Below are 66,785 nucleotides of genomic sequence, written 5' to 3' on the forward strand. Positions count from 1 at the left end.
CTCACTCTGTAGCCCAGGCTGGTCTTGAATTCACAGAGATCCACCTGGCTCTGCCTCCCGAGTGCTGAGATTAAAGGCTTGCGCCACCACCACCTGGCCAAAGTGTTCATCATTAAACAAAGAAAACAACAACAAAAATAGATGTGATGCCACATACCTTTAAGGAGGTAGAAACACTCAGGAGGCAGAAACAGGCAAAACTCTGAGTCTAAGGAAGCAGATAGGGTTCTTTCTGTAAGCCCCATAGAGAGTTCCAGGCCAGCCAGTGGGCACACACAGTACATATTGAAACCCTGTCTTAAACAAACAAACAAAAAACAACAACAGTTGGCATGCTGACACATGCGTGTAATCCTAGCCAGCACTCAGGAGGTGGAGGCAGGAGGATTGCCTCAAGTTTCAGGCTAGACCAGGCTACATAGTGCAAATGAGATCCTGTCTCACAAATAAAACAAATGACCAAAGACCTAACATGGGGACTTGGCCTCTGAAAACCTCCGTCGGTGGCATCAGTGGCCTCAGGGTGTGCATGACATTTCTTTGGAACATAGGCTGTGACAGACAGTGTTTTCTGGGGTGAGGAAGTATGAAGCAAACCTGTCATGAGCCCCAGTGGGCTAATGCAAGATGACTTACCCTGGCAACGCTGAGTGGGGCTGGGGGCCGAGACCTGGACCAGAAGTTCACGAGCAACTGCCAGGGTATTTTAAGGAACCATTAGTTCATTGTTTATGATGTACACCATAAAAGCCAAGTGTGGTGGTCACTCCTATAATCCCAGCACTGGGAAGGTAGAGGCAGGAGGGTCAGGAGTTTACGGGCAGTCTGGGCTTCATGGGAGCCTGTCTCAAAAAGACAAAAAGTTGGGGGTTGGAGAGATGGCCCAGCAGTTCAGATCATTTGTTTCTCCTGCAGAGAACCCTGCTTTGGTTCCCAGCACCCACAAAACACCTCACAACCACCAGTAATTCCAGTTCTAGGGGATCCAACACCCACTTCTGGCCTCCAGGGGCTCCTACATGGTACACATTAGCACACCATACAAATAAAGAAAGAAAGAAATTTTTTTTTGCTTCCATGATCATTACTGAGCAATTTCTGAGTGCCGGAGTCTGGTTTGCACTGGACCACATGTGCACATCACATTAGAAAGGTAGCTTTTTTTTTTTTTTTATACAAGGAAACAAAACTATCCCTGGGAAGCAGTAGCAAACTCAAACAAGGAAATAAAGTAAAGAAAGAAGAAAATAAATGAAGTCCCAGGACAGAGAGTAACTCATAGGCAGCATTCTAGAGTGGCTGGATGTTGCATGTATCAGGATCTCCGGAGAAACATGGTGTACAAGAGGAGCCGATTCAAGAGATGAACTGGCTCACATAGAAGTACCACGTAGTTCTGCAGTTGGCAAGCTGGAGACAGGAGAATTGCTGCTGTAGTTCGAGGCCAGGGCAGTAGAAGGCCCGGTTCAGCAGTCAGAGACAGTAAATTTCTCTCCGGCTGCCTTTGTGATTTACTCGGGCCCTGAATGGGTTAGATGATACTCACATCGTGTTGTTCATTCACACTATTCAAGTGTTGATTTTGTCCAGAAATGGCTGCAATAGACACACTTAGAACTAAGCAAATATGTGAGCACCTTGTAGCCCAGTCAACTGGGCACATGAAACTAACCACCACCTCCCAGAACACTTCTGATTGGGTGGCTTCAAGCTGAATCCCACTTTCCCTTCTCTCTTACAAACCTCCCTTTCCCCTTCCGTTTCTTCTAGTCTCTCGCGATACTTCTCCACCCTCGGTGAAACTCTTGGTCAAACTCTTGACATCTTGGTGAAACTCTCAGTCTCCCATCTGCCTTCCAGCTTTATGGGCTTATGCAGAGGGGCTGACTTCTCACAGGGGCTGGGTAAGACACATAAGTAAGCAGCATCTATCTGGTGTCCAAGACAACCTCAGCACCTTAGTGGGCTCTGACCCTTGAAGCAGGTAGACTTCTGCTGAATAGACCTTATAGGCCAACTGAAGTTGATCGTCGTTAGGTGTTGCTTGAATTCCTGTTTGTACATCACAGATATCAGTGAGCTCTTAACTGGGGAGAGTGAACAGGAAAGGGCTTTGTTGCATTTAGGAACAATATTGTAATGGTCTCCTCTTTGGTGTCTAGGGCACATCCTGCTGGTCCTTAAGCTGTGATGCTTCTCTGAGGGAAGGTTTCCTTCACTGAGAGATAAGTAAACAACATCCACCAATGACAAACTGAGGTGGGTGGGTGAATGGGAAGTTGTTCCATATGGATGGATCAGCAGGTGGAAGGATAGATAAATGGGTGGTTTTCAAATGATTGGGTGAATAGATAAACAGGTATGTGGCCAGGTGGATGGAAGGACCAAAGGATGGGCAAATACATGGGTGAGTACACATCCATCCAGGTGGACAGATAGGTAGATGGGAGGATACTGGGGGAATATATGGGTGAGTGGGAAACTGGTAGGCTGCACATGGATGATGACTGGATAGCTGAGTGGGTGAATAGGAGAGTAGATTGTAGATAGAAGATTGTGGATAGGTAGATGGGATAAATGGACAGGTGGATGAATGGGTGATATGTGACTGAACAGACAGATGACTAACAAATTTCCTTTCTTTTTCAAGGATTTGAAAGCTACCCATACTCTGTGAGGAGTACAGCCAAGAAGACCAGTGCTGTGCACATGAAAGGAAAAGTCCTCTTTGCCTTGCAGAAGACCAAGGACTGAGCTCAGGACTGCCACGATGCTAGGAGCTATGTGAGTGCCCCTGTCCTGAGAATTTGCCCATCTCTACTGTAGCTCAGACTGATGATTATGGATGTGATTTCAGACTTCACCAGGGCCCTTCCCTTCAAAGCAGAGACAACAAGGTCCTGGGTCACACTGCTAGGACACATCAGGCCAGCCCTGTCTGCCTGGCACAAACAGTCTTGGCATCGTGACTGTGCTGAGTGATTTTCATTTGTGACCATCTGACCCCTAATTACTTCTGTTAATTACTTGGACAGATTTTCTTCACAAAAAGAGCTTAAAACCCAGGGAAGTAGGAAGGGATGTCCTTCATCTGTCCTTGTCCACCACCTGCTCCCAACGAGACTATGGGTTCAGGTTATTCGGTTTCCCAGGGATTTATTCTCTCATTGACTCTGTGCCGACACCGAGGTCAGCCTGTCATTTTGATGGGTCCCCTTAAGAGCTAATTCTTTAGCTAATCCCATGTCTTCTAAAGTGACTGATTGCTTACTGGGGGAACAAGTGTGACAGTGGGAAGGGGGGGCAGAGGGAGAGGGACAAAGCTCCTTGTCATCTGTCCAACATGGCATTAACCTCTTCAGTTCTTTATGATCCCCTCCCCATTCCTCATCCAAGGAAAGGCCAATATGGAGCAGCCCTGCCCACGGACAGGTCAGCAGGGTATAAAACCTGCGCTTCACCAGCTGTGGGGTGCATGCTTGTAATCCCAGCTTTGGGGACGATGAAGGATGATGATTACCATGAATTCTAGGCCAGCCTAAGCTACAGAGTGACACACTGTCTCAAAAAAATGAAACGAAACAACAACATACATGTAAAAAAGAGGGCTGTTAAGTTGGCTCAGCAGGTAAAGACACTTGCTGCCACGACTGATGACCTGAGTTCGATCCGTAGAAGCCTGAAATTTGTCCTCCAACTTCCACATGAGTACTATACACACACACACACACACACACACACAAAAAAAAAAAAAAAAAAAAAAAAAAAAAAAAAACCACACACAAAAAAAAACACCAGCCGGATTGTTATTCAACAAGTGCTAAGCAGTTCAAAACCATCCTGGATAAGACTGGAAAGATGGTTCAGCACTCAGCAGTCAAGAACACTTGCTACCAGAGTGGGTTCCAGGACAGCAAAGGCTACAGAGAAATCCTGTCTTGAAAAATCAGAACAAAACAAACAAGCAAAAAAAAAAAAAAAAAAAAAAAAAAAAACCCAAAAACAAAAACAGAACACTTGCTGCTCTTGCAGAGGACCTGGGTTCATGCCATCCACATGGCAGCTCCCAACCACCTGTAATTCCATTTTCAGGAGATCTGATGCCCTCTTCTGACTTCTTAGGGCACAAGCACAAATATGGTACACACATGCAGACCAAACTCTCATTCACCTAAAATATTTGTTTTAAGGTTATCTTACCTGTGTGTGGTGGCACATGCTTTTAATGCTAGCAATGACTCAGGGGCTAAAGGCCAATGGATCACTGTGAGTTAGAAGCTAGCCTGGCTTACATAGCAAATTCCAGGCCAGCCAGTGCTATATAAAGAGACCCTGTCTCAAAATCAACAACAAAACAAAACAAGACAACAGCGACAAAAAGTTATCCTGGACAAGAGAGAAATCCTAATGTAGACATAAATACAATAAGAATACTATCTTCACCTTAATAAACTCCAACTTCTGCTTTATTATAAATAGGCATCTGCCAGGTAACTGTGAGGCCACATAAGTGATAAAAGTAACTGATACAAGCTAGAAGTCATGCTAGTGTCTGGCTATCTCCTTCTATAGACGCTGGGAGGGGTCCTTAATCCTGAGTGTTCTGCAGCTCCCACCAAGAACCCTTCCCAGCTCTGACCCCAAGATGACTCCAGCTCTGGGCTCTTGTCCTAATTTTTCCTATCATCCTGAATGCTTATCTGGTCTTCTTCTCTGTTGGGAAACTGCCATTGGGTGAATGAATGGGTGGGTGGAGATATCTATCTATCTATCTATCTATCTATCTATCTATCTATCTATCTATCTATCTATCTATCTGGGGGGTGGAGGGTGGATGGGTGCGTGCATGGGTGAGTGGATGGCTGAGTGGATGGATGGATGGATGGCTGAGTGGATGGATGGCTGAGTGGATGGATGAGTGGATGGATGAGTGGAGGGATGAATGAATGAGTGGATGGATGAGTGGAGGGATGGTTGTGTGGATGAATGGATAGATAGATGGGTGAGTGGATAAATGGGGGGTAGATGGGTGGTAGGTAGGTGGATGGGTGGGTGGATGGATGAGTGGATAGATAGATGGTTGGGTGAATGTGTAGGTTGGTGGATGAGTGGATAGATGGGTGATTGGATGGATGGATGGATGGATGGATGGGTGGATGGAAGAGTGGATGGATAGAGCTCCTCAAAGGCCTCTGCAACCCCACAGTGCTTGTTGGGCACCTGTCTCCCAGCAGATACTTGCAGGGTAGTTATAGAGTCACTAAGAGTAATTTGTTTGTTCCTTATGGGAGAGTCTGGTGTGAGAACTTGAAGATGGGTCCATTTCCTACCTCAGAGATAACCTCGAAAGGGACCTCGTGCCTCAGGAGTGTGTATTTGTATCCAGGCTGTACCCAGGTAAGGGCACAGAGAACTGGCAGAAGTGGAACATGGGATAATGAATGAGTGAGTGAAAAGAGTGAATGAATGAATGATGTCATCTGCCTGTACTGGTCCTCTGGGCTTATCGTCCTCTCCTAGAACCTGCACTGTGGCAAGAACAAAGACTTTTAGAACGCTCACAGTGAGGGACTAGAGAGATGGCTCAGAGGTTAAGAGCACTGGCTGTTCTTGCAAACTGTCCTGAGTTCAATTCCCAGCAACCACATGGTAGCTCATAACCATCTATAATGAGTTCTGGTGCCCTCTTCTGGCCTGCAGGCATATAAGCAGGCAGAAAGAAATAAATTTATTTATTACAGAACAAATAAATAAATCTTAAAGGGAGAGAGAGAGAGAGAGAGAGAGAGAGAGAGAGAGAGAGAAGGACACTCGCAGTGAGTGTGAGCCTTAGCTCTCTTCTTACTGTGTAACTTGGGCCAACTTCTCAGACCTTGGTTTTCTCTTCCATAAAATGGGGATAAAGTCCAGCACTAACCTCAGTCGGCTGTTGTGAAGATTCAGAGGGACCACGGATGCAGGGTATGAGGCATGCTTTCTGAGATTTCATTATGATTTCGGATGGAGGACTGTGGAGACGCCTGGGACCTGCAGGTCCTGGCCCTCTTCTCACTTCTGCAAAGGGTGAGGAACATCCCACAGGCAATTCCTGCCTGCTTCCCCCATGCTGTCCTTTGGACTGTCTCGCTGAATTCCCTCTGTACCCATAGAAGAGCGAGGCCTTGTGTCCCTGCCCAAGACAGACACAAGCTCCTTCTGAGCTCTGACTTGTTCAGGCATAAGAAGCTGCTGAGTTTGATGGCTTTTTGTTTTGAGACAGGGTTTTGTGGAGCCCAGCCTAGCCTCAAACTGCAGGTGACCTCAAACACTTGACCCTCCTGTTCATACAGCCCATCTGCTGGGATGACAGGCGTGTGTCCCTGCTTCTGATCTATTGAACCGGAAACCCATAAAGCATTCTATGTTTGGCTATTTAGTCAGAATTGCTTGGGGGTGGGCTTGAAGAAAGTGGGGGTTCCCCTGCCCCTGTACTACTCAGATGCTCTAGAGGACATTCGCACCCCCAGCCCCAATTGTCCTTTTCTTGTTCCTTTTCCCTCTCCTTCGTGACCTCTGCCCTCTCATTCTCAAAGCCTGGACGGGGAGTTCAGTGGAGAAGGAGACTTAGGAATTGTGTTCAGATGCAGGTCGGTCCACATCCCTGTCCGGTTGTTATGATAATAAAGACGGTGTGGGGGAATCTACAACTTGACCTGAGTACAGAGCTGACAGTCAGTGCTCACTTAGCCACAACCGCAGAAGCACTGGCCTGTACAGAGCCTCTTCAGCCCTGCTCAGATGGAGATGACTGAGCTCTGCCTCCTGGAGCTGGCCAACTGCAAAAACCCAGAACATTCGGCGTGACTCTCCAACAGATAGATGAAGCTAAAACAGCGTGAGTGATAGGGACAGGGGTCCGGTGTTCAAAGGGAGTGACAAAGGGCTTCTCTGATGAAACAAGACCCGGTGGACCTAGTCACAGGGGACATGCAGGTGGCCACGGGGACAGCAGAGAGTAGAGCCCCACCCCCACCCCCACCCTCAGAACCTTCGCTTGTCTCTCCATCCACCCAGAGCCAAGCTCAAGGCAGCTAGCCGCTGTTCCTGAATCGGCTGCTGCTCCAGCCTGGGCAGTAGGTGATTTTCAGTCCTGGGGGAGAAAGGCCCCCTCTGTCTGGCCTGGAGGCCACTCAATGTCCCCTGCTGTGTGCAGCTGGGGTTTATCTTTCCCTGACAGTCCTCCCAGCCCACTAGGAAGCTGCAGCTTCAATAGACCTGGAGTGCACTGGGATGAACCAGAATTCATTGAGCAGACAGAAGCTACTTAGGGAGAGGAAGGAGCTGTTGATACCAGAAGAGAATGGCTGAGCTGCTGAAAGACTCGGGATAAATCTAGACGAACAACATCAGGGTGCTGGGAGGAGGGAGCTGCCTGAATAATGAACCTACTTATCGCGCTGACCAGACTGTCTCAAGACAGTCAAGGGCATTGTGGACACTCTGGAGGATCCAGTTTGAGGTCCCGAGAACAAAACCAAACTTTTGAATTATGCTCCTTGATGAAGCCACAGTGTAGATTAAAACTTCCAAGGGCATCTGAATAAAGCCTAAAAAACGCCCAGAGGTTGAAGTGTGTACTGCTCTCTCAGAGGATCCAAGTTCAATTGCTAGCACCCATGACCGGCGGCTGAGAGCTGCCTGTAACTCCAGCTCCAGGTCTAACATCTTCTGATCTCCAAGGCACCAGCACTCACACAAAAATACGTATAATTAAAAAAATAAAAAATAAAAAGATAAATTTAAGGAGTGAGAGCGCCCACGTGTGGCTGTTCAGAGCACCGAGTTCTGAAGTGTCTGACCTTGGAAATGTTTTTTATTTCTCAGAATCAGCTTTTACTTTCCGTTTCCCCACACAGGCCCAGCAAGTGAAACCACACTGTCCTGCCTGCTGTGCCTGTCTTGGGATCTCAGGCTGGCTAAGATCAGGTCAAACAAAACTCTAAGGTGGAGATGTGGCTGGTAGAATGCTTGCTTAACATGAAACCTGGTTTCCATCCCCAGCCGTGCATAAAACCTGAGGAGGCAGGCGGGTGAGACTGTCGCCTTATGGGTAAAGGTTCGAGCTACCAAGCCTGATGTTTGAGCCCGGAGACCTACAAGGTGGACAGAGATTCCAGAACGACTGGGAAAGTTGTCTTCCACTCTCACACCTACTTCGTGTGAAGACAACTACTCTCTCTCTCTCTCTCTCTCTCTCTCTCTCTCTCTCTCTCTCTCTCTCTCTCCCTCCCTCCCTCCCTCCCTCCCTCCCTCCCTCCCTCCTCTCTCTCTCTCTCTCTCTCTCTCTCTCTCTCTCTCTCTCTCTCTCTCTCTCTCTCATGCACACACACAAAGAATAACTATAATAATAAAAGCAAGCAAGCAAATAAACAAAAGCCCACCCTGTTTGCCTGGTGAGTAACACACACCTTTGATCCCAGAACTCAGAAGGCTGAGGCAGGTGAATTGAGGTCAGCCTTATTCTACATAGAGGGCTCTGAGCCAGTAAGACCCTGTCTCAAACAAACAAACAAACAAACAAACAAACAAACACAACCCCTGTCCCCAAACCCGGCCTTTGCCTGTAGTCCCAGCACTGGGGAGGAGGGGTAGGCAGATGAGGAAGGAGCTCAAGGTCATCCTAGGCTACCAAGCAAGCTCAGAGTCTTCCTGTGCCACATCAAGAGATTCAGAGCTCAGGGTGGAGGGATATGCAGATTATGCTACATGTTTCCAAGGGATGGATGATAATACATGTTTCCTTTGCTGACAGAAGGAACACAGGGCAAAAACAACAAGGCTTCAATTTGTGTGTGTGTGTGTGTGTGTGTGTGTGTGTGTGTGTGTGTGTGTGTGTGTAGACAGTGTTTCTCCGTGTAGCTTTGTGCCTTTCCTGGATCTCACTCTGTAGCCCAGGCTGGCCTCAGACTCATAGAGATCTGCCTGCCTGTACCTCTCGAGTGCTGGGATTAAAGGCATGAGCCACCATCGCCTGGCAAGGCTTCAGTTTTTTAAAGATTTGTTTTTATTGGACCGGTGGCGGCTCAGTGTTTAAGAGCACTGGTTGCTCTTCCAGAGGACATGGGTTTGATTCCCAGCAACCACATGGCAGCTCACAACTGTCTGTAACTTCAGTTCCAGGGGATCCAGTGCCATCTTCTGCCCTCCATGGGCACATAGGCCCCTACACACATGCGGGAAAAATGCCCACACACATAAAATTAAAATAGTTAAGATTTATTTTTATTTATATGTGCATGTGTATGTCCTTGGGAGTGTGTGCCACATATATGTGGGTGTCCTGGAGACTCCTGCCCACCCCCCTTCTCTGCAATTAGTCTCCCCCTGCTCTCATGTCTCTTCCTTTCTTCATCCTTCCTCCCGCCACCCCATCTTTCCCGAGGGGGGAAAATCCAACTCATTTTTTTTACATATATATTTTGTGGACCTGGGCATAGCACCCAGGAGCTTGCACATTCCAGGCAAGTACTCTTCTTCTGATTCCCCACCCCCAAAGTCCTTTTTTTGGTCTCTTTCTTTCTTTCTTTCTTTCTTTCTTTCTTTCTTTCTTTCTTTCTTTCTTTCTTCTCTCTCTCTCTCTCTCTCTCTCTTTCTCTCTCTCTCTCTCTCTCAGCAATAAGATGCTGAGAACTATTTAGGATAACAAAGTGGGTGGGTACCACTGCACCAGGGCAGCATCGATGTCCTCTCCATAGGAAAGACAGATTTGAATTTCCAACAAGGTTGAGCCTTCTTTCTCTGGCCACATCAAAGTAGGTCATGAATCTGCTCCCACAGATTTCCCTGTCAGAAAGGGAGCTGGCACCCAGCCCAGCCCTTGATGGGAAGTTAATAGATTATTTCTCACCCAGAAGCCTTTGGACTGTATGGAGATGCAGGGGACTGGGAGTCAGATCACCATGTTAAGTGGCAGGGGACAAAATACCCTGTTTTGACAGTAATTTAACTTTCAGACAAACTCCATGGTGTCCTCTCATGAATATGGATATGTTTAAAGAATGGAGGAATGAAGAGCAGTTACTGCACAGTGCACAGCTTTCTTTAAGTGTCTCTTCCTTGTGGTGCAGGGAATTAAGCCGGGGGCCTGTGCACCCTATGCAAGTGTTCTATATCTGAGCTATACCCCAGCCTCAAATGGTTTTTAAATTAATTGATTTTATTTATGTATGTGTGTGTGTGCCTGCTTGTCTGTGGACTGCATGTGTTCACTGCCTCCAGAGAACAGAAGATGGTGGTGGATCCCCTGGGACTGGAGTTACAGGAGATTGTGAGTCACCCAGTTTAGGTGCTGGAAATCGAACCCAAGTCTTCTGCAAGAGAATCAAGGGCTCATAAGCTCTAAGCCATTGCGCCTTTCCTGGAGCTCACTTGGTAGCCCAGGCTGGCCTCGAACTCACAGCGATCCGCCTGGCTCTGCCTCCCGAGTGCTGGGATTAAAGGCGTGCGCCACCACCGCCCGGCTAATTTTTTTTTTTTTTTTTTTAAAGTAAGGTCTAAGAAAGGGCTCAAACCCAATACGTAATTGAAGATGACCTGACCCCTGATCTTTCTTTCCATCTCCCCAGTACTGGGGTCACACACACACACTGGAGTTTATGCTGGGGATTGAACCCAGGATTTAGTCTGCCTAGTAGGCGAGCGATCATTCTGCCAATCGAGTTACAGACCCAGCTCAAACATCATCTTCAAAGAGTTTCTCTCTTGCCCTTCACAGCTTTATTCAAGGAGACAGGTACCTAGGCCCTAAATCTGGACTCACCTAGTCTGTTGGCATTTCTGTCTTTGCCCTGAAAGCCTGACATTCTGGGTACTTTGCAGGGCCCGTGGAATCTTCTTCGTGCTTTGGTGAATTGGACCGCCAGTGTCTCATTGGAATCTTCTGTAAGCACATGCAGTTATTGTGACTTAAGTGACTCCTGACTCTGCTGCCTTTATATTTTGTGATACTGAGGAGCACCTTGGGGCCTCACTGGTGCTAGGGAAGCGCTCTATCGCTGAGCTGCATGCCTCAGTCTCAATTTTCTCACTTCTAGAGATGTAGCCCCAGCAGGTATAGGACTATGGGTCTGAGTTGTGGCCCCGACCTGATTCCTCTTCAGGAACGTGAAAGCGCTGCTGTGGCCAGCTGTGGGGCAGATTCTGGTTCATGCTCCCGAGATTGCTGTGGGTCTGGTGGAAGCTGGCTCTGTTCTGGTGGAGCCCCTGATGGTTTGACTCTTCCCATTGCCTCCGTTTTCCTCTCCTAAGAACTCCTTCTAGGACTGGAATGCTCTTACAGAGAACCCGAGTTCAGTGCCAGAATCACGCCTCGGCTGCTCCAGAGCCCAGGGATCTGGCGCCCTCTTGTGGCCGGAGTTGGTACTGCATGACTACGGTGCTCTTACATGCCTGTAGGCAGAACACTCATACACTTCATATAAAAATAAATTTAAAAAATTACCTTTTAAATTACTTTTTGTTTATTGTTTATTTGTGGTGCTGTAGATGGAACCAAGGGATGCAGGAACACACTGAATGCAGCTGGCAATTTATATCTTTCTTGCTCCTAAAAACAGCAACATGATTATTTATATTCAAACATTTCCTAATAATGATTGTTAAAAACTGGGTGTGGTGGCACATGCCTTTAATCCCAGCATTCGGGAGGCTGAGGCAGGGGGATCTCTGTGAGTTCAAGTCTATATAGTGTGTTCCAGGCCAGCCAAGACTACCTCCGCATGCAGCTTCTTAAGTAGGCTTGTTTTTCTTGCTTACTCAGCAAAGACTGACTTCTCTTAGGTCACCTTTGCTCCAAGCATGCTCTTTCTAAAGCCCGTCTTCCTGCCTGATGTCCCGTAGCTGAATTTAAATGACATGGGCTTCTCTCTTCACCCCCCACCCCCGACTCCTCTTCTTCAGGAAGATGCTGAGATTTACGGCTTGTCTGCCCTTGGGTTTTTCTTTAAAACACTAATAAAATGCTCTCTAAGCTTAAAAATCCAACCCCCCAACAAAACAAAAACTGCCATGCAAAATATTGGTGCCCATAAAAAACCCAGGCCCTATGCTCCGAGTGTCCAGCAGGTGGCGACGAACCCTATAGCTTAGAACTTGTATCTTGGCCTCTCTGGAGGTAAACGCAGAGCTGAGCCCTCTTCACCCTTCAGCCTCAGCCGCCTGGTGAAGTTCTGTTTTGGGGGGTGAAAGATGATTAAATGGAGAACTTTGAAGCTGGGTTCACCCTGTGCCTGCGTCTCTGCTCTGTTCCCTATCATCAGGAATAGAGGTGGAATTGAAGGATGGAGAAAATGTGGATTTCTGCCAGAAGAAAGAAGTTGCATGTGTGTGTATATATGTGTGTGTGTGTGTGTGTGTGTGTGTGTGTGTGTGTGTGTGCGCGCGCGTGTGTGTGCGCGCACGCACACGCATAGGGAGACCAGAGGTTAATATCAGGGATCTTCCTTGATCATGTGCACCTTACTTTTTTGAGGCAGAGGCTCTGTCACTGAGCCTAGAGCTCACTGGCTAGGCTGGTTGGTCAACAAGCTTCAGAGGTCTGCTCATTGCTTTCTGTCCATGGGATACAGAGATGCCATCATGCCTGGCTTTTTTTGTAGGTGCCTGGGATCTGAACTCAGGTCCTCATACTTGTATAGGAAGCACTCTACAGATTAGACTATTTACATCCCTGGGATAAAAACACACGGACATGTTTGTGTGGAGGTCAGAGGACAACTTGCAGGACCTGTTTCTGTCTTTCTGCCACATGAATTCCAGGAATGAAACTCAGGTCCTTAGATTTGGCAGCACACTGCCGGAGTGGACAGACTCCAGTGACGGTTCACGTCTAGCTCCTGGATGCCCAGCTCCTCCAGTGCTCCCAGGACCTATCTGATCCAGGAACAGGCAAGGCTCCAGTTTGCATCCTCCTCCACTACACCTGGAGCACCATTTCCTTCTGCTAGATCCACTGAAGGAGGCAGACTTGGAATTCACCCAAAATACTGCACCAGAGACCAAGTTTCACACATGCCTTGCAGGGATGCCTCACCCTGGGTTCTCCACTGTTTAATTCTTACCTGTGGTGAGCAGTCACACAGTCCACAGCTCTAGACGATCATTCCAGAAAACAACCCTCCTTCACCACCACCTTAATTTTATTTCTCCTTAATTTTCTTTTTCCTTTTTTTTTCTTTTCTTTTTTTTTTTTTTTTTTCTGGTTTTTCGAGACAGGGTTTATCTGTGTAGCTTTGTGCCTTTCCTGGAACTCACTTGGTAGCCCAGACTGGCCTCAAACTCACAGAGATCCGCCTGCCTCTGCCTCCCGAGTGCTGGGATTAAAGGCGTGCGCCACCACCGCCCAGCTTCTTTTTGCTTTTTTTAAGACAGGGTTTATCTGTGCAGCTTTGTGCCTTTTCCTGGAACTCCCTCTGTAGTCCAGGCTGGCCTCAAACTCAGAGATCCACCTGCCTCTGCCTCCCGAGTGCTGGGATTAAAGGTGTGCACCACCATGGCCTGGCAATTTTCTTTTCATGGTATTTTGGGGTCTTGATTTTTTGGGGACTGGGTCTCACTATCTAGCCGAGACTGGCCTGGAACTCTCAATTCTACTGCCTCAGCACCAAGACTGTTGGGATTCTAGACAACACCACCTGCAGCGGCATTCCGTAAAGTCTGATGCACTGACTGTCCACAACAAGTCCAGCACCTGCAGTTTCTACTGCTTGTTGGTAGAACAGGATGGCGTCTCAAAATGTAGGCAATTATCCAACATCCATTCTTGTCTTATTCAGTATCACAGATGTAATGGCTAATGTTGACTCTCAACTTGACAAGATTGGAATCAGAGAAGAGATGTGGAGAGTGTGGGGAAGAGGAGGAAGTGGAAGAAAGGAAGGAAAGAAGGGAGGGAGGGAGGGAGGAAGGAAGGAAAGAATATTAAAGTCAGGTTAGCAGGCTAGGTGGTACCAGCTTGTAGTACTAGCTACTTGGGAGGCTAGGACAGGAGGACCACAACTTTCTTGGGCTACAGAGTAAGTTTAAGTCAGCCTAGGAAACGTAAAGAGACCCTGTCTCCTGTTCATTTCTTTAGCTATGAAGGGTTGCCTCTGGAACTGGAGTTACAGTGATTGCCAGTTGCCATTTGGATGCTAAATCAAACCTGGGTCCTCTGGAAGAGCAGCCAGTGCTCTTAATCACTGAGCCATTTCTCCACCCCCATGTCTTCCCTTTTCAACTACTAGCTTCCAGTCCCAGAGGATGACTGACCATACTCCTGAATCCCCACCCGGCTCATCCTCACAGGGTCCTGGATAGTTCACGGAACTGATTGCAGCAAATGTGCCATCCTGAAGTGGCAGGGATTAGGGATGGGGTGAAATCGGGAGCTCATTCATGATCTGCTTCATGAGCACTGAAGCTGAGAAGAGACCACATCATCCTGAGGGACTTGGAGGATTGCTAAACTCACTTATCTCTGCCTCAGTTCAGCCTTTGCCCCTATCCACAATGCTTCCCGACCGTCCTTCACCAAGCTCAGTGTCACTTATTTCCCATGAGCTTAAAACAGCCTTTCACCCACAGAGAATTCGGCTGGTCAGTGCTTATTCATGCAACCCCTGAACACAGTGCAGGTGTGAGCCCCCCTCTTTCTCCACTGCCCCCTTTCCTTTTCTGTTCCCATCCCTTTAGCTCAGACACACTTCTGTGAAGGAAATCACAACCTACTCTTTCTAGCTCTGATCCACCTACCCGGCCTTCTAGGATGGTAGCTCTGTACTCATCTCCTACCCTAGTTCAGCCCTCAGCTGTAGTCGAAGTTTTCCTGTGTCCCGCCCAGTTCTGTAGCAGCTCGGACCAAATTAAACACACAGAGGCTTATATTACTCACAAACTATTTGGCCTAATGGCTTAGGATTCTCAACAGCTAGCTCTTACAACTTAACTCAGCCCGTTTCTATTTGTCTATGCATTGCCACGTGGCTTCGTGGCTCACCAGTATTTTCACTTCTTGCTTCTCCTGGCAGTGGCTCACAGCTTCTCCCCACTCTCCTTTCTTCTTCTCTCTCTCCAGTTGGAATGTACTGTCTCACCTTATCCTGCCCTGCCATAGGCCAATGCAGCTTTATTTATCAACCAATCAGAACAACACACAGTCACAGCATACAGAAAGACATTCCCCAGCACTCTGCTTCCTGGGTGGTCATCTGAGATCTCAATTCAGGGAGAATAGAAACAAGATTGTGCATGCAAAACATCTGGAACGATCAATTCTGAGCTGGAGATGCTGATGCAAGTGTGACATAGGAGATTTCCTGTGCTGCATTGGAGTCTAGAAAGAAGATAGATAAGGAAAAACTGTGGCTTTATTCTTCAATTATTTGGTTTTTAAGATGAAGTCTTTTCTATGGAAAAACACCAAAACAGACAAACAAATAATGAATGAACAACAATGTAGATTAAGGACACTTGTTCTTGCAGAGGACCCAGATTTGATTCCTAGCACCCACAAACATTCATAAGTACAGTTCCAGGGAACCTGACACCTTCTTCTGACCTCCAAGGGCATCAGACAAGCATGTGGTACACATATATACATGTAGGTAAAACATCATACACGTAAGATAAAATATACTTTTTCGTTTATTTTTATTTGGGGGCTTTAAAATTTTTATTTATTTAATGTGTATGGAAGTTTTTGTCTGTGTGCATGCCTGGTGTCCACAGAGACCATAAAAGAGCTTGGAATTGGCATTACAGATGGTTGTAAGCTGCTATGTGGGTGCTGGGAATTGAACTTGGTTCCTCTGGAAGAGCAGCCAAGTGCTCTTAGCCAATGGACCATCTCTCCAGCCCCACCCCCAACACACTTTGTTTTTGTTTGTTTTCTTGTTTTTGAGACAGGATTTTATTATGTAGTCCTGGCTATCCTGGAACTAATGCTGTAGTTCAGGATGGTCTCCAACTCACAGAGATCCTCTTGCCTCTGGCTCTGGAATATTGGGTTTAAAGGTTTATACCACCATGCCTGGATAAAATCTTTTTTAAACAAACAAAAAGAAACAAACATAATAATAAAGTGGCTGGAAAATAGTTCAGCTTTTAAAAGTACTGGCTACTTTTTCAAAGGACCTGGGCTCAATTCCCAGCACCCATATGATAGTTCATGACTGTCTATGACTCCAGTTTCTGACCCTCTTCTGACCATCATGGATATCAGGCATGCATGTAGTGCATATACATACATGCAGGAAAAACACACATAGTTTTTTATTATTTATTTTAAAAATATTAAATTTTGTTGTTTTGTTTTTTGTTTTTTGAGACAAAGTTTCTCGGTGTAGCCCTGGCTGTCCTGGAATTTGCTCTGTAGACCAGGTTGGTCTCAAACTCAGAGATCATCCTGCCTGTCTCTTGAATGCTGGGATTAAAGGTGTTCCCTACCACTGCATGGCAGCTTTGTTTTTTAAGAAGTAATACAAAGGAAATAGAAGAACCTAAGATATTTATTTAAAGGATATTTTAAGTGGAAATAAACAAAAGGACAACAGAGTAGTTCACACTAGGAATTCCAGGTACACGGAGGTTGAAACAGGAAAATTATCCTGAGTCCAAGGCCACCATGGCTACCAGAGTGAGACCCTGTCTCAAAAACTACAGGAAAAATAGTGACTTGATATGAACTCAGGCATGGTGGCACACGCTGGTAAGCCCAGCACTCAAGAGGCTGAGGCAGGAGGGTTTGGGGTTTGAGTCTAGCCTGAACTACATGACCAGTTCTAGGCCATCCTGGGCAACACAGGAAAGCTCTATCTCAAACAGACCAACAAGTCCACAAACGAAAAGGATGAATTTTTGAGATGAAGACCAAGCTGTACTTGGAGTCAGACCAGAATCCTCAATCTGCTCATTTGAAGATAGAGAAGGCAGAGTTCCCTGTGCTGTCTCGGATCTAATGTCCCTGAAGACACTGTCTAGGCTGGCAAGATGGGGTGTCCTGATGGAGGTGAGGGACTTACCCGAGATGGACAGAGGTTACATGCTCCTATTCCAGGCAGGGCCAGGCAGTGACTCGGCCTCTGGGGCTCTGGTTCTTCTAGATATACACCATCACTACCACAGCTACCTTGTAGTCCCACCTCCCAACACATGCTGCTATCTGATTGGATACAGTGTGTGTGTGTGTGTGTGTGTGTGTGTGTGTGTGTGTGTGTGTGTTGTACATATATTCATATATGTGTGTATCCTGGTGACCTAAATATGTTTTGTTCTTCTTTTCAAATAATTTATTTGTTTTGTATGTGCACTGGCGTTTTGCCTGCATGTATCTCTGTGTGAGAGTGTCAGATCATGGAGTTATAGACAGTTGTGAGCTGCTATGTGGGCGGTGGGAATTGAACCTGGGTCCTCTGGAAAAGCAATCAGTGCTCTGAGCTGCTGAGTCATCTCTCCATCTCCCCAATATTTATTCTAATATGAACAAAGTTGTTCTGAGTGTGTGTCAGCCCTGATTTAATCTGTTCTTAAATAGACACAAAATATAAAGTTGAAAATATTATCACCAGGTGGTGGTAGCACACACCTTTAATCTCAGCACTTGGAAAGCAGAGGCAGATGGATTTCTGTGAGTTAGAGGCCAGCATAGTCTACAAAGTGAGTTCCAGGACAGCTACTCAGAGAAACTCTGTCTCAAAAATAAATAAATAAATAAATAAATAAACAAACAAACAAATAAATAATAAACAAAAGGTCTTTGACTTTGTCACGGTTGTGAATCTGTTCTGGAGTTTAGAAACCAGCTACAGGCTGTGGCAGGCATCTGCTGTGGCGGCTGCAGAGAAAGGTGAGGCAAGAGAATAGCTTGAGTCCGTTAACATGGTGACAGGGCAGTGGTGGGTACCTGCCTGCCTTGTGTAAGGCCCTGGGTTCCTTTGCATAAGCCAGGTAAGGTGGCCGGGTTGATGGTCCCAGGACTAAGGAGGTAGAGGCAGCAGAACGAGAAGTTCAGAGTCTTCTTCAGCCACATAGAAGGTCTGAGACTGGGGCTGGAGAGATGGCTCAGAGGTTAAGAGCACTGACTGCTCTTCCAGAGGTCCTGAGTTCAATACACGGTGGCTCACAAACATCTATAATGAGATCTGGTGCCCTCTTCTGGCATGTAGGTGTACATGCAAACAGAACACTGTATGCATAATAAATAAACATTTAAAAAAGGTCTCTGAGGCCACCATGGGCAACCAGAGACACTCTCCCAGACCAACAACAGGTGGGGGCAGGCTTGGGGCTTGGATTTGGGAGGCCAATGGAAAAGCTTCACTGTGAGTCTGAGGCCAGCTTGAGCTACATGGTGGAATCCTGGCCAGTCTGGATTGCAGAGTGGGATGAAGTGTCAGTGAAGTGTCAGTGATGGAGATGTTGCTCCTGGTTTTCCAGAAAGCAGAGGGTACACTGGCTGAAGCAGATGAAGTCAAGAACGGAACTGGGTGTTGGAGAGGTAGGTTTTTTTTTTTTGTTTTTTTTTTTAAGGTTTTCCTCCTGGCTTTCCATATCTGGTCGATGAACACTTTCTTTTCTTTTTTTAAAGATGTATTTACTTATTTAGTTTATTATTATTATGTATACAGCACTCTGGCTGCATGTATTCCAGCATACAAGAGGGCACCAGATGATTGTGAGCCACCATGTGGTTGTTGGGAATTGAACTCAGGACCTCTGGAAGAGCAGCCAGTGCTCTTAACCTCTGAGCTATCTCTCCAGCACCCGGATGGTGATTCACAACTATCTGTAACTCTAGTTTCAAAGGATCTGATGCCCTCTTCTGGCCTCTATGAGCACCAGGCACATATGTTTACACACAGAAAACAAAAACAAATATTTTTTAACATGAGAACAGAACTTTGGAATCCAGCTGTTCAGATTAGTATCATGTAGCAGTTTCCTCCCAGATTGGAATACTCCATCTTGCAAGGAAGTTTCTTAAGACAAAAAGCAAAAAACTCTAAATAGCTTCAGGAAGTTGCTGAAACTGACAAGATTCACTAGGCCCCTCCCTCCCAAGAGTAAACAATAGAGACTTCTGCAAGACTCTCATACCAGCCAAACAGTCTGGAAGAAGCAGAAACCAGCTGTGCTGCCTGGAAGAGACCCAGGCCAACTGAGACACCTGCAAAGGACATATCCAACCTGTTGAGCTGCCTACAGGCTATGCAGTGCACTCCAGTTTCCAGCTTCCGTGAGCTGTCATTCATACTGCGATTGACTTTGGTGATGTAGCTGTCTTTGAGTCATTTCTGCTCCTGCAAGCAGCCTCTTACCCATATTCCTGTAACTAACCCCAGTGAAACACATTGTTACCCATATTTCTGTAAACTCCAATAAAACATTTTGATCCACCAAGTTGGCTGCCTATCTGGGATGGGTAGATAGATGTATGTGTTGCATCTCCCCAGGGCAAGTCCTGTCTCACAATCCTCAGTTGGTAATGCCTGTGTAAATTTGAAGCACTACGAGGAGGCGGTACCCAACCTATTCTCTGCTGTTTTACCAAACTATGTATCATAAGGTGTCATTGCTGTCCAAGTCTGACAGATGTGAATGGAGATGGGGAAGCCCCACCCCCCCAAGAATCTATAGGCAGTAATAATGCCTATAATGGTATTATTATGTTGTAATAATGGTTGCTAAGAACATTTCTTCAGTGGTGTTATTCACTGGTAAGGCAACCCATGTTCCTGTAAATAGCTTCTCATCCATGCTCCAGCAAGTAACCCTAAAGACACTCACTGGGTTCCCCCTCCCAAAGACATTGAAGTAGAGAGACTATTTGGAAAGTGGAAGGAAACAAAAAGGGTATTGGAGGGGCCCAGAGAGACGACTCAGCTATAAAAAGCACTCATGGCAGAGGACTCAAGTTCAGTTCTCAGCACCCACCTAGTATCTCCCAACCTCCATGACTCTAATTCCAGGGCATCTGACCCATCTTCTGACCTCTGAGGATCCTGTACACTGGTAGTACACAGACATATGGGCACACACATAAAATAAATTTGAAGAAAGGGTAGTGGAATGTAGTACACATTATATTGATAAATTATCACGTGTTGTTTAAGCTCACTGGGGAGCTGGCTCTGAAAGTGGGATTGCTCACCCTCCACTCCCCATTCCAGATACACACATTTGTCTCAAAGTATCCTTGAAGGTCTGGGGATGGGCTGGCCAGGACATCCCTCCTCCCCCACAATTCTGACATGAAGGAAGAGAATAGCAAAATATCCCAAGTAAAAACATGAAGTCTTTGGGAGCAACTCAAGAGGAAACCATTCCCAGCAGACCTTGCCATGGTTTGTTCCATGTAAACATGCCTGGACTGGGAAAGAGAACTTCATCCATGGAGGGAAAACCACTGGAAACTCCATCTGGTTGCCTCCACTTACCTGACTGAAACTGCTGGATATCCGGAGGGCCTGACGTGATGACGTCATCTCTGTTGCTATACGTTGTTTTACTTATAAGCCTCACTCACCCGAGTGAATGGTTTTCTCTGCCTGGGACTCTCTCAGTTGGGGACCCCAGCTGGCTGCCTCAAAGAGGTTTCCCCAGTGCATTTCTGCTGGATGACTTGAGGACTTGATTTGATGACGTTTTACATTCTCTCTTTCTCTTTTTATTATTTAATAAACTTCCTAAGTGCTGGAACTGCAGGTCTGATCCAGTGTCTAGTATCAACTAATCAAGTCCAGCTTTTCTTTTCTTTCTTTCAAGACAGGGTTTCTTTGTGTAGTCCTGGCTGTCGTGGAACTTGCTCTGTAGACCAGGCTGGCCTTGAACTCACAGAGATTCTCCTGCCTCCTGAGTGCTGGGATTAGAGGTGTGCGCCACTGCTGTCCTAATCAAGTCCAGCTGTTTGTTGTTGTTGTTGGTGTTAGGAATTGAACCAGAGTCTTCTGCATGCTATACAAGCACTCCACCACTGAACTATACTCCCATCCCCCCCTCCCCCCCCCCCCTTTTTAGGAGACAAAGTCAGCTATGTAGCCAGGGGCCTCCAAAAGCCTCCCTTACCTTGGAACTGCATAGGATTATTATTGCTGTGTACCACTACACCTGAGTGCCTAACAGTGGTTTTTAGATGTTAAATCTGTCTTTTATTCCTGGTGGATTTTCCACCCTTAATTCAATTGAATGTCTCTTGGCCATTTTTATAATGGGTTAGAAAAAACAGGGGGATGGGAGCAAAAGCAGGTTGGGACACGGTATCCCTGGGATGGGGGTGGGTAGGCATATCGGCCTCCATTGTACTATTGTTTTTTTCTAACTGTGTATGTAGTTATAGACTTGTGAATATACAAGCCATTTGTATGCATATTTCACGATGAAATATATTAGTACCGGTTTTTTTGGGGGGGGGTTGTTTTTGTTTTTGTTTTTGTTTTTTATGAAGCCCGAGGATGGTGGCCATTGCTTCAGATGTGCTATGTTTAAAAACCAAGTCGAAGGTGGGTGAGGTGGTGCAAATCTTTAATTGCAGCTCTCAGGAGGCAGAGGCAGGTGGATCTCTATGAGTTCAAGGCCAGTCTGGTCTACATAATGAATTCCAGAACAGCCAGGACTATATAGGGAGACCTCGTCTAAAAACAAAACAAAACAAACCAACAAATAAGCATCCTAAAAGGATCAACTAACTCTTGATGACGTAGGTGACAAATTGATATAAAAACCAGAAAACTCAACTCCATACTTGGGCTGTGGTTGTGCACATATTTAATCCTATCACTCTGGAAGCAGTGGCAGGCTAATCTCTGAGTTTGAGGCCAGCCTGGTCTATAGAGCAAGTTCCAGGACAGCCAGGGCTCCACAGAGAAACCCTGTCTGTAGAAACAAACAAACTGATATTAAAGATGAGTTGTTGGAAGGAAGGAAGGAAAGAAGGAAGGAAGGAAGGAAGGAAGGAAGGAAGGAAGGAAGGAAGGAAGGAAGGAAGGATAAGATTGGATGTGTCAGTGCATGCCTGAATAATCTCAGTGCAGGATCAGTAGTTCAAGGCCAGTTTGGGATACTAGAGACACTAAAGTAAATATTCAGACCAGATATGGAGACATTCACGGGAAACCTCACCCGGCCCTGGGCACAGACAGGATTGACAGATTGATAGCTCTTTCTTTCTTTCTTTTTTTTTTTTTTTTTTTGGTTTTTCGAGACAGGGTTTCTCTGTGTAGCTTTGCACCTTTCCTGGAACTCACTTGGTAGCCCAGGCTGGCCTCGAACTCACAGAGATCCGCCTGCCTCTGCCTCCTGAGTGCTGGGATTAAAGGTGTGCACCACCACTGCCCGGCATGATAGCTCTTTCTTGATTCCGATTTCTCAGATGGTGTCAACACTCAGCTGGGGGACTGGTTCCTGTCAATTGGAGGTCAGCCTGGACTCCATAGCTAGTTCCAATCAAGCCAGGGTCACACAGTGACACAGTGAGACCCTGTCTCATTGGTACCCTACTGCAAAGAAGAGAATCCTTAACATAAAGCAACAATTAGGCCTTAAAAGTCACTTTAAACTAAGCACTCCTGAAATTGAATATGGTCATTTCTGATAAGGCTGATATCTGAGGCAAAAACCTCACATCAGCCAACTAACTTGGAACTGTGACTAGGGACTTTCCAACAAGGTAATAATAATTTTAAAAAGCACCTTTGTAACTCTAGGTCCTGTATTCATCTCTCCCCCCGCCCTCCCTCCCTCCCTCCCTTCCTCTCTCCCTCCCTCCCTCCTTCTTTGTAGTTCTATGGATCCACCTAAAGTCTCCACCGTTAAGGCACACTCCAGTTGCTCACTGGGGAACTCAAAGCAAGGCTTTCAGCTGCACCTCAACCCCAATACTTTACTGACTTTGCTTTTGAATTCCCCCGTATGTATGTCTTTCCTGATTCTTGAATTGCTCCTCCCCCCCCCCCCCCCCCCCACACACACACACGCCAACACTCTAAGATTCTGTGTGCCTCTGACGGGGCTCTTGTATCTCAAAGGTTTGAGGATGCTGACTTGGGTTCAGGGTTGCCTGGGAAGAGCCCTGACTGTGAAGACAGAGACTCGAGGTGATCAGCACCATGGAACTGAAGGGGTGCAGGGACACAGACCCTGCTGTCTCAGCTTCACCATTATTCCAGGGAGGCTTGGCTTGTTCCCTCAGTGGCTTTAAGACTTGGACACATCTGATCCACCAGGTCAGGTCCCCAGTGCTGCTCTCTAGCCTCGATCCCAGTCTGGATTTTCCTCCCCTCAAGTCTGTGATTGAGTTGATTGCATGTGACACTCCCCCCGCCCCCAACCTTTTGGGGAAACGAAGGCTGTATCTCCTGCAAGGATCATGTTGGGTTTAAACTGTCCTTTCACAGCTTCTAAGGTTTCTAATCTCTGCTCTGGGCAGATTTCACCCTACATCTCTGTCCCTCTATAAACCCCCACATTCTGAGGCTGAGGGTGTACCTCAGTTAGTAGGAAGCACACCTAGCATCAGGAAGTGCTGAGTTTGACACCTAGCATCTAAAAAACCAGGCGTGGTGAAGCATGAGTCCTGAACCTGGCTTGCCAGCTGTGTGTGCTGTCTCTCTTCTGTGAACCAGCTTTGGACAGGCTGAGACAGTAGGATCACCTCTCAGGGCCAGCCTGGTCTACATAGCAAGTTCCAGACCAACCTGGATGACTTATACCAAAGCCTTGTCTCAGTAGGACAAAATAAAAGAGAAAAACCGCAATGATGCTGGATACAAGAGTTGCTAATGTTCTCTGTGGACAGGATCTGGCTGTCCTCCTCAGGCTACTTCACTGTGGATTATCTTTATTGGTTTTTAGTGGCTAAAGAATCTTGTAAGAATGACATCAGGTGCATCAGTTATTTCTGAGACTGGGTCTCATGTAGCCCAAGTTGGACTGTCTTTTGTAGCTTGATCTGTCCTGGATTCTCCTCCCTCCATGTATAAAAGTGCTCTGACACTATGCCTGCTGCTTTTTCTTTTTCTAATGAGAAACAGAATAAACTTTTGCTATCTTTCTTTGCCACTCACATATTGAAAAATATGTGGAGTGAATCGCTGAATGAGCCTTGACTTTAACCCCATCTTAATTTTTTACCTTTGGGGAACACAGATCAGATTCAAACACTGTCTGGGGGTGGGGGTGCAGAGAGGCAGAGAGAGAGACAGAGCTGTTGTCTGGGAGCTTACTGTGTATACCGAGACTGCCTCACACTCACCATGATCCTCCTGCCTCTTCCTCTTGAGTGTTGGAATTAAAGATGGGCACTGCCCTACTGTGGGAGCCCATTCTCGGGTTCCTCGTGGCTTTACCCAGCAGGTCCACATAGAGAGTGATCAGGAGTGCAGGGGTCTGAGATGGTCTGCACTTGGCTGTGCTGGGGGAGGAGGTCTTTTGCTCCACCCTTTGGCGTCTCTATAAAAACCCTGGGGCAGAGACAGTCAGGGCCCGTTGGAATAGGTTCCAGGCCCTCTCGAGGCTAGCCTTTATTTTCTGTCTGTTTATCTCCGCAAGACTCTCCGCTATAAATCCTTCTATCTAATATTTCCTGCTGCTCGCACTCAAGAAAACTCTGGGGAACTGTGGGGTTGGTGGGTAAACGCCCCACACCCTACCCCGCTTTTTTTTTTTTTTTCTTTTTCGAGACAGGGTTTCTCTGTATAGTTTTGCGCCTTTCCTGGAATTTTTTTTTTTTTTAAGACAGAGTTTAGTCGGGTGGCGGCGGCGGCAGCGGCGGCGGCGGCGGCAGTGGCCGCGCACGCCTTTGATCCCAGCACTCGGGAGGCAGAGCTAGGAAGATCTCTGTGAGTTTGAAGCCAGCCTGGTCTACAGAGCGAGATCCAGGACAGGCACCAAAACTACACAGAGAAACCGTGTCTCAAAAAACCAAAAAAAAAAAAAAAAAAAAAAAAAAAAAAAAAAAGCAGACTTTTATCAAGTAGTCCTGGCTGGAGCCTGGAAGTCAATGTTTAGTTAGAATAGGCTGGGGTCAAAGTCAGAGAGATGACATACCTGCCTCAACCTCATGAGCGCTGGTGTTAAAAGGGTTTTCCGTCACATCCGGCTCTAGAATCAATTGGAGAAAAACAAAGTGGGTGGAGACTGAAACATCCAATCAGGTGGCGGTTTGTATTGAGGTCTGAGCTTGCTTGGGGGTGTGGAAGTAGAAAGTTCCTGTAAAGGCTTCAGCAAAGCTGCACAAGAAACGCGGTCTCGAGGGAAAAAAAAAAAGCTTCAGCAGCCGGTAGTGGGCCAGAGGCGTGCAAGCAGGTCCCCAGGAGTTTGAAGCGAGCCTGGTTCTGAGTTCCAGGCCGGGCAGGGCAACAGAGGAACCGAAGAAGAAGACAAGAGTCCTCCAGCCAGGAGTCACATCTTGGTCCTGCTGCGGTTAGGAGACATCTCTGCGCTGCACATCTCTGGTATGTCGTCACCTTGTTCCTTAATTACCCCGTCAAGACCTTAGTGGTAGCAGACGATAATTTCACCCACTCCCTGAAGCCGAGGCGGGAGGATTGAGCCTGAATCATTCCGTGTTAATCTAGATGCCCACTGGAGACTTGCCTATCAAGGCAGGCGTAATTCTCCGGAATGCTAGGATTAAATGCTGAGTCATTGAACCTATATACTGAGGAATGACTTGAACTTCTGATCCCCGGAGTGGTGGCACACACCTTTCATTCCAGCACTCCGGAGGCAGAAGCAGGCTGATCTCTGAGTTTGAGGCCAGCCTGATGTACAAAGTGAATTCCAAGTTATCCAGGGCTATTACACAAAGAAACCCTGTCTCAAAGAACCAATCAGTCCATCCATCCATCCATCAATATTTATTTAATTGAGAGCTTGGTGATACAGCTCAACACTAAAAAGGCTCAGTTAGCAGGGCTGTTAGCAGAGAAACCCTGTGGCAAAGAATCAGTAAGTAAGTAAATAAATGAATGGGAAAAAAAATATTTAATTGGGAGTTTGCAGATGCAGCTCACTAGTAAAAATGCCCTGACATGTATGACACTCAGGTTCAGTTCTCAGAACCACAAAAATAATATAAACATGCCTGCTCAGATATTTTAATAAAAATTCAGTTTGGCTGTTAGTGCCTGCCTGCCTTCCTAGCCCTTGAAGGTAGGAGGCTTGCCATCTCATGTATAATATGGTAAATAAAGCAATTAACAGTTTGGATCAAAATATGCCCTTTAATTCCGCAGGCAGTTGGATAGCTGAGTTTCAGGGCCCCGAGGCTACATAGTAAAAACCCGTATCTTTGCCTGGCGGTGGTGGTGCACGCCTTTAATCCCAGCACTCGGGAGGCAGAACCAGGAGGATCTCTGTGAGTTCGAGGCCAGCCTGGGCTACCAAGTGAGTCCCAGGAAAGGCGCAAAGCTACACAGAGAAACCCTGTCTCGAAAAAAAAAAAAAAAACCCTATCTTTAAAAAAAAAAAAGTTGCTGGCCAGGCTTGGTGATGCACACCTTTGATCTCAGTACTCAGGCAGAGAGTCAGGTGGATCTCTGTGGATTGGAGGCCAGCCTGGTCTACAGAGTGAATTTTTTTTAAAAAGACATCCATTTTATGTGTGCATGTTTTGCCTGCATGTTTTTATGGGCACCATATGAGTGTTTGGTGCTCTGAAGTGGGCTCTTCTGGAACTGGAGTAACGGATGGTTGTGAGCTATCAGGTGGGGACTGAGAAACTGGACCCAGGTCCTTTGCAAGAACATGTTCTCAGGGCTGGAGAGATGGCTTAGAGGTTAAGAGCACTGACTGTTCTTCCAGAGGTCCTGAGTTCAATTCCCAGCAACCACATGGTGGCTCAAAACCATCTGTAATGAGATCTGGTGCCCTCTTCTGTGTACATAATAAATAAATAAATCTTTAAAAAAAAAAGAGCATGTCCTCTTAACCACTGAGCCAGGCGTCCAGCCCACACGGTGAGTTGAGGGCAGCCAAGGCTACAAACAGGGGAACCTTGTCTCAAACAGAAACAAAACTTCGGATGTTACCTTAGCTATCCAACTGCCAGCATGGGTGCGGGAGTTGTTTTAGAAAACTGTTGGCAGTGGGGGTAAGTGATTCTCAGGCTGCATCACTCAGTGCCAGCAGACCACTCGGTGTCTGAGCACAGGCACCAGAGAAGGGGAAACTTCCTCTTCATTGTGCCTGACACTGGGGATGGATTCATAATGTTGTCTATTTAGGAGCTGAGGTAAGAAAGGTACTTCTTTCTTTCTTTCTTTCTTCCTTCCTTCCTTCCTTCCTTCCTTCCTTCCTTCCTTCCTTCCTTCCTTCCTTCCTTCCTCCCTCCCTCCCTCCCTCCCTCCCTCCCTTCCTTTCTTCCTTTCTTTCTCTATTTATTTATTTATTGAGACAAAATGTCACTGTGTAGCCCTAGTTGGCCTCAAACTCAGGAGATCCCTCTGACTCTAGAGTACTCGGCTTCTTATTTCGTATGTCCTTAAATTATAGTCTAAGAACTCTCCGGCTTGCAGACATAGTATTCTAATTTCTTGTTTAAGATAGGGTCTGATGTGACCCAGGCTACCATCTAATTTGCTATGTAGCTGAGGCTGGCCTCCAAGCCCTGATTCTTCTACATTCCAGATGCTGAGATTACAGGCCTATCACCACCCTCAGCTCTCACCACACCACTACCACCGCTACTTCTTTCTAATAGTTGTTGTTACTCCCTCTCCTCGCCGGCCCCCAACCCCCCGGCCCCCCAAAGCTGGCCTCTAACTGAAGGTAAATCTCTGCCCCCTGAATGCTGGGATGCCAGCTGTGTGCCCCGACTCCCAGCCATAACAGGGTATTGAATGAGACATGTTTCCCCAGGGAGCTGGAGTTTGGTTTCTAGAGTGCATGGGACTCATTTCCTACTGGGAATGGAACCCAGTGCCCGAACTGGAAGTGAATGGTAGTGAGGTGAACTGTGGCCATGGATACTTGAGAGACCATACTCTGGGGCCAGCAGGAAGTTGGATGGCTTTGTGGTCAGGGGAGTACTGAGTGGAGTGAGCTAAACAGATCTCTACGACTCTCACAGCAGTGACTGTGGTCCTGAGTCCGTCCTGTGGTGGGTGAGAAAAGTGCCTCAGCGCTTACATGAAAGGACGTCTTTTTAAATGTTGCCCCAGGAACTTTCTTCCTTGAAGATCCATCAGGATGAGCTGCAAGTCCCTACCTACACTCCAGGAGCTGGCAGAGGATAGCTTCCTGAGGGACCCGGTCTTGGCTATCTCTGATCTGGATCGTGTGCCCTCATGTTTCTTCCCATCACTGTTCAAAAAGGCCTGCATAAGGAGATGCATTAGCATCATGATGGCAATGGTGAGGGTCTGGCCCTTCCCCTGCCTCCCACTGGGAGCCATGATCATGAGGAACAGAGCCTACAAGGAAATCTTAGAGATTATCCTGTTTGAGCTTGATGACCTGCTTTTCCAGAAGGTTTTTCACAGGTGAGTGAGACCCAAAGAAAGAAGGCCTTGGGAAATAAACAAGCATGGGGGAGAGCGGGTAGACACTGGATGGGCAGACGCTTTTGGACGTACAGCTTGGAGCGCTACAGAGGCTTTGGCCATCGCTGAGCCATCTGGGACAGGGCTGTGGCAGATGCAGGACTCATGAATTGGCAATGGCTGAAAGACTCTGTCCCTGCTTCCCAGTTACTAGAAGTGGGACTGGGCTGGATTCAAGGAGAAGGGCATGGGGATAGGACAGTGGTTACTGCCTTTATGCCGAGACTCTTCCCGGTTTTACCCACAGCAGGTGCAGACTGAAAGTGCTGGATTTACGGTTTATGCCTTTGAAGATATGGGACAAGTGGTCTGTGTTCATGACTAGTGACTGGAGTGAGAATCCAGCAGGGGTGGATCACTCGGGAACGGAGGTGAAGCCGCTGGTGAAGGTGGTGATAGACCTGGTCCTCAAGAGTGACGCAGTAGACACCATAGAGTCCTTCGTTGTTAAGTGGGTGGGTCGGAGGAAAGGTCTGATGAGTCTGTGCTGTGGCCACCTACAGATCTGGTCTATGTCTGCTAAGTACCACAGAGAAGTCTTGGAGATATTGGATCTGGACTCTATCCAGAAACTGAGTTTGTACGACATGAATAATACTACCTGCCTGTTTAGCTTCTCCCCTTACCTGGGCCGCATGAGGCACCTGCGCAGTCTTCTTCTCTGCCACCTCGGGGGGTCCGGCTTCTTCTTTCTCACCCCAGTGGAGAAACAACGGATCATCACCCAGTTCACCTCTCAGTTTGTCAACCTGACGCACCTCCGGAGCCTGCATCTGCATAATGTTTTCTTCCTACAGGGTCACCTGGACGAGCTATTCTGGTAAGGAGGGGTGGTCAGGTTTCTCATCAGAATAAAGCAAAGCCTTGTTCCTTTAGACGTTAGTGGCTGGCCGGCCACCCTGCTGTCTGCACCCACTGGCAGATTAACATTGCCAAACCATTAGAATATCGGGGCATTGTTTTGCATCTGCTGTCCTGGAGAGGGGCCTCACATAACCACTAATACAGAGGAGTAGGGCCAAGCTGGGGTTGGTTTCAAAAGGGAAACTTCCTCAGAAATGAGGAGGCTGGGAAGCCTCCTCAGAAAGGAGATCTAGTACGAATGGGTTCTGATGTAAAGGAAAAAGAGGACATTGTTAGAGGGGAGGACCATGCTGGCAGAAGCACAGCTCTGCTCGACTTGCCTCCAGTTCCCCATCAAGGACAGGCTGGTTTTTGAGATGTCATCGTGTGTAGTCCAGATTGGGAATAAAATTGGCGTGTCCTCCTCCTCTTGTCTCAGCTCCCTGGTAGTATCACAGGTGTGTACCACCATATCCAGCTTCGTTTTGACTTCAGAGAGGGTGAGTAGGTGGGAAATGGGATGTCAGAGTTGAGAGTCAGGGTCAGGGTGAAGCATTGTGAACAGGAACAGGTTGTGATGAGACAGGTCAGTGAACCTGTCACACATGTAGCCAGCTCTTGCCTACATTGGTCTTTGCTGTGTGTGTGGAAAGGAATTGCCGTCTTGGATTGAGCTGATCCAGCAGCGATGGTGACAGATAGGCCTCAGTACAGATTTGAGTGAGCAGACTCTCATCTTGGAGCAGAGTGGCTACTGACTTTCATCATGTGATTAGAAAGATCTTGGACCACCTGCATATTCCCAGAACTGTCTTCTTGTTTTCTTTTAGGTGGCTAAAGTCACCCTTAGAGACGCTGTTGGTGACTAAGTGTTTTCTCTCAAAATCAGACTGGACCCATATGTGTGAGTTCCTGTGTGCCAGTCAGCTAAAACACCTGATTTTGAAATGGACCATACTGACTAATTTCAGCCCAGAGCCCCTGCGAGTTCTGTTACTCAAAACTGCATCTACTTTGATTACCCTGGACTTGGAGGACTGTCAGCTGATGGACTCCCAACTCAAAGCCATCCTGCCTGTCCTGAGAAACTGTACCCAGCTCACCCGGCTTAACTTCTATGGAAACGATCTGTTTTCGTGTGATCTTGAGGGAGTTGACATCACGAGATCAGGCTGAGGTACCAAGGATCACAGATATTCCTTATCCTGAGCTGTGATGATCACAGTGACCAAGAACCTTGAGATGCCTATTCAGCCTTGTGTTTAGAGATGTGGGGAGAACTGTTGGGCAGCCTGAGCATGCCTTTGTTTTATGCCTCCTGCTTTGAAGGGTGTGAGTCGTGATGTGCGTATGTGTTGGGGCTTGTTGGATGCGTATTTAATGAGATGCAAATATCAGGCTCTTCTGTGGACACTGGGAGGCAAAAGGCAACACACAGGTGTTCGGTGAGAGGACACACAACACATGGTTTTACACAGGGACCATCAGTCCCAGCAGGATGATTAACCTGGTTTCCCCTTCAGATCTAATAAGGTCCTGTGACTTTCGGTTGTCCTGACTCTACCTTCTTCGACCTGAGTCTAGGCTTGTACAGTCAGACTTGCTTCTCTGTCTTTTAACTGATCCTGGGGCTTGTTCTGTCCCTCAGTCAACAACAGTAGCGTTGTTTCAATTCTCAGGTCCCAGCAAGAGAACCAACTAAACCCGCCTGGATTAAGTAAAGGTGTGTGTTCATGTGCAGGACTGCCTTCTTTTAATTCAGTGGTGGGAATTGAACTTGGCCTCACATGCTGTGAGGAAGAGCTCTACCACTGAGCTGTGTTCCTGTGCCCTGATTCCTAGTGTGCTGGGTGCTTCGTCAGTTCCTTACAGTCTCTGCCTCCTGACTGTCGGGGAGTACAAGTGTAAATGTCACATCTGGTTTGATGCTTTTTAGGGGATGGAGCCCATAGCCGTTTATTTACCTAGTGTGTGTGTGTGTGTGTGTGTGTGTGTGTGTGTGTGTGTGTGTGTTGGGGGTGGGTGGGTCAGGACCACTTGTAGCAGTTGGTTCTCTTGCTGGGACCTGAGAATTGAACTGGGTTGGCAGTCTACCTACTGAGCCAACTCTCTGGCCCAAACCCATAGCTTCTTGCTTGCCAGGCAAGTATTCTACATTCTACCCACTGAGCTTCTGCATCAACAGCCTGCCTCTTTAATTGTTTGCTTTTGGTTTTTGAGACTGTCTCTTTTGGCAGTCCTGTAACTTGGTATTTACCCAGGCTGGACTCAATTCACAGACAACCACCCTGGTCTGCCCCTGCCTCTCAGTGCTGGGATTAAAGCCTGCTCCAGCAAGCCTGACATCTCCAGTCTGTTCACTCTTTCTAAGTGACACTGCAGCCTACATAGCATTCTCTGAAGTGATTGTGTGATTAAATTTGCAGAAAATTGTCGGATTGTTAGTGGCTCTGACTAGCCCATGAAATCATAGTACGTAGTGGATTATAGACAACAAAATTGATGTAGTATGTGGATTTATTGGTATTCAATAAATTCTGATGTTTTCTAAAGACTATGACTGTTTCTTTTTTTGGTTTTTTTGAGACAGGATTTCTCTGTAGCTTTGGAGCCTGTCCTGGAACTCGCTCTATAGCCCAGGCTGGCCTCAAACTCAGAGATCTGCTGCCTCTGCCTCCTGAGTGCTGGGATTAAAGGTGTGCACCACCCCTGCCCAGCACTGTTTCTAAGAAGTATGCTCACTGCCGAAGCATGTATGAGTGTTTTACCTGCTTGTCTGTATGTGTGCCATGTGCATGCAGTGCCCGGGAAGCCAGAAGAGGGTGTCATTCCCTGGAACTGGAGTTACATGTGGTTGTGAGCCCCGTGTGGGTACTGGGAATCAAACCCAGATCCTCTGCAAGGACATAAGTACTCTTAACCACCTAGCCATCTTGTGGTTGTTAGCCAGGCACAGTGGTGAACTCTTTCCAACTACTTGAGGCTATAGCAACCTTTCATTGAGAGCAAGTCTAGATTCTGAACTTACCCTGTATTTCAGGCAGGCCTCGAATTGGTAATCTTCCTACCTCAGCTTCCTTCCTTCCTAGATCACAGCCTGTATCTCTAGGTCCTGCTCTCAACGTTCACTTGTGTTAGAAATGGTGTTCTTGTAGGTTCAAGGGCAATAGACTCTGGGACTCAATGTTGCCTGGGAAGCATCCCTATGGGGCTAAATCTGAAAGGGTTCCAGGTCGTGGCCACCATTCTGCTCAGGATATATTCCTCACCTTGCTTCCTTCCAACACGCCAAATTGCCACAGACGGGCCTCTCAAGAGCTTTCAAGGCTTGGACACAATCCACTTCCCATGATGCTGTCTGCCCATGGGCCCTATGATTTCACCCTCTGAAGGACCTCTACTGAGTTGATCCCATCTGGCACAGTGAGCTCCAGCAATTCTGCCTCGGTCTCCTGTATGGCCACTACAGGCTTCTGACAGTTTTTTTTGGCTAAGGTGTTTGTTTTCTTTTTCTTAAGTCAGAGTCTCTCTACATAGCCCTGGCTGTCCTGGAACTCTATATGTAAGCATGCTGGCCTGGAACTCAGAGATCTGCCTGCCTCTGCCTCCCAAGTGCTGGGATTAAAAAGCTTTTAACTCCAGAATACAGTTGCAATTTTAGCATGGACAGAGGTCCCTCTCTGGAAGGAATACTTTCAGACTTTGCTTTTTCTGACTGTATAACGAACAGATTAAACCTTTTGGGTAGCATATTCAAAACTGTAACATCACTTATTAATAAAACTCACTGTAAAGTGAGTCCATAAATTGGCCTTTCAAGTCTCAGTTTATCCTCTTTCTTGCATGGATATACATTTTGTTTTGTTTTTTAAGACAGAGTTTCTCTGTGTAGCTTTTAGAGCCTATCCTGGAACTCGCTCTGGAGACCAGGCTGGCCTTGAACTCACAGAGATCCACTTGCCTCTGCCTCCCAAGTGCTGGGATTAAAGTCGTGCACCACTACCGCCCTGGCTGCATGGATATACAATTAAGTCACTATCTAAATAGGATGAACTGGAGGGAGACTCAGATGTCCAACCAGATGGCATCTTATGTTTAGGAGGTGGGGCAGCAAGGGGGAGATGTGAGCGGAGAGGTGAACGGAAGCTCAAAGGAGCCAGAGAAGACACCTGGAGCGCTGGAGTCCCCTCCTGTCCTGCTGGGATCCAGAACCCTGCCACCGTGTTCCATCTGGTAAGTCACTCACTTCCATCAGGACACTGTCTCACCCAGGCTAGCCACTCTCCACTGGTCATATGAGACCCAAGATGGCATAAGGAATTCGGATTTCCTTCTGATCAGTAGATCGTAGACATTGCTTTTTGCCTGTAAATACAGCTTGCTTTCGTCTCAAATATCTTCGTTGTATTTTGTTTGTTTTATTTCTTGAGGCAGGGTCTTGCCTATGACATGTTGTTCATACTAACCTGGAACTGGCTGTGTAGCTCAGCCTGTCTGGAATTTGCCATGTTCCTGCCTCTTTCTTGTGAGTGTTAGAATTAAAAATGTGAGTAGCATGGTGGTGCATGCATTTGATCCCAGAGGCAGGCGGATCTCTGAGTTCAAGGTCAGCCTGGTGAATTCCAGGATAGCAGATGTAGAGAGACCCTGTGTTGAATTAAAAAAAGGGGGGGAGGGGTAATATGCCAGCACGTCTTGGTTCATATCAAATGATCAATTGTTTATGTTTTGAGTGGCAGCTCTCCTCCTGGCTTGAAACAGATGAGCTTATCAGTGTTAACCGATCAAAGATCTGGAATTGTGCTTTGGTTTATGTCCCATGGTATTTTTTGGTTTTACGAGGGTCTCTCTGTCAGTAGTTATCAACTTAGGAGTCTCGACCTCTTTGGCAACCCTCTCATCTCCCAAATTTTTACATTACAATTCATAACAGTAGTAAGATGGCAGTTATGAAGTAGTGTAGCAATGAAAATAACTTCATGGTTGGGGGTGACCACAACATGAACTGTATTAAAGGTTCACAGCTTTAGGAAGGTTGAGAACCACTGCTCTGTGTAGTCCTGGACCTCACTCTGTAGCCCAGGCTGGCCTCCAGCTCACAGAGATCCACTTGCCTCTGCCTCCTGAGTGCTGGGAGTAAAGGCCAGCCCCAGGCATTTTGCGGTTTATTTCCTTGTTTTAATACCAGACAAACAGGACGGACAGGAATTCACTGTGTAGCCCAACCTGGCCTCAAAGCTTGCTGCACTCTACCTGTTCCCTTCTGTGTTGGTACTAAAAGCCCAAGAGACTAAGGGAGTTTTAGTTAATAAGACCCTTGGCTGACCTGGAACTCTCTATGAAGACCAGGCTGGCCTCCAGCTTCACCTGCCTCTGTGCCTCCTGGCTACTGGGATTAAAGGCGTGCCCCACCAAGCCCAGCTTGAGGAATTTTTTGTTTGTTTGTTTGTTTGTTTGTTTTTGTAGCTTATTGTTTTTGTTTCTCTATGTAGCTTTGGAGCCTGTCCTGGAACTCACTTTGTAGACCAGGCTAGCCTCAACTCACAGAGATCCGCCTGCTTCTGCCTCCCAAGTGCTGGCTCAGCTTGAGGAGTTTTAGTTAAACTTATTTTGGGGTCAGGCTGGAGAGATGGCTCAGCTGTTTTCTTAGTTTACTGACTATTTAGTTTGCTGTGGTTGTTGCTGTTTTTACATTTCAGACTGTCTCTTTGTCTGGTTAACATGAGTTTACAGTTTTCCTGCCTAATTCAAAAATGCTAGTTCAGGTGAGGACCACCACACCAGGCTTGAAAGTGTTTGAAGACAACATATAATGCTGCCTCAAATTCCCTCGGTTGTTCCAGCCAGGGTCAGTAGGGTGAATGGTCACCGTGGGAAGGTTTGGTACAGGGTGTTTCTTGACTTCCTTTGAAGGTATGCTAGAGTTAAAAACATGCTCAAGAAAGCTCAGCACAGTCTATTCACCATCAAAGGACAGGCCTCAGCCTTCAGACTCACAGATAACCCCTTCTTAGAGAGGATGGATTCAGAGGAACAGTGGTTGAGATTAGATGCAGTAGTGGGGAATGTGGGTACTGTGAAAGGATGGATCCCCATGCTGTCATTAAGAAGAGTTTGTCCTTGAGACAAAGAGGTGCCGAGTGGAATGGGGTAAACTGAGGTCTTCTTCATTGCTATAGCAGTGACCCTTGGTCTGACCAAAAAAAAAGCATATTTTTTTTTTTCCTGGAAACTTCTGCAGAATACTTTCTGAAGAGCCATCAGGATGAACTTCCAGGACCCACCAATACTCCAGCACTTGGCAGTCCAGGGCCTGCTGAAGGACGAGGTCTTGGCCATCTCTGTTCTGCGGCACCTGCCTAGGCTGCTGTTTCTACCACTGTTCAAGGAAGCCTTCACTGACAGATTCCTGAAGACCCTGAAGGCAATGGTGGCAGCCTGGCCCTACCCCTGGCTCCCTGTGGGATCGCCGATGAAGACCCCCGATTTGGAGATCTTGAAGGCTGTGCTAGATGGCCTGGATATGCTGCTCACACAGGTTTGGCCCAGGTGAGTAAGACCCAGGTAGTGAGAAAGAGGGACTCTGGCAGTACAAGGAAGAGATAGCCGGGTCAGGAACAATAGAGTAGAGTTGGACCACATACCTATTGGCACTGTTTTGGTGAACTGTAGAGGTGCTGGCTATTGCTGAGCTCCTGGTAAGGGACTCTGGTATCGATATAAGGGACAGCTTAGAACAGACGCAGCCTAAGTGAAAAGAACCTATCCATGCCTCCTCCCACACTGAAACCAGAAGTGGGACCAGACTGGGCTCAAGGGCAATAGAGGGAATACAATAGAGGGTTAGAAGGCCCATGAATGACAGCCTTCACGTGCCCCCGCCGCACACAAAGAGAACATCTGACTTTGAGACGTAGACCAAAACCAGGCCTGAGAACCATGTTGGCCTGTCTTCTGAAACTGACCTCTGTTGTAACCACAGGAGGTGTAAGCTAAAAGTGATGGGTTTTCATGCACCATAGCTTTTGGAATGAATGAATGGGCTGGAGCTGAAGATCTTGGCTGCTCACCACAGTTCGTAAGGAAAGAGCAAAAACTGGAGGATATTCCAAGACCAGAGGTGAGGCAGCCCTTGAAGATAATAGTAGACCTTTGCCTCAAGTTGCACAAACTTGATGGATATCATACCCACTTATTGCAGTGGGCCAAGCCAAGGAAGAGTTCCCTGCAGCTCTGCTGCAGGAGGTTGCAGATTGGGGTATTGCCTGTCTATATTGTCACAGAGATAGATCCTGAAAGTATTTGAGCCAGACTGTATCTAGGAGCTGGAGCTGAATTCATGGTGGCAGCTGGGAACCCTGGCATGGTTTGCACCTTACCTGGGCCAGATGAGAAATCTTTGAAAATTCCTTATCGCAGGAGTCTATGAGAATACAAACTGTATCGAAAGGACTGTTCCAGTGATGAAGTATTTCAACAAGTTTATTTCTCAGTTCTCCAAACTCAATTGTCTCCAGCATCTCTACATGAATCGGGTCTGCTTTCTCACTGGTCAGATGAAGCATTTGGTCTGGTAAGGAAGGATGGGGAGCTATTTCTGCTGCCACAGCAAACCATTCTCTTTACATTGGAGATTAGTGGGTGTATGATGTTGGCCAGCTACTGTGGATTTAACAGTGAGGGAGGTACCAGCATGTTCACTCACGGTCTTGTTTCCATTCTCCCGGAATCAAGGTCTCAGATGACCACTCGGGATGCAGAGGGCTGAACTGAGGTAGAAGATGCGTACAGAGCTACCGTGCTAGATGGCCAGGTGGGTAGGCCAGAGCTAGAAGGGTGGGTTGTGATTCCCTCCATAGCAAGTGTGTCTGAGCTAAGGGGATGAGGACTGATAAGAAAATAGAGCATAGAAAGAAGCTAATACTCATACCTACAGTTTCCAGGCCAGCAGCTGTGTCTGCCTCTAGTTCCCCATGTGTGAAAAGCTGTTTTGAACCCAGATGAGAACTGAACAGGTGGAAGATGAGCACCACTGGAGTTGAGGGTGAGGGAGAGAGAGCAAGTACTGTGAACAGGAACAGTGTTGTTCTTAGGATGTAGGGAGTCAGTCCCATAGTTGGTATACCATGATTGGTCCTGGCTGGATTGGTCCATCATGTGTGTCCTTTTGGCATGATGTGGACAGCACTATGGCTTTCTGCATATTAAAGGGAGTTGTAAAGAGATGGGCTGTACCAGTCTCACAGTGATAGCCAGACCCCTCAGCCTAGAGGGGTCACTGGAGTCTGCTAGCTCCCATAGGCAGTATCCTTGGTAATGACCTCCAATGTATAGTCAGACTGACCTTGGATCAAGGGGTTCCCTCTACTCAAGATAAACATTGCCAAGAACATGTTTCTATACCATTTGCCATAACTAACCTCTTGGTCTCTCCCTAGGTGCCTGAAGAGCCCCTTGGAGACCCTGTGCATCACTCTCTGCCGGTTCACACCGTCATACACAAACCACTTATCCCAAAGTCAGAGCCTCTGGCAGCTCAATCACCTGAACCTGAGTGGTACTTCATTATATAATTTATGTCTTAAGCCCACCCGAGTTCTCCTAGAGAGTGTTATAGCCACTCTGCAGACCCTTGAATTACCAAACTGTGGACTAGAGGACTCCCACTTCAGTGCCCTTCTGCCTGTCCTGAGCCGGTGCTCCCAGCTCACCAAGGTCAGTTTCTATGACAATGACATGTCTGCTCATCCTTAAGGACCTTCTGCACCACACAGCCAACCTGAGCCAGCTGACCCACGAGCTGTACCCTGCCCCTTTAGAATGCTATGATATGGTCAGCTCGCTCAAGTTTGTTCTCCACTCATGAAAACACTTAAGGGCCATAAGGCAGCCCAAGAAGGTCAACTTTGCTACTAATGTCTGCCCTAAATGTGATAAGCGCTGTGTCTATAACCTGGACACCTGACTATGTCCCTGTTGGCAGTCTGATTGAAAAAAGTTACTCCTGAGCACAGAGAAATGAAATCCAGGGGTTGGTTATGTTATCAAGGGGGCACAGAAACGTAGGCTTCAGGCACTGTTTAATTTCTTTGAAAGAAAAATAAAATGGAATTTTTATTAAAAATAGTCATGTTATAAGTGAGACATGGTGACACTCACCTTGAATCCCAGTACCTGGGAGGCAGAAGCAGGTGGATCTCTGTGAGTTCCAGGGCAGCCAAGGCTATATATTGAGAAAAAAAGAAGGAAAGAGAAAAAGAGGTCATGTTGACACAGAGAACAATGGTCCTAAGGACATTGTTTTTAAGATAGCCACCATGCTGTTTGACCAATTAGACTGAAAGCCAAGAACCCTTAGCATCAAAGTATACAATCAGTCTGTCATATCGTTCTTGTCCTGTTCAGTGCATCATGTACAGACTTGCAGACTGGGAGCAAGGCAGACTTACTGTCCAATGGACCAGAATGGAGGAGCAGGAGGAGCTGGCAGTCCAGTATACCTAGGCTGTGAGGGACCATCCATTGTGACGGTAAAGCTTGCTAACTTGCTAAGACCTAGAATCATCAGGAGTCAGATTTCAGTTTGTACTGTGAGGCTGTTTCTGAAGAAATGTAGCTGAGGAGGAAAGACTCACCGTAGTGTGAGTAGCACCATCCTGTAGGTTGTGGTCCTGGAGTCAATTAAAAACAGAAAAGTGAGTAGAACACTCACATTCATATCTCTCTGTTTCCTGACTGGACACTATCCAGCTGCCCCAGACTCTTGATACTATGCCTTTCCATGAACTGTATTCTCTCTAACTGGAACCCAAATAAACTCACACATCCAAGAGGTCTGGGGGAAAAGATAAACTGGAAGGCAGATGTTAAGATCTACTTGTAGTGGGAAGTTTCTCCAGTCCTGCCTGGCCCCGCGGTTGGGATGAGTCTCTCCCACCCGAGTTCTGCGGCTCCTTGGTCCCAAGTAAGCACACCGAGGCTTATATTATTTACAGAGTGTATGGCCTGTGGGTCAGGCTTCTTGTTAGCTAGCTCTTATAACTTAACCCATTTCCATTAATCTACAAATTGCCACGTAGCCGTGACGTTACCAATCTGCTGGCATCTCCTCACCTCCACCCTTCTCTCACTAGCCCTTGGATTTTCTGCCTGGCTGTAAGCTTTCTTACCATAGGCCGAAAAGCTTTATTTACTAACCAGTGGGAATAGCATATATTCACAGCCTGCAGAAAGACATCCCACTTTTCCAGCACTTCCCCTTTTCTGCCTAGTCAAAAAGGTTTTAACTTTAACATAGTAAAATTACATATAAAAAACAGTTATCAAGCAAGAATTAAAGTTATAATATCTAGTCTATTAGTATTTAGCAAAATTAAAGAAAATATTTTATCTATCCTATTTTTGTAAGTCTAAAGTTTTATATCTAATTTATCTTTTATCATAATTAAGGAAAACTATAATGACAGTTATCTAGTCTTCAACTCCATCAAAGACCCCAGAAGGATATAATGTTATCTAAGTAAACAGGAAATACATTGTAAGAAACTTCCAAAGTTCTAGAAATGACAGAGACATTTGGCTGCCTGGACAGTCACCCAAGATCCTCTGCAACATTGGTGGCATCCACCTTCAGCCTACAGGCCTAGAGTCTCTGGCAGACTTTTTAGTGAAGCGGGAAATTTGAAGGATTGTCTCGCCTGTTGGCAAAGTTCATCGGTCTGCAGAGGAGACTGTAGAATGTCTGGCAGTCTCCTTTGTGAGGCAAGAACCTGAAGAACCATCTCGTCCTATTTAGGCAAGTTTAGTGGTCACCTTCTTGTGGGTTCTGCATGTCCAGTTTATACAACATACTGTCAATCAGTCCAGGCAAGAACACTTTCTTACCCAAATGGCTAGTTCTGCCAAGAAGAAGATAAACTCCATGTGGAGTTTCTTCAATGACGATCTTCCTCTTTGAATTAGATCAGTGCTACCAGGAGCAGACTTGTCTCACTGTCCAGAAAAGTCTAAGTTTTAAAAACATTTTAAATGCCATATTCTGTAAGTCTTTAAAGTGTTTGAAGATTACCTATCTAATTGAAATATACCTAAAAAATAGATTCAATAACCTACCTTTTTGGGCTGGAGAGATGACTCAGAGGTTAAGAGCACTGACTGTTCTTCCAGAGGTTCTGAGTTCAATTCCCAGCAACCACATGATGGCTCACAACCATCTATAACACAATCTGGTGCCCTCTTTTGGTGTGCAGACATACATATAAACAGAACACTGTATACATAATAAATAAATAAATCTTTAAAAAATAATAATGAACTACCCTTTTATCCTATCGTATCTATATATCTACTGCTTCTACCCCTTGTATGGGATCGCAGGCATGTCCCACCATGCCTAGACCATAAGCCACATTTCTGTGGGGCTATATTGCTCACAACCTCTAGCTGGCCATCTGTACACAAAGGCCTCTAAATAGATAGGCAGATTTCCCCCATGGCCTTCCTGAATTATTGGCTGGATCTCTGAATTCAAGCTATCACCTATTCCGTTGAGATTCTGTCTTAGAGAATCCTTCCATCTGGCCATCACACTGATCTGTGATCTTATAATTTTTGTCCCACTGAGACAATAAAAGAACTATGGATGTGAGCACCATACAAATGTTGCTTTTGTGGGAAGGGTCTGGGAGGGGTGCACTGTCCGGGTCTCTATGAAACTCTGGATGGCCTAGCACTCAAGACCCTTCTACCTCAGCTTCTTCAGTTCTGGAATTACACATGTATCACCAGGCTCAGTCCTGAATGGTTTTGTGCCTTGCCTTTTTGTGATAAATGCTCAAACCCAGATTGGCCTCCAATTCTATGTAGCTAAGCTTGTCATGGACTCCTAATTCTTCAACTTCCGGCTCCCCAAATCCTGCAATTACAGGTTGTTCAAACAAGGCCTGGGCAGATGTTTCCTCTTTCCCAACCACTATCAACAGTCATCCTAAGGATGGAAAACCAAGAACAATCAGGGGCCTTGAGAAGGAGATAAAGCCCCTCAGTCTGCAGTGTTACTGGGGATCTGAAACTTACCACAATAGATACAGAGACAGCACTTGTCTTCTTTAAGACCTACAAGAAGTTGTCTAAAGTGACATCTTGGGCCAGTGAGATGGCTCAGATGATAAAGGCACATACTGATCAGCCTGGTGACCTGGAACTTACAAGAACAGACCCTGGCAAGTTATCCTATGACCTCCACACCTGTTGTATTGATTGTGCTTGTCGGTGGTGTGCACTGATGTTTAATGTGACACGGGCAGTCTCTGTCTGTTCTGGACTGTGGAGAAAGTTCTCCATCCTTCCTCACCTGAGCACCTGCTCCAGATGGGCCTTGAGGAAATGCACCCCATTCATATAGAGATGTCAGAGAGCGATGAATTTGGGAATGTGATTGTGGCAATGCAACCCCTCTTCCAGGTCTGTACACATATATTCAATTAAGTTTATAGTCTCAATGATGCCCTAGAGAAAAAAAGCTTTTGAATCGTTATTATCTGGACTGTGTTAGAGGGGAAACTTGCCAGGGAATGCAGCTTTCACAATGTGTTCACTTGTAATTCCTGGATATAACCTGGCTCAAAAATGTTCAGGAGTGCCAAGACGCCGTGTGTTTTACATCCTTTTCTATTGCTGTGGAAGGACAGCAGGACCTGAATGGTAGATTTCCCTGTAACTAACTCCTGCCAGTTGTTTTCTGACGTCCTTTCAGGCTAAGGTTTAGGAGCCCTTCTCTCTCATCACAGGAACACACCAGAGTGAGAGTCCCTGCTGTGACAATGGAGGAGACCTCAGTTGGCCCCCATTCCACTCAGTCTCTGATGGTGTCAAAGCTGTGGTGCCCCCCCAGGCAGCGTGGTGGACCCACAATCCCTCCTGTGAATTTTACTTCACCATTATTCCACCCAATCCCAACCTCTGCCCCTCTAAATCCTGTTCTGTGGGGGTACAGGAGATGGAACGCCGAGCACCATGAAGGTGAACCCACTTCTGATCATCTCTCACCCCCCTCAAAGGAAGGCAGATGTCAGCCTATTGGTACTCTCTATTCAACTAATGGGACATGGCTGAGAATAGCTAAGGAGAGCTGTGAAATAAAATTGTGTGTGTGTGTGTGTATGCATGCACATGTAAGCATGCTCCCAAACATGCTCACAGCACATGGGTACAGGTGCCCACAGAGGCAAAAAGAGGGAGTAGGATCCTTTAGAGCTGGAATTGCATGTGGGCATGTGAGTGATTGGAACCAAACTCAGGTCACCTGGAAGAGAAGCACAAACAAGCTGTTAATTGCTGAGCCATCTCTCCAGCTCCTGGTGCCCACTTTTATTTTTAAAAGCTTTAGAACTTGCCGTGGTCTTGCTTAGCTATAATCCAGTATTTGAGAAAATGAGGCAGGAGGACTGTAAATTTGATGCCAGTCTGGGTACACAGCAAGACAGCCTTTAACCCAAACATAGGAATGTAACTCCAACTGAATGGCAGTTAAATGGTTTCACATTTAATTATTTTATGTGTGTGTGTATAATGTAACAAAGAAAGGCTTTTTAATTTTGCACAAAGGCAAAACAGTGTATGTGTTGGTATTTGCATGACCCAGCATGCATGTGAAGGTCAGAAGACAATTTGCAAGAGTTAGTTAAAAGGAAATCCTACCATTCCGATGCAGGGAATGGAATTCAGGTGGTCAGGCTTGGTGGGAGCTGTAAAGGCACAGATTGTTTCTAAACACTTCTCCAGATGCTGAAATGGACAGCCTTAGTTGGTGTTTTCTTTGAGCCAGGGTCCTACTAAGTAGCTCTAACTGGTCTTGAACTCTCTTTGCAGTATAGACTAGCCTTGAGGTCACAAAGACCCACCTGCCTCTGCCTCCTGAGGGTTGGATCAAGATGGCAGTTCTAATGATCTATCTGACACAGAGGACCTCCCATGTTGCACTGGAGTCTAGGGGTAGAAAAGAGTGAGAAAAGAGTTTAACATTACCTTTAACTTGTTTATTTTGCTTTTTAAGTCATTGGGTTACTCTAGTGGGGACTATGCAGGAGGCAGAGGCAAACTCATCTCCATGAGTTTGAGACCAGTCTGGCCTACACGGTGAATTCTATGTCAGCCCAGGCTACATAAATAAAATAAAATAAAATAAATAAATGAAAACTACAAATTAACAAACAGAAACATTTGTGATGAAAGCAAAGCTTCATTGGGAGCCAAAACCAGTCTTCAATCTGTATGAGAAGAGACAGAAACCAGAGTTCTCTTGGCCATCTTGGGTCTATGTCCCCAGTGGATGTGGTGTGTGCCTGGTGAGATGGGGTATCCTGATGGAGGTGGGTGACAACAAGGTCTGGACACTGAAGATGGGGCCCAGTCCAGCAGAAGCAGGCTCTCCGACTCCAAGTCTCTTCTCTGGTTCTTCAGAAGGTTTATGATGCTATCCACTCATACCACTATTTAGCAGCCCCCCCCCCCCCCCCCCCCCCCCGCTTCCAACCACTGGCCCTTTTGTAACTTTTTATGTTGAAATAACATTTTTCTCAGTTTCCTAGACCGCTGTGAACTTGCTCTGTGGCTCAAGCAGATCTTGAACTTGAAGTTCTCCTGCATTAACTCTCAAGTGGCAAAGATAATAGAAAGGTCAATCACTATGAGTATGAGACCAGCCTGGTCTATGTAGAAAATTCTAGGCCCACCAACCGAGTTACAGGGTGTGATCCTATCTCAAAGAAAGGGAAATCTCATAAGGTGTGGTGGTGTACACCTTTTATCCCAGCACCCTGGGGTGGGGGCAGAAGCAGGAAGGTCTCTGAGTTCAAGGTCATCCTGGTCTACATAGTGAGCTACGGTGAGCTCCAGGACAGCCAGACCTACATAGTGAGACCCCATTTCAAACAACAACAAAAAGAATTCTTTAACTCTCAGGTGGAGGTGGTCCCCACCATGTTGCCAGGGACATTGACCTCCTCCATGTTGCTTGCTCTCCTACACCCCAAGTTGCCACAGCTCCTAACACCAGGGCTTCTAGATTATCACCTAACCCCTCAGGTCTGATGCCAAGACACTCTGTGGCACTGAGCCCCTGCTTCCATTGTTGTTAGTTGTTTACTAGAGGTAGGGGTTCACTCTGTTGTCGAGGCAGACTCAAAATTGTGACACTCTTCCTTCAACCTCCGACTGCCGAGGTGTAAGCTGCATCACCACACTCGCTTACCTTCATTCTCACTTAAAAAAAAAAGTATGCACTTGGGAGGCAGAGGAGGCAGGCGAATCTCTGAGTTCCTGGCCAGTCTGGTCTACAAAGCAAGTTCCAGGACAGCTAGGACTGTTACACAGAGAAACCCTGTCTCAAAAAAAAAAAAAGGAAGGTATTTATTTTTGTATGTCTGTGGGTCAGAGGACAAGCCTCAAGCATCAGTTTTCTTCTCCCACCACAAGGGCCTGGGTGTCTGAACTCAAATAGTCAGGCTTGGTGGTGGGTCTCATTAGCCACTGAGCCATTTCACTTCCCCCACAGCTCCCACTCTCCATTGCATCTTCTCCACGAGCCAGTGTGTTAGCTGATACTCTCCGAAGCACCCTCTATCTTCTGGGGAACTAAGGTGGCTTTGTCCTGAAAGCCAAGTTTTTTCATCATTTAGAGCAAGGGTCTCATATAGCTTAGGCTGGCATCAAGCTTGCTAGGTAGCCAAAAATGACTGAACTGATCCTCCTGAGTCCAACTCTTGAGTTCTAGGATTACAGACATGCCCCGCAGTGTCCTGTCTGGTAGGTACACTGCTTGCTCAACAGAGAACTTTTGAGGATGCTGAAAAGCAAGCACTCTACAAATTCAGCTCTTTTCAAGGTCCCTTGCCACAATAATAATGGATACAAGCCATCCTCCTGCCTCAGCCTTCTCAGTGGCTGCCACAGCAGACTCGTAGGGCATCCAGCTCAACCCCTGATTCCAGAACATGTTCATAATTTTATCAATAATAATTTCAGCTTTATACTTTTTATGTCTGTTATCAGGCACAGATTAGCACCCCTCATCCCCACTGACTCACATTTAGAACTAGGTGGGTCACAAATGAATACAATTCAGCCAGATCTGTTGGCTCACAACTGTAACCATCCCAGGAGGAAAGCTGAGGCAGGAGAATTTCTAAGAGTTCGAGTTCCAAATCAACCTTAGCTACAGAGCAAGACCCCATCTCAGAAATGTTAAGTCTTAAACCTCAGGACAAATGGTTGAAGTGCCTATTTAACATAGCAAAACGGACCTGGCCACTAGGCTCGCTCAGCATGTCAGTTCCAGCTTTCATGCTCTACCCAGAACTCTCCAACCCAGGGGTGGGCTATCCTTCTCAGAGGTTCTTCCCTATATAATCTAGCCATTTTGGGTACCCTCCCCGCCCCCTCGCCACCCCCCCCCCCTTTAAACCCTTTGCCTTCTTGACTGCAGCACCTGATTCCCCTCTCTCCTCTCTGTCTGTCTGGTTTCCTCACATGGCTCAGGGGCTTGTCTACTCTGGACTCTCCCAGATGATCTACACTAATCTCCCCCCTCACCGTATCTAGGAACAGCCATATCCTTTCCTTTTTATTTTTATTTTTCATTCAAGAAACAAATCCAAAACAAAGTGCATAAATAAGCAAATAAGTAAGTAAAACAAATATATACATCAAACTCCATCATACCTAGGAACAGTCATGTCCTTTCCTTTTTATTTTTTTCATTCAAGGAATAAGTGCAAAATGAAGGACATAAATAAGCAAATAAATAAAACAAATATAAATCAAACTAAGTGGGAATGAATCCATGAATGGGCTTTTGACTTTCACGGAATCTCGGTTTTTTTGGGTTTTTTTTGTTTTTCTTTTCTTTCTTTTTTTTTTCCCCCCCGGAGCTGAGGACCGAACCCAGGAACTTGCGCTTGCCTAGCAAGAGCCCTACCACTGAGCTAAACCCCCAACCCCGGGTTTTTCTTTTTTGTTGTCGGTTTTTTTTTTTTTTTTTTTTTTTTTTTTTTTGAGACAGTCTCACTATGGAGACCTGGCTATATTGGAACGCGATGCGGAGCAGGCTGAGCTCGAAACGATAGGGATCCGCCTGAATCGGCTACCGGAAGGCTGGGATTAAAGGCGTGCACCATTTCCCGCGGCTTTCCGGGGTTGCTGTGTTTGTTTTTTCCTCTCAGAGAACTTGGCCTTGAACACACAGAGATCCCCCTGCCTCTGCCTCTCGAGGGCTTGGGTCAAAAGCGCCGCCATTTCGCGGGTCTTTCTGTTCTTTCTTTCTTTTTTTTTCCTCTCGCGGAGAATTTGTATTAAATCCGGACGCAGAAAAAGCCCAGGCAGGGCGGAGACTCAGCCATCCAATCGGCTGGCAGCTTGTGGTTGGCAGGCGGGGCTACAAACCGGAAGTATGAGACGGAATACGGAAGGGGAAAAAAAACTTCAGACCGGAAGTGCGGGGCGGAAAACGGATAAAAATGCTTCAGGACGGAAGTGTGAAGTGAGGATGGATGAGAAATTTTCAGAGGAGCCAGGGAAGCCTTGAAGCGCGATCCTGGAGTGACTGCCTGGTTCTTCTGGGATTCTGAGTCCTGTAATTAGTGCTTGTTTCTGGTAAGTCAACCACCTACATCAGGGCACACTGATTCAGGGGCATTTGACTCAAGATGCCAAGGGAACTCTGATTTCTTCTCTTCATACGGTCGGATTGCAGACATTGGGTTTACACATGATGAAGTTTACCGTCATCTTAAATGTCTTTTGATTTTAATTTGTTGGTTTCATTTTTATTAGTTTTTGGGGGTACAAGGCCCCAATGCTGCCCCGGCTCACCTAGAATGTAGCTCAGGTTGGGCCAGAAATCAAGAAACAGCCTACCGCCCCTCCCCTCCCCAGCCTCCGTAGTTCATGATTACCAGTGTGTTTCACCAAGCTCTGGTTAATACCAAATTATTATCTGTTTTTTGAGACAAGGTTGCACTCTGTGGCAAAGTGCCTTTAAACACCTAGCAGTTCCGCGTCTGCCTCCCCATGCTGGAACTACAAGCTGGGAGTTAATCGAATATCTAGAATTATGCCTTGGTTTGTGTCAATTTAGAAGTTATATTCTTTGGTTATTCAGTCTCTAGTCCAGGATGGCCTCAGACTGCCTCATCCTCCTGACTGTTAGAATTAAAAACCTGAGCCCAGCAGTGGTGGTGCATACCTTTAATCCCAGCACTCTTGAGGCAGAGGCAGGCAGATCTCGGAGTTCGAGGCCAGCCTGGTCTACATATCAAGTTCCAGGACAGCAAGGGCTACACAGAGAAACCTTGTGTCTGGAGGGGAGGGGGGTTAAAAGCCTGATTCACTACTAAAGGTTTTGTTTTTGTTTTTCAAGACAGGGTTTCTCTGTGTAGCTTTGTGCCTTTCCTGGAACTCCTGTAAAGGCTTATTTTTAAATATCCGTTTCTTTTTAGAGACAGTTACATGTAGAACAGGTTGAAGTAGAACTCACATAAATTTTTTGTTTGAAATGGAGTCTTACGTAGCCAAGGATGGTCTTGAGCTCGATATATATATAACTGGGGCTGGCCTTGAACTCTTGATCTTTCTTCCTCCTAATAATTGGGATGCATGTTACAAGACTGTCTCTTCATATCTGAATTTACGGTTTTTATTTTATTTTTATTTCGTTTTATTTTAGAGACATAGACTTATGTTGTCTGGCCTGACTATAAACAGCCAATCTTCTTTCTTCCACCTTCTCAGTGTTTGGATTTTATTTATTTATTTTGGTTTTTCAAGATAGGGTTTGTCTATGTTTCCCTGGCTGTCTGGAACTTGCTCTGTAGACCAGGCTGTAATGAGAAATGCCCATTGAATGGAATTTGCTTTTGTTTGATTGTATTAAATTTTTAAGACTTAGTCTCATTAAGGCCAGGCTGGTCTTGAACTCCTGACTTTCCAACTCTACATTTGATTAGTTTGTAATTCCTTAAGATTCCTTAAGTTCACCTTTTTTTTTTTTTTTTAAGATTTATTTATTTATTATGTATACAGTGTTCTGCTTGCATGTATGCCTACAGGCCAGAAGAGGGCACCAGATCTCGTTACAAATGGTTGTGAGCCACCATGTGGTTGCTGGGAATTGAACTCAGGACCTCTGAAAGAGGAGTCAGTGTTCTTAACCTCTGAGCCATCTCTCCAGCCCTTGTTTTGTTTTTTTGAGACAAGGTTTCTCCGTGTAATTTGAAGCGTGTCCTAGAAGTAGCTCTGTGCATCAGGCTGGCCTCAAACTCAAAGATATTCGCCTGCCTCTGCTTCCTGAGTACTGGGGTTTAAGGCGTGTGCCGCCGCCGCCGCCGCCGCCACCGCCACCACCACCACCACCACCACCACCACCACCACCACCACCACCACCACCCAGCAAGTTATATACTTTTTTTTTTGAGACAGGGTTTCTTTGTGTAGCTTTGGAGCCTGTCCTGGATCTCACCCTGTAGACCAGGCTGGCATCGAACTCACAGAGATCTGCCTGCCTCTGCCTCCTGAGTGCTGGGATTAAAGGTGTGCACCACTACAGCCCGGCTTTTTTTTTTCCCCCCAAGTCATGTACTTTTCAAGTTACTGTTTTGTGGCTTTATAAATTGAAATTTCTTTTAAGCTGTATCTTTAAAATAGTACTGGGAATGAAGTTTGATAACACGAGGCACAAATCCCATTTCTTCTGGGGACTGAAGCTGTAGGAATGTAGTTGGTTCAGCCTGGGCAATTTGGCAAGACCTTGTCTCAAATTAAGACAAAGCCAGGTGGGCTGCTAGCACACTCCTGGAGTCATAGCACTGGGGACACAATGGAGAAAGAACCCCAGTTCCAGGCTACCATAGGGTACACAAAGTGATCTTGTCACTACATAAAATGAAATGAAGGAGTTGGATATGTAGCTTAATGGGAGAGCACTTGACTAGCATAGACCAGGCTAGGATCCAACCCCAGCACTGTGTACCATGTGTATGCCTAGTGCTCATGAAGGCCAGAAGAGGGCAGATCCCTTGGGTACTAAAGTTACAGGTGGTTGTGAACCACCATGAGGGTGCTGGGAACCAAACTCAGGTTCTCTGGAAGAGCAGCCAGTACTCTTAACTGCTAAGCCATATCTCCAGTCTTGGGTTTTGGTTTTTTTGTTTTGTTTTGTTTTTTCTTTTTTTTTCTCCTTATGATAACCCTCAACTTGGACTGGGCAGAAACTATACAGACTAAATTGGCCTGGAACTTCTTCCAAAGTGCTGGGAAGGCTCCTGCCACCAGGCCATGCATCATTGCAATATTTTCAAAGTAGAGTCTACTAGCCAGGCATTGTAACCAAAACACAAAATTCACTCCTAAAGTAGGCAGGAGGATGGCAAGCCTGGGCCACATCGTACCATCAAGGGCAGCCCTGACCTCATAGCCATTCCACACCAGCTTGGACCACAGGCAAGATCATATTTCAGAAAGTAAACAAAAAAAGTTAAAAGTGTGGCTGGAAGTTTTTCTTTTTCTCATCTATTTCCTCACCTAGTCTTGAATGCAACATTGGGAAATTCTTTTCCTGTAAACCTGTCTGCATCAACATCTTCATCTCAAAGTCACTGTCCCCTAGACTCTCTCCCGACAGTTTTGGTTTGAGAACTGCTTGTGAGAGCTTGTTTTATATGTGAGTCACCGTCTCAGTCTCCAGAGTGCTGTGGCATAGCTGAGTATCCTCCATCAGGCTCTAAAGCTTTGAAAGTGATGAGGAATGATTAATGCACATTAATGCACATTTCATACACCCTACCCTCAGGCATTCCCAGGCAGGTTCAGCTCATCAAAAGCAAAATATGGGTTGCTGGAGAGATTGAGAACACTTCATTGCTTTTGCAGAGGACCCAGATTCAATTCCCAGGACCTGCATGATAGCTCACAACCACCTGTAACGTAGCACCGGTTCCAGGGGATTCAGCAGGCACACATGTGGCACACATACATGCCTGCAGGCATAAAATAAAATAATTTAAAAAAATCTAAAAAAATTAAAACAAGTAGGATATGGGAAGGTTAGGCATGAAACATTCCCATGGCCTTCCCATGAGCATCTTGAGAGATGATCAGTGTTCCAGTTGCCATAAAAGGATGGGGTTCAGCTCTTAGGTTCCTGGGTACCCCTTCCCAGTAGGAATTGAATTCGGAGGAACAGTGGCTGCATTTAGATAGCACAGTTGAAGGTATGGTCATATGTTGTTCCTATATTTGAATGTTTGGTTCCCAGTTGGTGGACTGTTTGGGAAGGATTAGGAGGCGTGGCCTTGCTGGCGAAGGTGTGTCACTAGGGGTGGGCTTGGAGGTTTCAAAAGCCCACGCCAGACCTTTGCTTGCAGATGAGATGTAAGCTCTCTGCTATTTCTTCAGTGCCATACCTACCTACCATTGATGGGCATGGATTAACCTTCTGAACCTGTAACAGACCTCCAATTAAATGCTTCATAAGTTACCTTGGTCATGATGTCTCATCACAGCAGTAGAAAACAGTAACTAAGACAAGTGAGAAGTGGGGTTTCCTAAGACACAGCTTCCTTTATTTTTCACCAGGTGTTTTCAGACTAAAGAGCTGAAGGATGAGTGGTCAGGACCCCCCCCCACTCCTGCAGCTGGCAGTGCAGAGGCTGCTGAGGGAGGAGGCCCTGGCCATCTCTGCTCTGCAGCACCTGCCTACGGTGCTGTTCCCACCACTGTTCAAGGAAGCCTTCAACCACAGACAGACTAACATCCTGAGGGCGATGGTAGCAGCGTGGCCCTTCCCCTTCCTCCCTGTGGGGACCCTGATGAAGACTCCCCACCTGGAGACCTTGCAGGCTGTGCTAGATGGAGTAGACATGCTGTGGACACAGAAGGTTCTCCCCAGGTAAGCGAGAGCCAGCTAGGGTAGAATGGTGGACACTGGGGTACAGGGAAGAGACATCTGAGGAAAGGGAGAATGAGGTCAAAGGTCGATCAGAGGCTTCTGGTGGTATCATCTTGGAAGATTGCAGAGGCCCTGACCCCTGTTGAGTCCCAGTATAAAGGACAGTTGGGTATGGAGTAGAGCTTCAAGCAGCTGTAGCCACTTTGGAACCTTTCCCTGGCTCTCACACAGGTTCTAGAAGTGAGTGGAAGAGAGAGTCAAGAGTAACTGAATGGAGGAAGCAGGACAGGTCTTTAGATGCAGCTCAGGCAAAGAGCCCCTTGCCTGGAAGGCATGAGGTGCTGTGTGGAGACCCAGGACTGAAAAGCATAAACAAACACACATAACAGAGCAGGGACCAGGCGGCCGCGGAGCTGCCTGGGAAAAGCTGGCTCTGGGTTGGGTCTTTTATGTCTCCTGACACTTCCGTTCTACTCATAGGAGGCGGAAGCTTCAAGTGCTTGACCTGAGGAATGTGCACCATGACTTCTGGGATGTTTGGGCTGGAACAGAGGGTGAAGACTGCTCAGCAGAGGCTTTGTGTGAAAAGCAAACCACAAAGCGCCGTCCTAGATACGCACTGAGGCAGCGTTTGAAGGTGGTCACAGACCTTTGCCTCAGGTTCCATCTGAATGAACACCAGACGTACTTGTTACAGTGGGCCCAGCAGAGAAGAAGTTTCATAAGGCTGTGCTGTGTGAAGATGCGGATTTGGGCATTGCCTGTCTACACCGTCAGGAAAGTCTTGATGGTGTTCCAGCCTGACAGCATCCAGGAGTTGGAACTGAATACAGGCTGGAGTCTGTCTACTCTGGTGCATTTTGTATCTTACCTGGACCAGATGAGGAATCTTCAAAAACTCCTTTTAACCCGGATTCACAAGAACACCTTCAAGGTTCTAAATACCCCCACAGACATACAAAAGTGTATCACCAAGTTCGTGTCTCAGTTTTCCAAGCTCAACTGTCTCCAGCATCTCTCCATGAATGGCGTCTACTTTTCCAGTGAGCACATGAAACAGTTGTTCAGGTAGGATGGAGAGCGATTTCTGCTCCCATGGCAACCCTTCCTCTCACATTAGAGAGTAGTGGGCACTTGAGTGAGATCAGCCAACCACTGTGGACTTCACAATCACAGAGTCATCACAGCATCCAAGGATTTTGTTCCCTTTTTAACAGAGTCAGGAGCTCAGTTTGTTCAGTGACCACTCATTAAGCAGAGGCTGAGCTGGGGTAGGAGACATGTAGAGAGTGGCCTTGCTAGAAGACCAATTGGCGGGTCAGAGGTAGTAAGCATGTGCTGTGTATTCTTGCTTGGCATTCTGTCTTAAGATAAGGGGAAGGGAATAGGTCAGAACAGTGGGCCCAGAACTGCAGAGGGCCCACATCCCCAGGGGAACTCTGTGCTTAGCATTTGTGTGTCTTCTAATTTCCCACATGCAAAATCCTTTTTTGAGCCCAGGCAGGACCTGAGTAGAAATGGGTGGAAATGAGTGATACCCACTGTGTGTGTGAGAGAGGTAGGGGTGAGGAACTTTAGGACAGACTGTACTGGGAAAGGCAGAGTGTGCCCTCGGCTAATGTGGCTAGCACAGGTTCTCTTCTGGATAGTAATGGACTGCACACCTGTGGCCTGAATAAATCCCATTCTGATACTCACAGGCCTCTCTACCAAGAATGGTGAGACTCGAATAAGCAGCATCTTGGATATTGATCTCCATTATATAGCCACATGACCTGAAGACAAGTGATCACCTTTACCTCTATGCTAACCCTAACACCAACTCTCTCCATCTCTATGTGCCAGAACTAATCACTTGGTCTCTCCCTAGGTACCTGAAGACCCCTTTGGAGACCCTGTCCATCACTATGTGCAAGCTCTCACAGTTAGATTTGAATTCCTTGTCCCAGAGTCAGAGTCTCCATCAGCTCAAACACCTGAATCTGAGACTTGTGAAGTTAATTGATTTATATCCTGTGCCTTTCCATGATCTCCTAAAGAGTGTTGCAGACACTCTGCAGACCCTAGAGTTGGAGGGCTGCTGGTTGGTGGACTCTCAGCTCATCACCCTCCTGCCTGCCCTGAGCCAGTGCTCTCAACTCACCAGGGTCAATTTTTGTGACAATGACATCTCCATGGCTGTCCTGAAGGACCTTCTGTATCACACAGGCAACCTACGCCAGTTGACCCAGGAGCTGTACCCCGCCCCTCTGGAGTGCTATGATGACAGGGGTGACGTCCGCGTGGGAAGATTTGTCCAACTTTGTCCTGAGCTCATGGATGCACTCGCTACTGTAAGGCAGCCCAGGAGAGTCTCCTTTGCTACATATGTCTGCCACGAGTGTTGTCAGCGCTGTGTCTATGACCGGGAGACCACACTTTGTCGTTGTTGGCAGTAAATGGGGGAAGGTTGCTTCTTGATACTGAGAAATGAAAGCCTAACACAATAGGTATTTCATCAAGGGGAGCCAGAGCTTGTAGCCACACTCTCACTGCTTAGTGTTTGGGAAACAGTGGTATGCAATAGGGACAGACCACAGGGACTGAGGTTGACATGGAGAACAGCGGGGCTTGAGGACAAGTGTTTATGGAGTCAAAAAGATAATTCTTCATTTCTTTTTTCTTTAAGATTTATTTCGTGTATGAGTGGTTTATCTTCATATATGTGTGCTTGGTGCTTGTGGAGGACAGATGAAGGATTGGATCCCCCGGAACTGGAGTAACTGTGAACCACCATGTCGGGGCTGGGAATCTAACGTGGGTCCTCTGCAAGAGCAAGTGCTCTTAGCTGCTGAGCCAGCCATCACTCTAGCCCCAATTCTGTGTTTTCTAAACGAGTTCTGGCAGGACATGATAATGAGCGACTTTCTCCTACATGATAGTTGTGAGGTAAGGGTCAGAAACCTGGATATTCTCCTGGTGGCCTTCCCTGCCATTAACCTGGTTTCAGTGTGTCACTGTTTCCCTTGGACTGTTGAGCTGGAAAGACCCTGTGTTGGCAGCAGATGTAAAAAGTTAGGGAAGACGACACTTTGGCAGAGACATCCAGCCAGCTTCGTGGATGAACAGCTCCTTTATCTTTGGTCTTCTTACTGTGAGCCAGCCATTGTCAGACTGCCTAGACCACAGCCTGTTAGCCGGCCGGCTAAACTTCATATAGTTCCAATATATATGGTTCTGTCAGTTCTGTTCCTTTCTGTTTCCTGTAGAAAATCCTGACTAAAACATCAAAGTGAACTGAAGGTAATTAGACATTGTTTTCTTTTCTTTCCCTCTGCCTGCGTGTCTGTTGTGTCCCACTGTGTGTCTGCTCAGCGCTTTGTGTGTACAAAATTTCAACCTAAAATGAGCAGTGCAGTCTCCTGTGAGGGCTTTGGACGATGGTCGAAGCATTCTAGCTGGCATATTTAGACTAGGAGGCACTGTGGACATATCAAAGACGGTTGAAGCAAAATCAAAGAAAGAAGCCACGCTGCTCACTCCCTCCCCATTCATCATCTCTTTCTCTCATAGTCACCTATTGCCCAGGCTGGCTTTGAAATTCCCCTGCCTCAACCTCCTAAATGCTAAGATTACTGAATTAGTATGCCACTGTGGCGCCAGCTTTTAAATCACATGTCTGTGGGGCCTATTCTTCAGGACTTCCAGCCCTCTGGGTGTCCCTGAACATAAAGGTCTCCAGCAGGTGGACAGTCCAGAAGTAAACTTTTATTTTGTTAATGAGTACTATAAATGTCCAGGAGTAAACTTTTATTTTGTTAATGAGTACCTAAGCCTACCATTGCACTCCCCTGTCTTGTATATCGTGGTAGTAATAAAGAAGTTTGTTTCATGCCCTCTGTTTTTTAATTAAGAAATGTTTTATTCATTTTACATACCAATCACAGATATCCCTCTTCCCTTCTCCAGTCTTCTCCCTGCAACCTACCGCCCATCCCCTCCTACAAGAAGGTAAGGCCTCCCATGGGGAGTCAGCAGAGCCTGGTACATTCAGTAGAGGCAGGTCCAAACCCCTCCCCCTTCAAGGCTGTGCGAAGTGTCCCACCATAGGTAGTGGGCTCCTAAAAGATGTTAAGAATGTGTTAAGAATATAGAGAGAGCTGGGCAGTGGTGGAGTATGCCTTTAATCCTAAGCGCTTGGGAGGCAAAGGCAGTTGGATCTCTGAGTTTGAGGCCTCGTCTACAGAGCTAGTTCCAGGACAGCCAGGGCTGCACAAGGAAATCCTGTCTCAAAAAAAGAATATAGGGAGGGCTGGAGAGATTGCTTAACAGTTAAGATCATGGTGTGTTCTTGCAGAGGACCTGGGTTTCATTCTCAGCATCCATAACTGTCTGGAACTGTAGTTCAAGGGGATCAGTTAAAAAAAAAAGAGTAGGTGAGATAGCCTGTTGGGGTGTTAGACTCCCCACTAGCAGGTCTAACATGTAATAAAAGAGGCTTCTGAAAGTGCTTTCTGAGATACACACACTGGCCAAGACAGAAGTGCTGTGCCATGCACACTCGCGCGCACGAGCACATGCACACACACACACACACACACACACACACACACACACACACACCCAACACTTTAATATTTTAAAAATAGATATAACCTAATGGTCTGTGTTTAGCACTAGTTGGTCCCCAAACTCAGAGATTGTTTCTCTGCTATCTCCAGAGTGCTGGGAATAAAGGCAGGGGCTACCATGCCCAATAATGAAGCAGTTTTGCCTGGAGTGCCTTGCTGATGTTTTCTCTTTGGGGCAAGATGGAGTGTGGTAGCCAACTTGGGGACTGGAAGCTACTGATGGACAGAGCAGGTGGGATTCCAAAGGTCTCAAAGGCATTCCTCAGATTCCTGCATTGAGGTAGAAGCAGCAAAGTCTGCAGCAGCAACCGGAAGGCCACAGAGGAGCCAGAGGAGAGGTCTGGAGTGCCAGTCAAGGCCTGACTGCTGGAGTCGGCCCTGCAAGCTGGTTCCCACCTGTTCTCAGGGACTCAGGGACTCAATGAGAATACTACCAACCCAGCCTCGGGAGGTTTGAAGGATGGTATGTAGCCCAAGGTGATAGATTTTTCCTACCTCACCCTTTTTAATTTAAAACAATTTTTTGAACTTTACGTGTATTGATCATATTCTTCCCCTCTCCAAGTTCTTCCAGATCCTCTCCCCCACCCAACTTTAAATTCTTTCTCAAAACAAACAAACAAAAAACCAATACAACAAAACTCCAAAACCCAAGAAAATACCTGTCCCCCCCAAAAAAAAAAACACCAAACTGTAATGAAATAAAAGCACGCGCGTGCATACACACACACACACACACACACACACACACAAAAAAAAAAAAACAAAACCTGGAGTCCATTATATGTTGGTGAACTAGTTAGTCCTGAATATGAGGCCTGCCTTGGAGTGGTTGATATACCCAGTGTCACTCCATTGGAGAAAATTGACTTCCTGCTCCCAGCAGGTATAAATGGCAGTTCAGTTATTAACCTTTACCCTAGTGACTAGGTTTTCATTTATTTTTTAAATATAACTGTGAGACCAAAATGAGCCATCTTAGAAATAAGACCAAAATGCTTTCACCCTAAAATTAAGGCCTAAGATTTCTCCTTTTGGGAATAGGCCATTAGTTACTGAAACCAGTCAGTTCAGATTCCAGAAACCAGGAAGTGTAAAAGTACAGTCACAAGATAGTCACGAGGTAATGCCTGCCAGACTATGGAATGTCCTCTCCCTGGTTTCCAGGGTAACTGACCACAGAAATGCCCCCACCTGAGGGCAGCCAATGAGAAATGATGGCGGGCAACCACTCTCTTAGAAGTAATTTCTAGAAGTCCCTAGAAGCGAGCCAATCAGAATTGTACCCCTACTAGCACCCCTAAATGATGTTAACCTTGTGATTTTTCCCTTTAAAAGCTGAGCTTGCAGACAGGTGGGCACTTCCTCCAGCCTCCACTGCATTGGATGTATTGGACGAAGTCTCTGCCTAGGCTTGTATATCCAGAATTAAACCTTGCTTTTTCATTCCGGCGTGCTTGTCTTTGGTGGTCTCTCTGGGGGTCACGATCTGGGCACAACATAACAATATATATATATATAAACTATCACATTGAAGTTGGGCAGGACAAGCCAACAGAAGGAAAAGAGGCCAAGAGAAGGCACGAGAATCAGAGATACACTCAAATCCCATAAAAATACTAACCTGGAAGCCATAGTATAAGCTCAGAGGACCCGGTGTGGACCTGTGCATGCTGCTTCAGTCTCGGAGTTCAGAATGTGCTTTGCTTACGGTAATTTAGAGGCCTTGCTTCGTGTTCTCTTCCACCCCTTCTAGCTCTTGAAATCCTTCTCCCTCCTCTCCCGTGGGGTCTGACGAGAGGGATTTGATGGACACAAAGAGGGTTGAGTCTTCTAAAGTCTCTCACTCTCTGCCTAATGTCTGGTTGTGGGTCTGCTGTGTGAACACAGTGAGACTTTGGTTTTGAACCAAGGGTGGTGGTGTACCAGAGAGACTGAGACAGAAGGATTGCTAGTTTAAGAATAGCCTTTTATCCAAAGAGCTATCTCACTGCCTATTTTATGTGTATGGGTGCTTGCCTGCATACACACACACACACACACACACACACACACACACACACACACACACACACACACACACACGCATACATATATCGGACATGGGGGTGTGTATCTAGTGCCTCTGGAGGTTACAGAATGAACTAGAGTTACAGAATAAGAGTTAGAGGGCAGTCTGAGCTAAAAATCAAGACGGTCCCTAGCAACATCCTGGGGATGAGAGGACTGCTGAACTCTGACCTAACTCACTGACCCCCTGCCTTACAGAGCCTGTGTCTCTGTTCATAATGTTCTCGACCTTCCCCTCACCTTCCAGCCCAGTGTTACACACTTCCCATTTACTTCGCTCCTCCTCAGAATAGGCCTTCACCCATAGCAGGAATTAGTTCCTGTTCACACAGATCTGAGCGAAATGCTCACTTGGGGTACCATACACTTGTGAGTCCTCACCTCCTTCAGTGTCTCTTACACCTGTTCCAATCCCCTTACCTCACAACCCACTCTCTATAGCTCTTTCCACCCAGCTAGTCTTATAGCATGATAGCTCTCTACACATCTCCTACCACAGTTCAGGCCTCTGCTTGCTCAGTGGTCATCAGAGACCTCAGTTTAGGGAGAGTGGAAATAAGACCATGCTCAGATATGCTGATGTCTCCCTCACTGTTAAATCCAGTGGCTGACAGTAGACGCCCACTACTCCCTAATGTAAAGAGAAAGGTTTGCTGTGGTAGCAGAAGCAGCTCTCCACCCTTCCTTACCAGAAAAACTGTTTTAGGTGGTGCACTGGCGAGTTTTATGTCAACTGGATACAAGCCTGAGTCATCAGAGAGAAGGGAGCCTCAACTGAGAAAGTGCCTCCATAAACTGTGGCTGTAGGCACCAGGCACACCTTTAGTCCAGCACTCAGGAGGCAGAGGCAGGCAGATCTCTGTGAGTTCAAGGCCAGCCTGATCTATAGAGTGAGTTTCAGAAAAGCCAGGGCTACACAGAGAAACCTTGTCTCAAAAAAACAAAACAAGAAAACAAGGGGTTGGGGATTTAGCTCAGTGGTAGAGCACTTGCCTAGCAAGCGCAAGGCCCTGGGTTCGGTCCTCAGCTGGGATGTGTGGGGGGGAACAGCAAAAAAAGATATGGTTGTAGGCAAGCCTGTAGGGCATTTTCTTAATTAGTGATCTACAGGAGAGGGCCCAGCCCATTGTAAATGGTGCCTTCCCTGTCTGGTGGTCATGGGTTCTGTAAGAAAGCAGGCTGAGGAGTAAGCCAGTAAGCAGCATCCCTCTCCCCCCATGGCTTCTACATCAGCTCCTGCCTCAGATTCCAGCCCTGTTTGAGTTCCTGTCCTGACTCTCTTCAGTGATGAACAGTGATATGGAAGTGTATGGCAAATAAACCCTTTCTTCCCCAGGTTGCTATGGTATTCTGTCTCAGCAATAGCAACACTAAGACACTTAGTCACTGAGAAAGTAGATGCTATTGATGCAGGGTTGGTGGACACAGTTGAGATTGGAGAACTGAGAAGTGGAAGATGGCAACCCTTCCTCTGTGCTGAAAAGGTCTCTGTCATTGAAGACATTTGTGGTGATACCTGGTACATAGGATTTGCAAAGATTTCTTACCTGGCCCAGGCACAAACCGGGTCAGTGAGGTCTGACTGCACCGCATATCTAGTTCCAATTCCTGAATAAACAGTGGATCTAAAATGTTCAGGATCTCTGGGACAGTGTTGATGGATGATGCCCGAATCCCCAGCGTTCTACAGCACAGCTCTACTGATCTACTGCCATGGTTCTCAGTGGCGTAAAGCAGTGCTAACACCTCAGAGGCTGCTGCACCTCAGATTCCATATTAATGACCCGGTGTGCACAGCCACCGTCCTGGGTTCCAGCTGAGACATTCTGGAAGTTCTGGTGCGTATCCACCAAATCAAGCGTGGCCAATTTCCTGCTCCTGTAAGAAAACTGGTAGAAATCTCAGAAGACAAGACCCAACATAGTCTTCTTTTCCTCCACATTTGAAATGTCAGCTGGTCTCTTCTCTACTTTGGCTTATAAATATTCATTTTTTTTTAAAACTGGTGAAGAACAAACCCAGGGCCTCATACAGATGCCTGAGCAGCATCTGTAGCTCTGTCTTGCTTCTCTCATTCTGTCCCCTTTCAATCCAGCCTGCTCCCAGTTGTTTCCATGTCAGAGGCACTGATGGGTTCCTTTTGCCTCAGCTGGGTCTACTCCCATCTGTTCCCCACACTTGACAGTCACCAGATGGTTCACCAAAGGCTGAGGCCTCCAATCCTTCAAGCTAGGACTGTCAGAAATCTCTGATCCACCTTTGATCCCCATTCTTCCTGGTCATATTTGCCCCTTGCCTACTTGCCTGCATATATGGAGCTTGCTTCCTTGGGATGAATCTTCCGGGTTAGCAGCACATCCACTCCACCCAGCACAGCCTTGCAGGTCTCTAGGTCAGGCATCTTCATTCAAGACTCCACAGTGAGGCAGGAAAAGGGCCAGGCTGCCACCATTGCCCTCAGGATGCTTGTGTGTTAGTGAAGGCCTCCCTGAACAGTGATGGGAGGAGCTCCATGGGCAGGCACTCCAGACAGAGATGGCTGTGGCTTCATCCCTTAGCAGCACCTGCCTGCCAGCTGCAGGGGTGTGGCTGGGGCCGGGAAGCTCTTCCTAGTGGGGCTTCAGTCTTCAGCCTTCTTGGGAAGCACCAAGGAAAGACTATACTTCGGACTGAGACATGAGAAGCCAGTTTTTACACCAGGGGACTCCTATCAGAACCAGAGTCGCTGCTCTGGCATTGGTGGAAACCTCAGTTTACCCCATTCCATTCACTATCTGTTTAGTCTTGAAGCCAAACTACCTTCACTAGCAGCATGGGGAGCCTTTCACAAGCATACACGTAGACACAAGTCACCATTGTTCTGTCCAATTCCAACCAGCTCCTCTTAATTCTATTCTGCTGGGGAGCTGGTACCCTAGAGCCTGAAATCTGACCCCCATCTTTTTATGGTGAAAGGATGACAATCCTCATCCTAGGCCCTGACAGGAAGACCATGGGAAGGTCACATGTTCATCCTCCCCATAGAAAGACTGAAGAGAAAGTGTGCATAGTGTCCTCACCTATTGCTCTCAAAGCTTTGCTTCCTGTTTTGGTGACACTCGGAACTGGAACTGTCAGCTTAAGATGACATGGCTGCTGTCACGCTCTCAAAGCCAGTGTGCAACAAGGTAAACTCTCATAAGGGGTAGAGCCACACAAATGCATGCAGCACATCTGGAAAGCTTGTCTTCTGAGACAGGCATGCTCCCTTGACACAGGAGGAGTTCCTGTGCTTCCTTGGGGTCTAGAGGGAAAAAAGAGAATGACAAAGAAATCTAGTTTAATTTTGATGTGTTTTAAAAAAAAATTATTTTTTTATTTTATTTTTAAAATTTTTTTAATGACTTATTTATTTTATGTGCATTAGTGTTTTGTCTGCATGTATTTCTTTGAGAGAGTGTCAGGTCCCCTGGAACTGGGGTTACAGACAGACAGGTGTGAGCTGCCATGTGGGTGCTGGAAATTGAACTCCGGTCCTCTAGGAGATCAGCCAGTGCTCTTAACCACTGAGCCATCTCTCCAGCCCCTTCATGTGTTTTGTTTTGTTTCAAGACTTTCCTGGTGTTCCCTGTGGCCAAATCAACAAACCAAATGAAGGACAGCAATATTGGAACTCTCCTCACACCTTTAATCCCAGCACTGGGGACCCAAAGGCAGGCAGATCTCTGTGTGTTCAAGTCTCTCTTTGCTTTTAAGTGCTTCTAATGATCTCTTTGGTAAATGAAGGTTTTTATTCCACCATGATCTGGATCCACTTTATGTGTTTAAAACTTTTACAACTAATAATATAAATTATGTATGATTATATATTATATGTACTTTCTATGTGTATGAGTTTTTTGTTTTCATGTATGTAAGTTTATATACCACATGTGTGCCTAGTACCAATGGAGGACAGAAGAGGACATTGGATTCCCTGGAACTGGAGTTATATATGATTGTGAGCAACTGTGTGGGTTGTGGGCATTGAATTCACTTCCTCTGGAGTATGTACTCCCCATCCCAGCAGTTTCCCCTTTCTCCCCTTCCCCCAGTCTCTTCCCTTCTTCTCTCCTGGGCCTCAGATCCATCACCCCTCTGCCTCCCTTCAGGAAAGAGCAGGCCTCCAAGGCAGAGCAACACAGACTCTTAAGCGTTGAGCCATCTCTCCAGCACCCAGCACTTTTGACAAACTTTTCCAAAATCAAGTTCTGTTTTAAATCTTTTTTGACCTTGAACTAACTTTGACAGCCCAGGAAAGTCTCAGAGGATGATAAAAGAGCGAAATAAAACACAACCTAATGTTGTAGGATGGAAAACTTTGTCAGATAAGAAATGTTTCTTGTAGTCATTGTGGGTCACACCTTAAATCCCAGCACTTGGGAGGCAGAGGTAAACAGATCTCTGAATTACACAGTGGGATCCCGCTGAGAGGGTGGAGGGGTAAGGGAGAGAGATTTTAAAATAAGTTTTAAGTGGACACTCAGGACATAATACCTTTAGCATACTTCTAATTTTAAATCCACTTCTCATGGGGAAGCTCTTCAAAGCTGTTTATCTATTTACATGCTAGATCAAGACCAACACTCTTTTAAATTATCCTTGGTGTATTTAGCCAAAGATATGCATGAGAATAGACCATCCAATGGTGGCTGGAACTCCAGAAGCAAGGATGTCCAGACTGGCCATACAGCTTGGGAATCTCAATCTATTGGTTTTATCTCTCTCTTTTGAGACAGTGTCTCACTGTGTTGCCCTGGGCCTTAGCTGTGGATCTTCTTCCCAAGTGAGTTACTTCCGAAATCAGGGACTGAGGGCAGCACCATGAGACATTCACTTGAGCCTCTGCTTATACCTCCTCCCTGCTGTCTGTAATTCCGCCCCAGCTGTACCTGCTCTCAGGAGGTGCTAGAGAATGTGGGTGGTGGAATGTTAGCTCTAACAGTAGGGGAGTCTCCATGCTGTGAGACTTTTGTTGATTGCCTATAAGGAAGCCCAATAAACACATCAATTCATCAGCTATATGTGCTGAGGAGTCATTACTTTGGTCTTCCTCTGAGGCTAACAGACCTTTCTTCATGTCTCCCAACATTAAGCACTTCCTAGGTCAGTGTTTTACCCATAGACCTGTATCTCCAGCCTAATATTTTCCAATTAAGCTTTTTTCGGTTTGTTTTGTTGTATTTTGTTTTGTTTTGCTTTATCTGAGACAGGGTCTCTTTACATAGCCCTCGCTATCCTGGAACTCACTATGTAGAGCAGGCTGGCCTTGAACTCACAGAGATGGCTTTGCTTCCCAAGTGCTGGACTATAGGCATGCACCATCATGCCTGGCTTTAGTTTTCTTTTCTCAAAATTTTTGTGCCTTCTGCTTTTATTGAGCAACATAATAGCAGATATAGATTGTCATTAATCTAATAATTAGTCCAGGAGTGTGTCTTAGGTAAAGTATGCTTCGAATGAAACAAGCACCCGATGCAGTCTACCATGGCCTAACTAACTGTGACTTTTGAAGCAGGCTTTATTAGTGTCTGAACTCGAAGCTTCCTACAAACCCAGTTCAGGGGCTTCCAAGGGATCTCATCTACACGCATGAGATTTCTCCTCCATGGAAGGTAGGTTGCAGCTCTCTTAGAGTCAGATCCAGTAAAGTCACTCAGTTCCATCAGGACACCCCATCTGACCCAGTCTAGCAATTGAGACTAGCGAAATTAGCCCCAAGATGACCCAGGGAATTTTTGATTCAAAGTTTTATTTATTAGTGTATGTGACGGGGGTGGGGCGCTGGTTACAGTGGACCAAGTTTGTGGAGTTGGTTCTCAGATTCTAACTTAACCTAGTTCCTGGGAATTGAACCTAGGTCTCCAGGCCTGCAGGTTAAGTGACTTTACCTGCAGAGTCATCTTGTTGGCCTAATACCTAGAGAAGCAGACTGAAGACCAGTTTTCACTCTGTAAGAAGTATAAAACTTGTGTTTAAGACAAGGAATTCAAATCTTTTTGTTTTTCTTAATCTGCCTCACCTTGCAAAACTTTTGTGCAAATGTTTCACACACATACACACGCAGTAAAAAAAACCTTTGTTTACACAAAGAGCAACTGTTGTCTTCCAGGAATTTGATGGCCTGGCGCAGTGACCCCCTGCCCCCTTCTGTGTGTAATTATTTTCAGACTAGCCAGTCGGATAGGCCTGTGAGTTCAGACCCCAGCTGATACAGAAAAGTCACTGCCTGAGTTAGAATAAAATCCAGGCCCACTTCCTGCCTCTGGGTGTTTGCTCTTCTCGGTGCACAGTGCACACCCTCTTGAGAGAGTAGTTTTTCTGTGTAGCGATAACGCCCGCACTACCACCACCTGTTCACCATGTCCGAGCGAGGGGTTGTGGATCGAAAAAACAGAGACAAAGACAGCGAGTCATTCGCCACAGCAGAATGCCTAACGCCATTTATTGAAAGAGGGAGGAAATCTTAAATACAGTCTTACAGCACAATGGGAGAACCTCAAAGGGAAGAAGTTCGCTACTGAATGTTCTACATTCTTGCATCTAAGCTGTTAACACCCAGTATGCAGGATACACAGACAAGGAACTTCCCTTAAGCGTTCAGGAGGGTGGATACCGGCAGGGAATTAGCATAGGGAGGACATCTGGTCAAGGTCGGCAAGCAGGCAAACCGTTTACTCACATATGGGGAGCCAGGGCCCTACATTTCTGTATAGACACTGCAGTTGGAGTGGTGGTCTCTTTCTTTGTGACCCTGAACTTATTTCTAGCAACTGCAAATGCATGTTTGTGTCTTTCTACAACGTCAGGATTTATATATTTATTCCCATCTTAATTACTAATATAAACTCTTACCACACTTCACACGTGGAATCATGGGGAAACATCACTCACTTCCTGATTGACTTTCTTTTCTGAGACAGGGTTTCTCTAGTCCTGGCTGTCCTGGCACTCACTCGTAGACCAGGCTGGCCTTGAACTCAGAGATCATTCTGACTTTCCTTAAACTCCCTTTCAGAGCCCACAGTCAAGGATCCATTTTACCCGAGTGCAGGTTCCCAAACCTGAATGAATTGGGGCTCCTCAGGCACTGGGGCTGTGCTGTGCTAGGCTCCCCCAACTAGTGCCCTGCTGTGTATTGTTTTAATGCCTCTGTAATTCCCTTTCACAGGGTCAGGTATCCCAGGCTGCTTTAGAGCTTGATCATAACGTACAGGCAAGAAGATCAGGAGTTAAGGGCCATCTTCAACAACAGCAACCTAGAATGTCCTGAGGCCTGGATTCCAAGACAGCCTGCCTCGGAAAAAGGGGCGGGGGAAGGGCAAAACAAGAAACAAACTTTATTGAAGGGACGCTAGCCCACTCAAGCATAAGGCTCTGCAGGCCTTGCCCTTCTCCCCAGTTCCTGCTGCCTTGCTAAAACCCCTTAGATTACATTCCTGAAGCTATTCCTCAAGGTCTGTTCCCTTATCTGGCCACTTCCTCCTCCTGAGGCTGACTGCCAAAGTCCAGCTTAAGTACTAAAGTCCAGCCATCAGAAGCCCCCTTTGACTCACCTAATTAACATGCTCAATTAAAATGAAAACACCTCATCGTAACATGGGGTTTCCTCTTGTGCCTTATAAACTGCTAGTTTCTTCCATTGTGCCGTGCCTGTCTCCTCTCTATTCAGAGGTCATCTTTTGTCCTCTGGGACAAATACCCCGTCCCTTTTCCCTTGTTCCCTTCCCCTTCTCCCTCATCCTCTATCTCCTGTCCTTGTCTCTTATCCTCGCCCTCTGTCCCTCTGTGGCAAATAAATCTCCTTTGTGCTGAGAACTTGGTCTTGCAAGTCCTGAGCCAGTACTTTTCCTTTCATTTATAACAAGGAAAGGCTCAGCAGTTGTTGGCTGTAAGGGATGTGGCCCAGGTGGTAGAGAACTTGTGTCTCAAAACACCAACCAACCACAAATAAATAAACAAGAGCAACAACAACCCCCCCCAAAAGAACAAAACCCCCCAAAAGTTTTAAGAGATATCTGAACAGGGAGAGAGCATTGTAATGTCTAAGGTGGGATAGGGAGAAGAGGTGAGAGCATCTTCCTATGTGTGGGAAGGTATCAGAACGGACGACATTCACTTTTCGTCTCCCTCTTTCTCTTTCAGTTCTTCTTTAATTCTTTTGCATCCTGTCTTCCTCTAGCTAAGGAACACCCTCAGTCACTCTGGCTTCTTTGTTCGTGACTCATGGTCGTAACTGTGTAATAGAGTTCCCCGTCTGAGCATGCGTGTTGACGTCACTATCTCCTCCCCTCATTTCCATGACTCTCTTCCACCCCCCTCGGTATCACAGGTGTGTGAACCAGCTGCTATCCACGTAATCCACATCGAAAGTCAAAGTGAATGTGCAGTGCGGCAGAGTGGACTGCGAGTAATCGCAGGACACTTTGGAGAGTGCACAAAAGTGCCAGAGTTAATATTTACAATACATTAGGGCTAGCTGGGCGGTGGTGCGAATCTCCGTGGGTGGAGGCCAGCCTGGTCTACAGAGCTAGTTCCAGGACAGCTAGGGCTATTACACAGAGAAACCCCTGCTCAAAAAACCAAAGGAGGGCTGGAGAGATGTCTCAGAGGTTAAGAGCACTGGCTATTCTTCCAGGGGTCCTGATTTCTTTTCCCGGCAACCACATGGTGGCTTACAACCATCTTAATGAGATCTGGTGCCCTCTTCTGGCGGGCAGGGGTACATGCAGTTAGAGCACTGTATATATA

General features: G+C 46.5%; 2 protein-coding genes and 1 pseudogene across 3 annotated transcripts; all 3 read left to right on the top strand.

The window, feature by feature from the left end:
* Positions 1–25,185: 25,185 nt before the first annotated feature.
* On the top strand, positions 25,186–31,951 carry LOC102919975 (preferentially expressed antigen in melanoma-like protein 1). 2 transcript variants are annotated; one of them, XM_076565624.1, is made up of 5 exons: positions 25,186–25,463; positions 28,173–28,493; positions 28,801–29,373; positions 30,227–30,974; positions 31,467–31,951. In XM_076565624.1, exons 2-4 carry the CDS (start codon positions 28,201–28,203, stop codon positions 30,570–30,572), a joined length of 1,212 nt encoding a protein of 403 aa, XP_076421739.1. In that variant the 5' UTR covers positions 25,186–25,463; positions 28,173–28,200; the 3' UTR covers positions 30,573–30,974; positions 31,467–31,951. The 2 variants fall into 2 exon arrangements, with proteins under 2 accessions (XP_076421739.1, XP_076421740.1); XM_076565625.1 differs by lacking the exon at positions 31,467–31,951 and having other exon boundaries at positions 25,196–25,463; positions 30,286–30,418.
* Positions 31,952–35,661: 3,710 nt separating this feature from the next.
* Positions 35,662–38,739, top strand: LOC102919663 (oogenesin-1-like; annotated as a pseudogene).
* Positions 38,740–46,859: 8,120 nt separating this feature from the next.
* On the top strand, positions 46,860–55,211 carry LOC102903282 (PRAME family member 8-like). The gene is made up of 4 exons (XM_076565626.1): positions 46,860–47,045; positions 51,024–51,336; positions 51,817–52,404; positions 53,207–55,211. Exons 2-4 carry the CDS (start codon positions 51,050–51,052, stop codon positions 53,772–53,774), a joined length of 1,443 nt encoding a protein of 480 aa, XP_076421741.1. The 5' UTR covers positions 46,860–47,045; positions 51,024–51,049; the 3' UTR covers positions 53,775–55,211.
* The last annotated feature ends 11,574 nt before the right edge of the window (positions 55,212–66,785 follow it).

The sequence above is a fragment of the Peromyscus maniculatus genome, chromosome 2 (genome assembly GCF_049852395.1).
Source record: "Peromyscus maniculatus bairdii isolate BWxNUB_F1_BW_parent chromosome 2, HU_Pman_BW_mat_3.1, whole genome shotgun sequence".
Lineage (NCBI taxonomy): Eukaryota > Metazoa > Chordata > Mammalia > Rodentia > Cricetidae > Peromyscus > Peromyscus maniculatus.

Coding starts and splice junctions, on each gene's coding strand:
- LOC102919975 (XM_076565624.1), top strand. CDS start 28,201: ATGAGCTGCAAGTCCCTACCTACACTCCAGGAGCTGGCAGAGGATAGC. Junction 28,494..28,800: donor TTCCAGAAGGTTTTTCACAG/GTGAGTGAGACC, acceptor TTTTACCCACAG/CAGGTGCAGACTGAAAGTGC. Junction 29,374..30,226: donor CACCTGGACGAGCTATTCTG/GTAAGGAGGGGT, acceptor GTTTTCTTTTAG/GTGGCTAAAGTCACCCTTAG.
- LOC102903282 (XM_076565626.1), top strand. CDS start 51,050: ATGAGTGGTCAGGACCCCCCCCCACTCCTGCAGCTGGCAGTGCAGAGG. Junction 51,337..51,816: donor ACACAGAAGGTTCTCCCCAG/GTAAGCGAGAGC, acceptor TTCTACTCATAG/GAGGCGGAAGCTTCAAGTGC. Junction 52,405..53,206: donor CACATGAAACAGTTGTTCAG/GTAGGATGGAGA, acceptor GTCTCTCCCTAG/GTACCTGAAGACCCCTTTGG.